Source organism: Festucalex cinctus, chromosome 3 (assembly GCF_051991245.1).
Source record: "Festucalex cinctus isolate MCC-2025b chromosome 3, RoL_Fcin_1.0, whole genome shotgun sequence".
NCBI classification, from domain to species: Eukaryota; Metazoa; Chordata; class Actinopteri; order Syngnathiformes; family Syngnathidae; genus Festucalex; species Festucalex cinctus.
In genome coordinates, this window is record NC_135413.1 from 10459624 (window position 1) to 10529887 (window position 70264).

The 70264-nt window shown below is 41.0% G+C and overlaps 5 protein-coding genes and 1 long non-coding RNA gene across 13 annotated transcripts; 2 read left to right on the forward strand and 4 right to left on the reverse strand.

The window, feature by feature from the left end:
- Nucleotides 1-15336: 15336 nt before the first annotated feature.
- On the reverse strand, nt 15337-20338 carry tmem253 (transmembrane protein 253). Its single transcript, XM_077517952.1, has 6 exons — nt 20201-20338; nt 19300-19410; nt 19167-19223; nt 15785-15895; nt 15522-15674; nt 15337-15447 (listed from the first exon to the last, which is right to left on the reverse strand). Exons 1-6 carry the CDS (start codon nt 20336-20338, stop codon nt 15397-15399), a joined length of 621 nt encoding a protein of 206 aa, XP_077374078.1. The 3' UTR covers nt 15337-15396.
- Nucleotides 20339-21972: 1634 nt separating this feature from the next.
- Nucleotides 21973-31620, reverse strand: LOC144015610 (B-cadherin). Its single transcript, XM_077515752.1, has 15 exons — nt 31472-31620; nt 31241-31330; nt 30907-30996; nt 30686-30841; nt 28747-28888; nt 28512-28684; nt 27643-27771; nt 27387-27572; nt 26863-27107; nt 25904-26046; nt 25148-25372; nt 24843-25070; nt 24431-24570; nt 23184-23327; nt 21973-22656 (listed from the first exon to the last, which is right to left on the reverse strand). Exons 1-15 carry the CDS (start codon nt 31496-31498, stop codon nt 22408-22410), a joined length of 2367 nt encoding a protein of 788 aa, XP_077371878.1. The 5' UTR covers nt 31499-31620; the 3' UTR covers nt 21973-22407.
- A 2701-nt stretch (nt 31621-34321) lies between these two features.
- pdp2 (putative pyruvate dehydrogenase phosphatase isoenzyme 2) lies at nt 34322-41172 on the reverse strand. 2 transcript variants are annotated; one of them, XM_077515755.1, is made up of 8 exons: nt 40436-41172; nt 40153-40362; nt 38852-38971; nt 38296-38582; nt 37545-37650; nt 36201-36437; nt 35033-35290; nt 34322-34670 (listed from the first exon to the last, which is right to left on the reverse strand). In XM_077515755.1, exons 1-8 carry the CDS (start codon nt 40508-40510, stop codon nt 34407-34409), a joined length of 1557 nt encoding a protein of 518 aa, XP_077371881.1. In that variant the 5' UTR covers nt 40511-41172; the 3' UTR covers nt 34322-34406. The 2 variants fall into 2 exon arrangements, with proteins under 2 accessions (XP_077371881.1, XP_077371880.1); XM_077515754.1 differs by having other exon boundaries at nt 35033-35332; nt 40436-40960.
- Nucleotides 40926-50818, forward strand: terb1 (telomere repeat binding bouquet formation protein 1). Of its 4 annotated transcripts, none has more exons than XR_013282771.1 (19): nt 40926-41221; nt 41426-41515; nt 42984-43094; nt 44078-44209; nt 44283-44414; nt 44514-44574; nt 44660-44757; nt 44836-44964; nt 45039-45191; nt 45257-45388; nt 45756-45881; nt 45995-46391; nt 47130-47197; nt 47281-47334; nt 47440-47691; nt 48300-48371; nt 48550-48615; nt 48918-49989; nt 50569-50818. XR_013282771.1 is itself a non-coding variant. In XM_077515753.1 (18 exons), the coding sequence occupies exons 2-18, from the start codon at nt 41434-41436 to the stop codon at nt 48923-48925; spliced, it is 2073 nt and encodes a 690-aa protein (XP_077371879.1). In that variant the 5' UTR covers nt 40926-41221; nt 41426-41433; the 3' UTR covers nt 48926-50818. The 4 variants fall into 4 exon arrangements, 1 of the variants encoding a protein (XP_077371879.1); XR_013282769.1 differs by having other exon boundaries at nt 40927-41221; nt 48918-48986; XR_013282770.1 differs by having other exon boundaries at nt 40926-41515; nt 48918-48986.
- Nucleotides 50819-53057: 2239 nt separating this feature from the next.
- On the forward strand, nt 53058-54048 carry LOC144015613 (uncharacterized). Its single transcript, XR_013282772.1, has 2 exons — nt 53058-53103; nt 53795-54048. It is a non-coding gene; the product is annotated as an uncharacterized LOC144015613 (long non-coding RNA).
- A 1781-nt stretch (nt 54049-55829) lies between these two features.
- On the reverse strand, nt 55830-64049 carry LOC144015614 (uncharacterized). Of its 4 annotated transcripts, XM_077515758.1 has the most exons (5): nt 63772-64049; nt 63598-63691; nt 61420-62529; nt 61109-61239; nt 55830-58010 (listed from the first exon to the last, which is right to left on the reverse strand). In XM_077515758.1, exon 5 carries the CDS (start codon nt 58001-58003, stop codon nt 57407-57409), a length of 597 nt encoding a protein of 198 aa, XP_077371884.1. In that variant the 5' UTR covers nt 58004-58010; nt 61109-61239; nt 61420-62529; nt 63598-63691; nt 63772-64049; the 3' UTR covers nt 55830-57406. The 4 variants fall into 4 exon arrangements, with proteins under 4 accessions (XP_077371884.1, XP_077371883.1, XP_077371885.1 ...); XM_077515757.1 differs by having other exon boundaries at nt 61109-62529; XM_077515759.1 differs by having other exon boundaries at nt 61109-62529; nt 63763-64049.
- Between the last annotated feature and the right edge of the window lie 6215 nt (nt 64050-70264).

The window sequence follows — 70264 nt, forward strand, 5'->3', positions numbered from 1 at the left end:
AACACCAGAACACCGAGCCCGGTGGGGAGAGGCCCCGGTCGTCACACCAGCGTACTAGTGACACCTGACCCTGTTACTGAGTCCGCCAGCTCGCCGACTGGCGAGCTCTACCCTTACACCGTGAATGTGGCCCCCACCCAGGCCACCCAAAGCTTGTTTTTCTCTTAATATTTTCGTATTTTTTGCTTTTGTCACTCCAATGACCTAATTTCAAATGGTGATTACTAAAGAACGGAATAAGGTAGAAACATACTTTTTTTTTCTCTCATGAAAGAATGGAATCCAATCTTTCATATGGTATCCACCATATTTATGTCATCATACCGCACAATATTCTGTTTGCTTTGAAAGATAAGTGAAAATGCTCCAAATTGGCTGGCACCGTTTGGGTTTTTTGGATAACGTTTGGCAGTCAAAGAGTTAAGCGGCCTTCCGCGGAGTAACAGCGGGTGTGTGGGGCAGCGAAAATCTGTACTAGTTCCGTCTTCGCGACTACAGGAAACAACTGACGAGAACGTGCATGACGTCACATCCCGCAGACAGAGGGCGGGAAATTCGAAGGATTCGGACCAGACGCTTCCTAAATAATATTGGCCAGAGGCTTGTAGGAGTACCCATTGTGAACAGCTAAGATGTTGATCTACTAATTAGAATATGTTTCAGTCATAAATGGTCAAATAAACAGGCTATTGTTAAGATATTGTTTGGGGAAATCCTCCATATAGTAGCGTTAAGGTAATTTAAATTCCAGATAGTATCCTTATTCACACTTTCAAGGACGCATCTGTTGAGGAAGGACGCATCTGTACTTGCTCCTGCACTCGCTCGTGATTCCCAACTACTTGTTGATTTTTGCATTGAGATTTTTAACTACATTGTAGTGATGGGCATTACAGTTCTCTTAGGTGAACTGAATCACTAGAATCAGTTCAAAAAGAGAAAAAAGAACCGTTCAAAAGATTCGTTGACCGAATCGTTCACCCCCCCATTCAACTGTAATAATAATGGTGATCCATCGCCAACATCACATGACACCTGACTACCACACAGCTTCCTATTGGCCGAACGAAACGTCATATCCCTAACCCTCTTCTCGTGATCCTGAGAAAACTGCAGTCATGTTTTTATTTATTGTCTTCAGGAAGAAATAATTTTTATTTTGGATTTATTTGAACACAACGGTTGTATTTACGAAAATGTTTTGAAAGCTAAATGATTTGTACGGAGCCCCTAAGGTGACATAGTAGGAAAAAAAAAAATTGCGTCTTTGCGAGGGAACGCAAAGATTGCGTGCCCTCGCAAAGAACGCAAAGATCGCGTGCCCTTGCAAAAAACTTTGCGTTCTCTCGCAAAGATTGCGAGGGAACACAATCTTCGCGAGAGAACGCAAAGTTGTTTTGCGAGGGAATGCAAAATTGTTTTTTTCGCCTACCATGTCACCTTCGCTGCGGCGTTAACACTTCCGGGTCATCTTCCATGTGAACAAAAGCGACGAGGATGGAACGTTTGTAAATATGAAACAAAACAGTGGGAACGCTTTCCCAAAGCGACTAGGATGGAGCATGTATTTTTCCACTGTTTTGTTTACACGTCGCTTTGTTCACACCTCATACGTTCACCCACTGACTCGTTCACTTACTGATACGTTCGTGAACCGGAAATGGCAACACACTTATTCACTGAATCGTGCCTGAAGTGGAAATGGCAGCATGTTCACCCACTGACTCGTTCATTGATCCGTTCACGTCTTCGCGAACGGGAAGCTTCCTCAGTGACTCGTTGCTGAACACCAATAGTGAGGCTGCATGTAAAGTAAAATCCCGCCCACGTCTGACGCTAGCTTCTGATTGGTCGTTTGCGAAGACTGACAGCATGAGTGTCGCTGCTCTCAAATGAACTGAGAAAAGAACGAATCACTTCAAGAAGTGACCCGTTCACTCACGTTCACCGAAAAGATTCGTTCTAAAGAACGAATCGGTAGTGACCGACACAACACTACTACATTGTTGCAACATGCCTGGCGGAAAAACAGCTGATGAGATTGAGGAGATAAAATCTCTTGTAAAACTCAGTGGAATAGTCTCTTCAGGAGACATCTCTTAGGCCCAGATCAATCTCTTTAAATAGCCATATGATAGGTTTGTTTACGATTGGTCGTAGTTTTCTGAAATTAAGCCACACACGTACCTAAATTGATGTGCATATTTCCAGCGTGTGAAAAGCCACGGACATAAAGCACATGCATATATATTAGGGGTGTGCAACTCTCCATAAAAGTTGATTCAATGCGGTTTTTGATTTGTCGGGTGTGAATCAATTCAAGGAGAAAAAGTCAACGTGGCAAGCAGACAAGGCTGTTTAGTAAATTTGATCATGTGAGATGAGAACACATGCACTGGCTCAAGTACAAAGAGCAAATGTCGCTAGGCAAGACCCGCCTAATACTTTTAGAAACCACCCATTTGTACCATGTAAGTACAAAAGAAAACTCAATTAAACGTCTCACCCTAATGACAGAGTGACCTTTCTGATGGGTGTGTAAAACATGTTGTGGCATTCATTAGTAGTTGTGAGGCAAAACAGAAAACATCAGAACAAGACCGACAACGTCAGAAAGGTCCAGCAATTCGCCAAGAACATACTTGATAGGGTGTGGTGATTGCCTGTCTTGATGTGCTCTCAGTAAACATAACATTTATATGACTTACAGTGGATATAGCAAATCTAAATGTCCAGTCCCTGTATGGCGTTAGATTTGTGCCACAATTACGCAAGCGTAATGGGAAATACTGTGCACAAAAGTGTTTCGTGCGTACAAAAAAATGTTTTGTACGTACAAAACCGTCCTCGCACACACTTGCTACGTCTCTCCGCTACGCGTACAATACCTTGATTCACGCTTACAATACGAGGGTCGAGGCGTAATATTTGTGCCACAATTGTTAAAGGTGTATTCAAGGACCTTTTGTCTCTGCGGCTTCCGGGTGGATCATCTTAACGATTGGTTCTCGATGCCGTCAATCAATCTGCCGTAACGACGTCGTGCGTGCTCATCCCTAGCTGCACATACACACTTCGAGTGTTTGTAGCATGTAGCCGCTGCTTTGGATTCAGCCATTCATCGTCGTAGCTCACACTGCATACTTTGAAAATGGCTGAAAGGCGCAAGAGGACACCTGTCTATGAAGTGAGGCCGGCTGCAGAGACCGATGAAGATGATGATAAAGATAAGCTAATAACAAGGCCTTGAATGGTACTAAAATGTCTTAAATCAGTCTTTAACAAGTAAATAAGGATAATTAGAATTTTATAATTTTAAATGGCCTCAAATCTCTAAATAAATTAACATTGCAAAAATGTTTTACAGACATTGTGTAATCTTGGAGGTGGAACCAACGAAACAATGTGAATTTAATCTGAAATTTTAAAGCAGACGGATGGCATTTATATACAGTCGCTACTTTGGACAACTTGGGACATTGAGAAGTTGATCTTATTTATTCATTTATTTTTAAATTCATGTTTTCCTTTCGGACACATTACAGGTTACATCGATCACATCACATCCGAAAGAAGGGCTGACGGGTAGAAGCCGACGGCTTATTCGAGACCCGTCCCCATCAATCCATTACTGTAATGCATAGAGGTGGGAATCTTGGGGCACCTCACGATTCGATTGCGATTACGATTCAGAGGCTACGATTCGATTATAAAACGATTATTGATTTTCCCCCCCAGGCAGCAGAAAAAAAACAATGTATTTTTGTGCTTTTAATGTTTCGTACATTAGTTACAAAAATAGTACAAAAGTCCTCTCAGGCCTACATAAACTACTATTTCAGTATCAAGTTAACAGTTCAAAACAGTAAATAAAATACTCAAGTCCTCATTCTGTAACAACAGCTTTTAAGTATATTCAGTCTTCAACAGAATAAAACATAGCATTGAGCAAAAATATATTATTTTTATCCACTCAAAAGTGCATTGAGGTATAAATGAAAGACAATGTGAACTACTACTTCAATACAAATGCCTAAAAAAAAAAAAAAGTGCTTTCCTGCTTTTTAAGTTGTGTAAAGATGAACATGTAAACATTAAAGTTTCTCAGAGGTACAAAAAAAAAAACCCTCAAGTGCTTTTCTGCTTTTTAACTTGTGTAAACATGAACGTGTAAACATTAATGGGATCGTTCGGCTTTTTTAACATGAATCTCAATTTGATCCTCACCTCCCGTGTGTGCGATCAGCACTGACTTCTTTCTGACAGCGTTCGGTGACACCAGTTCTGGTTCGACGTTGGACGAGAAGAAAATAAAAAAAGAAAATAGTCCAGCAAGATGGCTGGGGTCTCGGAAATAAAGCGTTTTTCTTCTAAAAACTATTTGTTTTCAAAAGCGTGATACATTTCCACCACAATACTCTTTTCTGAATAAAGTCAGACGCCATTACCGCCAGCCACTACTTTTCTGTTCGTTCGTTCGTATCACTGCGCGGCGCCCTGTAGAACGCTAACCGACGCACTGCAGCCAGCTAGCTGATACTTCCGCCTGAAGTTGTTTGCCTTTTCGGAGCAGGTCTGATCTCACGAAGAGGTGGGTTGGTCAGCTCAGCCATGCTTGTTGTTGTTTTGAATCTCGAGGCGTGAGTTGCGGATGTGTACTCTCGGTCCGTCCCAAAAAGCGTCCCGAAGACCGCGCGCGCTACTGCGTTTCAGTTCCGCGTACTTTTCGCTCGTTTCGCTTCCCTTGGCATATTTATATAATCGGAATTTGGACGTTTGTGAATCGTTCTCGATTGTTCCACGGCCGAATCGTGAATAATCTAAGAATCGGAAATTTTGCACACCTCTAGTAATGCATCAGTCATATACATTATTTAGAATAGTCATTGATTTTTATCGTTATCCATCCATCCATCCCATACTCTCCCACACACTCCTTGCTCAGTTCATCTTGAATGTCCCTGTGTAGATTGCGGCTAGTCCCAGTCATTTGGAACTGGTGAATCGGTCCCCAGACGCCACCAGCAGGCCCACCCTGCCACGTGAGCAGCCAAGGTGAGCGCCTGCGTTCACCAGTAGCGTCTTTGCTGACCTCGGATCAGCTTTCATACATGTGGCTTCCAGAAGAGTAGATCGGCTTGCATTCTGCCCATTGCGTTCAAGCAATATTGCCTCGATTCTAGTCAGCCCAGCCACCATTGTTGCAAGCTACTTGTAGTTCTTGATAGAGGACTCCTGAGCGCTACCAAGGCCAGCTCACCCACCAGGGCAGCCCACGCCAGCCGCAGAAACCAGACCACCAACCACATTTTGCGTATTGACAGCAGATTCATTGTAGCCACAATACAGCCTTATCATGTAGTCTTGAATGTTACAACAAATGTCCAAACGGAATTAGAGCCAGACAATATTTTGATTCATACAGGAACAGCAATACATGTTATCAATGCAGGTGTATAAACAAGAGTTAGCCTTGGCAATGTCAGCAAGTAATCATATACAACTCCAGTTTTGGGTTAATTAGTAATGTTGTGAGTTGTTGCTGTTGATGTCTCTCAAGCTCCGCCAATTCTTCCACTCTTTTCACGATTCGTGCTTTTTGTTGACCGGATGAGCTCGTATTAGCAAAAATTTGGCAGTCATTTGTCCATGTGCTTTCAATAAGTCCATTCTTTCTCATTTGTCACACCTTTTTGGCAATGTCAGCATTTCGTTTCGGGAGATTTTCGATGATGTAAACATGTTTACCACGAAGCTTGTGACGGTCTCTCGGGAGAGCAATCTTTTTCTTTCTGTCAATAAACTTGATCAGAACTGCTGGTGGTCGTGTCCCTCCAGTTGGGAGCGAAAAGCACATCTGAATGTGTGCAGGATCTACAGTTAATCCCAAATCTCTGAGTTGAAGTGTCACTTGCTGTTCCACAGATTGGTTCCCTGAAGATTAGTCAGAATCTTCTGCGCTTGTGCCAGCCGTAGCTCTTACCAGAGGGCCGCTAGTCAATTTTGTCAATTTTGGTGGCAACTGGTCGTAGTTACCACGTTAAATGTTTTATAGTGAGCGTCTATGGGGAGGAAGGCTGAATGCCAACCTAATCCAAAATACTGTGGCAATTGTTTTTATATTTCCTGAGGTTGAACTGGCTACTCTACTGTCATCTATGGGTTAGCACATCCCAAAACACTACAGTGACCATTCATATAAGTTTTCTGACCTTAGGCGACATACACACACATTTTTAGCGTTTTAGCCCCTTTTTGATGAGCTTCTCGTAAAAAAATGTGTACCCCTTTCTTCCTTCTTGTTTTTTTTTCGTGATCGAGTTTTCTTGTGCAATGCTAATTTCCACATTGGCAAAGGTGATTTTTGAAAAATGCTTGAGATGGTGTACAATATACTCTGCGATCCATCTTTCTTCTAGCGCTTAATATGCGGACTCGAAGTTAAGATACACAGTGATCACTTTTTGTGAAAAAGGTCCATTGTCGTGGATGGCAACATACCTTTGCTGCTAATTTAGCAGCCAGAAGCTGACACACTACTAGGTTCTGAGGTTAGCAGTGTACAGTTACATTTTCTTCCTGTGATGTCATAGTTGAATGTCAACAGTCTAAATGACCACCTAGCTATTGGCATACCTGCTCGTGCTTGACCTTTTGAAGTGAAAAGTGTGTTGTGATCACTAGTTAAAGCTACTCTATGTAGGATTTCCCCCAAAAATATCTTAACAATAGCCTTTTTATTTGACCATTTATGACTGAAACATATTCTAATTAGTAGATCAACATCTTTGCTGTTCACAATGGGTACTCCGACAAGCCTCTGGCCAATATTATTTAGGAAGCGTCCGGTCCGAATCCTTCGAATTTCCCGCCCTCTGTCTGCGGGATGTGACGTCATGCACGTCATCGTCAGTTGTTTCCTGTCGCGCGAAGACGGAACTAGTACAGATTTTCACTGCCCCAGACACCCGCTGTTACTCCGCGGATGGCTGCTTAAAAAAAATGAAAACAATGTCAAGTGCCAAGAAAAAAAAAAAATCTAAACTTGATCGTGACCGACGTCGGACAAGACCGAGAGTGAACATTGGTTTGACATTTCAGCGGTGGAGAGAGTTGAGATCGGACTTGGATTAGAAAAGTGAATCACAGCTGGCTTTCTCCTCCAAACGGTAAGAAGCGAGTATCTTGACATTTAGAAAAAAATGGGTTGTTTTCAAATAGCAGTAACCTCAAGATCGATCACTTCTCGGTCGTAACTACTGGGGTAAAAGTGAGGTGGACGGCAACATTTAGCGTGAAAGGGGCGGCAAAGTTGAATGTTGAATGTAATAGAACAGAATGACTTTATGAAGAACAGACTTTCCATTCCGCGGCGTTTCAATCAGGCTAAATGTTGCCTTATTTTCCTCCGTGAAAACAGCCTATTTGAGCTACATTATGCTAACGGAATGTGAACGGTACTACTGAATGGCGATAACATTCACGGCCGTATCACACTAAGTAGTGAATGGGTCTATATGTTTTTCACAATCGTCAATTTCCATAAATGACAGCCCACCTTTCGGCTAATGCACGATGACGCTAGCCTGGGGGCGACATACACTAATAATGACTAGAATCAGGTTGACGTCCGTCGAGCGGGGTGACTACAATATGTAACTGCATATTAACATCGGAATGAGGTCCAATTAATTGATGTTATTTGCACATCGTTTTGGAGTACAGCACAGGACTGGACTTCGACCGACTAAAGCAATATGATCTGCACGTCCCGTGGACATCAATTGTTTAGTGAGGATCGAGAGTCCCATTCCGTGAAGTGGCCAGCTTTGTATAACATTCTAAAACTTCTTACCTCTGAAAACATAGAATAATTGGATATGAAGAGCCCAGTCTTCAGTATTGAGGTCGTGCACGTACGAGTGCGCGCAGCGTGTACGAGCGTGCAGTTTGTTTTCGGCCACAGGTGGCAGTAGAGATTTGAAATATTAAATCTTACATATAGCTGCTTTAAGGTGACATGCCCACAAGTGTGCTATCCACGTTACTGTTGTCGACACACCCAAGTGCCTCCTTTTTGACAGTTGCATACTTCCTCCTCCCTGGCTGAGCAGGGCCTCAATAGCCCTCTGGCCATTTGGGGGCCCTAAGCAAAATAATGTCATTGGGCCCATATGTGTGCCATTTATTCACAGTGTACTCTGTAACGCATACATCCATATTTCATATACGTTAGTCAGCTTTTGTTGCGCTGCAGAAGGTAATTCAAACTTCTCATCCCAACTGACTGTCAGCACTTATAGTATATGGTGCCAAACCTCATTCGAAAATATGAAAAGAAAGAATTGGAGCTATTTGTTTTAAGCTTCTAATTAAGTTTTGAAACTCGCAAAATAAGTTGCTTTAAAGTATACTATAATAAACAATTAGGGTTCAAAATGAACTTCTTTTTTTTTTTTTTTTTTTTTTACCAAACAATGTGGCTGTTGACACAAAAGTTACCAGCAAATCATAATTTCTCCCAGCCTTTTTTTTTTTTAATAATAATTATTGTAATATCTTGATATATTAACGAATAGACTCACTTCATGTCCATTCGTGTTGGCTTTTAATGGGGCAACTGCAACTCACAAACAGGTCCGCAAACAATTCACTCTCTCCCTGGGCTCGGCAGTACACAGACCACTAGCACCCTCTACTGCTCTCTAGCTGTATAGCACTTGAGTCACTACACCTCCTTAAAGGTCCCCCGGTACCTTTTTTTTTTCCCATTTATGTGATATTGCATATTTTAAAATTAAAGAAGACTACTAAAATTTGGCATACAGTGTTGTACTTTTACATAAATGGATGAAAACGGTATTTTATCCAGGATACTATATTGGGTAAAATATACCCAACGTTAGTGATGGTGTTACTTATTTTAGCGTTCGTGTTCTAGGGTTAAATGTGAGCTATGGTGTAGTTTCCATCCATCCATCCATCCATCCATTTTCTTGACCGCTTATTCCTCACAAGGGTTGTGGGGTGCTGGCGCCTATCTCAGCTGGCTCTGGGCAGTAGGCGGGGGTACACCCTGGACTGGTTGCCAACCAATCACAGGGCACAGAGAGACGAACAACCATCCACACTCATAAGCACACCTCGGGACAATTCAGAGTGCCCAATTAACCTGCCATGCATGTTTTTGGAATGTGGAAGGAGACCGGAGTACCCGGAGAAGACCCACGCGGGGGGGAGAACATGCAAACTCCACCCAGGAAAGCCGGAGCCTGGACTCAAACCGGAGTCCTCAGAACTGAGAGGCGGACGTGCTAACCACTCGACCACCATTTTTTTTTGCATATTATTGAAATCAATAGTGAGTTTTTAAATTGAATGTAATATTAGTTCACCACTTGATGGCGCTAAACATGACAAATTGTCACTTTAAAGGAGACAAACAGGTTTGTCCTCTATACAAAGCAACATGGGCCATTATAATGTAGCCCACCCAACTCCTTGTTGCTAGGTGGATTAAAAAAAAAAAAAAAAGCTAGATTGCAGGCTGTTCAAAACCATGTGAAAACATGGAGTGATTCAATATTTATTTCCCTGCACTTGCTCTATAAAAGTAACATTTACTGACCAGCACAATGTTTTTTCTTCATTTCTTTTAGTGTTTCTGAAAGCCAAGATGTTGCACTTTGGAATGACCTTACGACTGTTTCATGCTTTTTATTTGAGTTTGATCTACAAAATAAAACGTCTGAGTGAGTCGTCGTCCAAGAGTAGTGATTCCATACTTTTTGCTAGGGGTAGTAGCTCTGGGTGGGTGGCTCTTGTAGTCCACCCATCTGTCGTAAGAGCGACACACTGAATCTTAAAGTCCCTGAATAACGCCATTCTTTGTTTCGTTGTAGAGAGCAGGAAAAAACAGCTTGAGAAAAATCTGCCTGTGATGGCATTCCATATCTTGGCTCCAGTTTTGTTACTAACCTCTTAAATCCCGTGCCTTCTAATGCAGAAAACGGCCGCAAATCAGTCGCTATGTATTCGGCGATGTATCTTATTTCTTGAGCCCTTGCGCTGTTGTGACTAGGCATCGTTGTCGAAAATTACTCTTGTAGAGGTTTTTTTTTTTTTGTCCAGACGGGACTTCCTTACTTGGTTCCTGGTACTTTTGTGGGTGACAAACTGCCAAATGACTGCATGTTGCTTGTATTCCCCGATGTGTTCCGTATTTGAGCGTGGCAGTACTTACACACTGCGAGCCGTCGGTCCGTGACTTTTTTCCCTTTGTCATTTGTAGAAACGGAGAAACCAAAGTGCTTCCATGCATCTGATTTAAAAGTTCGCAGAGCATTTGTAATCTCAATTGCTGGGTTTTCTTCTAAAGCCGTCTCAGTAGGTTTGCCACTCTCTGCCATCTTGAATCACCATGGGCTAAGTAGTTCATATATTGCCGTGTTCGTCAGAAGCAGGCAGAAAGTAATGTTTTTGAACGGAGATGAGCCACTTTTAATATCGCAAACATGACAACGACGATATTGTGTCAATTTTGATAACATGATATCGCTAATATTGTTACATCCCTAGTGGAGACTAGAGTGATAAGAGAAACGCTTTTCTTCACCAAGATATGAGCATAAATGGTTTTACAAAGGATGTGTTTGAAAGTTCCCAAAGATGACCATATGATTAAGTCAAGTCAAGTTATCTTTATTTATATAGCGCTTTCAAACAGCCTTAGACAAATATTTAATCATGCTGGTTATCACGCGTACACAAGGCCGCTCACCTGTTTTCTGGGTTTGGTCACTTTTTCAAGTTCTGCATAAAGTGGACTGAAAGCAGAAAAAAAATGGCAGGGACAACAATTTAAAGATCCTTAACTTTATTTACATAATACTTTAACAACAATCACAAGATGCAGTACATAAAACATGAAAAACAAGACAGTGGATGTGGGGATAGGGATCCGTACCAGCCTGCAAATAGCAAAAATATGCGAATAATTGATTCCAATTATAATTGCATCCATAACCTCGACATCTCCCATTGTGTGCAGTCTCATCTCAGACCTAAAATGTTGCATCACTCCCATCTGTTGGTGATTATGCTTCATAACCAGTCTTCCCTGAGCTGAGAATACATAAGAAAGCAGCATCATACGGAGCCCCTAAGGTGACATGGTAGAAAAAAACAAAAAAAATTGCATTCTAACGCAAACTTTTTTGCGAGGGCACGCAATCTTTGCGTTCCCAAGGCGTTCCCAGGCCAGCCGAGAGACATAGTCTCTCCAGCGTGTCCCGGGTCGTCCCCGGGGCCTCCCGCCAGTGGGACATGCCCGGAACACCTCTCCAGGGAGGCGTCCAGGAGGCATCCGAACCAGATGCCCGAGCCACCTCAGCTGGCTCCTCTCAATGCGGAGGAGCAGCGGCTCGACTCTGAGTCTCTCCCGGCTGACCGAGCTTCTCACCCTATCTGTAAGGGAGAGCCCGGACACCCTGCAGAGGAAACTCATTCCGGCCGCTTGTATCCGGGATCTTGTTCTTTCGGTCACAACCCACAGCTCGTGACCATAGGTGAGGGTAAGAACGTAGGTAAATCTAGAGATTCCCCTTTTGGCTCAGCTCTTTCTTCACCACAACGAACCGATACAGAGTCCGCATCACTGCGGACGCTGCACCGATCCGCCTGTCGATCTCCCGCTCCATCCTGCCCTCACTCGTGAACAAGACCCCAAGATACCTGAACTCCTCCACTTGAGGCAGGATCTCATCCCCGACCCAAAGACAGCACTCCACCCTTTTCCGACTGAGGACCATGGTCTCGGATTTGGAGGTGCTGATCCTCATCACAACTGCTTCACACTCAGTTGCGAACCGCTCCATTGAGAGTTGGAGATCACGGCTGGATGAAGCCAACAGCACCATATCATCTGCAAAAAGCAGAGATGAAATGCTGAGGCCACCGAACCAGACCCCCTCGACGCCTCGGCTGCGCCTACAAATTCTGTCCATAAAAGTTATATATATACACACAATTGTAATCTGACGTTCTATTTGATTTTCATGTGTCCCCTTTGTTCAGTTCGTTCTTGTCTGGGTTACGTCTGAATCAGACTACAAGATATCAGACCAGTTTATGGCTTTTCGGGAGCGACAAACTCTTTGTAGTGTGCATAATCCACGATCAACGATTTAGCATTGGCGAAGCCCATTGTCAGCAAAAATGAAAGTCTAGCATGTTGAACTTTGGGGATATCTTCCATGTTGTCTTGTGAACGCTGGCTGCAGAACGCAGTTTAAGACGTGGCACAATGTGGGGTGGACCTAAACGTTTGATTCCGCTCACATGGATTCTGGAACCCTTAAGCACATTCTCTGTTTTTTTGTTTTGTTATTGATCATCGTAAATTACAAACTCTCAACTTATCCACCTCCTACATACCACATTTGAAGTCAATCGGATGAAACATCTATGACAAGGGTGCAAAAGTATGAGCCCAATAAATGTGCAAAAACGGGCCGGGGGGGGGGATCATTGCTCACTTACTGTTCACTTCAGCATACGGCTGCAATTGACTTTTTTTTGTACGTCTCAGACACATGTCTGAATTTTCGTAGGCCCAGGTCAAACATACCGCTTTTTGTTTTTCCACTGTAGGGGACGCTACAGTACAAATTTTTATGTGACTGACAACTATCAAAAGTTTCACCAGGCCCGATGATTGTGCAAAGTTTGGCAAGTTTTCGTGTATTTTTATGTCACCAAAAAATGTGATTAATCAGCAGAGTAATAGGGTTCAGCAATTGAAATCTTCCACGAGCTGTCTTGACTCAATACCATCTGGCTTTTTCAAAACCACTGTGAAATCTGTTCAGATCGATTTACAACAAATAATTAATTGCACACTTCAATCAGGTGAGCTTCCTAAATGTCTGAAAGTAGCCGCCGTGAAGCCCATTCTAAAAAAAAGAGAACACTGGATGTCTCCCTGCTAGCAAATTATAGACCAATCGCAAACCTTCCCTTCGTAACGAAATAGTTGAAAAAGTGGTTTTTAATCAACTCAGCAATTTTTTGAGCTTAAACGGACTTTTGGTCAGGTTTCCGACCTCATCACAGTACAGAAACAGCTCTGATTAAAGTACTGAATGATATAAGATTGAGCACTGATGCAGGGAAGGTATCGGTGCTCGTCTTGTTGGACCTCAGTGCAGCATTTTGATTGATTGATTGATTTATTTATTTGTTCATTTTTCCTTTCGGACAACATTGTTAACAATCAAACATTACATCATACAATTTTGACATACAATAACCGAAAAGAAAAAGGGCTGGCAGGAAGAAGCATAAAGCTTATAGGTTCCCGCCCCCATACTAAACTAGGACGCACAAAATCAAATAAAAATAATAAAAGTCAGCAGAGATGATAAAATTTCACTCAGATTATCAAGTCCATGAAATTAGAAATCCAGTTGATTGCATTCGGAGACAATTGATTCAAGCAGATGGATTTTTGAAAGTTCACTCAGTTCATCAAGTCCAAATAGCAGGTTGTCGAGTTGATTACATTCGGAGACTTTTGATTCAGGCAAATGGATTATTGAAAGTCAATCGGATCCTCTTCACCAGTGATTTGTTCGTTTGTAGATCATGACAAAAGATTCTTTCCAGTAGTTTGTTGATCACTTGTTGATTCATACCATGTGGATTATCACAGTCCAGCAGCTTTAGATAACTGGGCATAGTGAAGACCATGTGTCCGACACCTCCTTCAGTCCGATCCGTCTTCATCACGATTTTGGTTCATCGCGACCTTTTTCTCCAGTTCAAGCAACCTTGTGGCCATGTCTCTCCTCATTCCGTTCATGGCAAGGTTGAGTGCTGCAATGTCGTTTTTCACCAGAGAAGTTTCATCAACGGCCTTAGTTCGGCCGGCTTGCACGCCAGTGATGGCTCTCATAGTGGCCTCAGCCATTTCCTCTGCAATCTTCTGGCGATCAGACATTTGACACGATTGATCATAATATACTGTTGGACAGGCTGGAAACTTGGGTGGGGTTAAATGGAACAGTCCTTAAATGGTTCAGGTCCTACTTGGAGGAAAGGAGTTACTTTGTGACCATTGGAAATTTTGAATACGATCGAAAGGCCATGACATGTGGGGTCCCTCAAGGGTCAGTCCTTGGACCCCTGTTGTTCAGTCTGTATATGTTACCTTTGGGTCAAATGCTTCAAAACGCCGATGTTGACTATCATAGTTATGCAGATGACACACAACTGTATTTATCAATGTCCCCAAATGACAGCAGTTCTATTAACGTATTGTGTCATTCGCTAGAGCAAATTAACAACTGGATGAACCAAAATTTCCTTCAGCTAAACGAAAACAAAACGGAGCTCATTGTTTTCGGCAACAAATAAAAGAGGATTGCTGTTAAAAACAGCTTGAGTCACTGTCTTTAGAAACTAAAGACCAAGTTTGAAATCTTGGGGTACTAATAGACTCAGATCTGACCTTCAGCAATCATATTGAATTCATCACTAAAACAGCCTTTTACCAGCTGAAAAACATATCCAGACTGAAGGACTGCATGCTTCAAGCAGACCAAGAGAAGCTTATCCATGCTTTTATCTCCAGCAGACTAGATTACTGTAACGGTCTTCTGACTGGACTCTCTCAAAAGAACATGAGACAATGACTTGGGCCAACTAGTGGAACTCAGAGTTCGAAGCAAACGTGGTGAAGCTGCATTTAGCTATTATGCTGCACACAGAGGGAATAGGCTGCAAACAGAAGTGAAGTCAGCCCCGAGTGTAAATGCTTTTAAATCCAGGTTAAAAACTTTGCTTTTTTTCTTATACCTTTGATTAGGGACTTTTAAACCGCTTTAATTAAGTTTTTTTTCTCCCTTACTTTTCAATTATTTTTATTATTATTTTAAACTTCGCTAAATGTTTTCAAAATTTGCTGAATGTTTTAATATTGACAATGTATGTTTTTTGTTTGTTTTTTACTCAATTTTGTAACCTACTTTTATTTTCTCTTCTTCCTCTGAATGTTAACTACTGTTTGTTGATGCTTATGTGTTGTCTTTCCTTGTGTAAAGCACATTGAGTTTCCTTGTGTATGAAATGTGCTCTACAAATAAACTTGCCTTGCCGATGGAGAGTTCATGTTGTGGCAGTCCTCAATTAGAAGGTAAAAGGTGCGAGTTTGTTGTCGATTTAAATTTTGTTTGAGATTTATTGCAATTATGATGGAAAGACATTATAAAGGTGAATTGTGATATACTCTCTAGAAAGTAGTCTAGATGAGAGAGAGAGAGAGAGAGAGAGAGAGAGAGAGAGAGAGAGAGAGAGAGAGAGAGAGAGAGAGAGAGAGAGAGAGAGAGAGAGAGAGAGTCATACTGAGTCCACATTCTCGAGTAAAGGGCCGTGGTCGTCATCTGGCTCCTGTTACATACACAACAGTGAGTAATGTTTAGCTTGGACTAGTCTGGAAGTGAGTGACACAAGCAGCAACTCACCTGCGTGACGCGGTCGTATCCACGAACGTGGACTGTAGCACTACCGTAGCGCCGGAGGCCTCTCAATGACAATAAGACAATATAGAGAGACAGTAGCAGGCACAGCAAAGTGAACGCTATGGCGCTGCCCTTAGCCACATACGAGCCAACGAGCTGTGACGAGGAAGCAGTACCGACTCATACGTTTGTCGACTTTTAAAATACCGGTGCAGCATGGATGGATGGTATCATAATGTAATACCTAAATACATAAATTAACTCACCTGTTTTCTTGTATTAAGTGCATGAGGCAGTTGAGATGAGAGGCAGTAGGCTAAGAGCAGGGAGAAACCAACCAGAAGGCTGAGGAGGTGAACACCCATAAGGATGATGATCTGTAAAGAGCAAGGTTATCATAGTTAATTAAAACTCATTTGCTCTCAAAAACATGTAAAAATGTTCTATTTTAAATATTGCCATGGTCCCAAAAACGTATGTATACGTTTTATGTATTTTTATGCTAGAGCATACAGAAGGCTTTGATGCAGCCTCTGAAGAGGTCGCTTAAAGCAATGGTAGATATTACAAAAAGCGACCAGCAGGTGGCAGCAGAGTATAAGAGATCAACCAGGGTCATGTTGCAAAAAAAGCTCTTTCCCCAGTGTTTTAAACAGATTTGTGATTAATGTTTAAACTAAGCTATATTCTAACTAGGGATCTTCCGATCCAATCACGTAATCAGAAATCGGGCTCGATCATGTCGTTGCTGACTCGATCGGTATTGGACGTTGTCTCCCGATCAGGCCTGGGATAAATTTACGAGGTTATTTCATTTTATTATTATTTTTTATAACTTTTTTTTTAAATTAAATCTGGAGTTGGGCGTTGCCACAGTGACACTTCATTTTTCCACACAGTGCGTGCGGCATGGCGTCATTCTACTACGATTAATGCCATCGAGCGGCGGGGCTAAACAAGGAAATGCCGCAGAGGTATTTGGAAGAAGTAGTACTATGTTACCTTTAATGTGGAAAGCGGTTAGCCCATCAGTTTGTGTTAAGTAGCATGCTTTGTAACAGCTACAGTATGTTCTCAAAAATAAAACTCATGAAAAATTAATATTGTGTACTGGTTAATAATAGCCTTTTGAGAAACTCATTGATGTGCCAATAGCGTGGGTTTAACGGTTAAATGGTTGTTGGGGTAGTTTTGTTAAAACAAACAAACAAACAAACAAACACAACTTTATAAAATGCCAAGGTATCGGATCGGGACTCTGAATCGGCCGATCTCAAAATGAGGTGACTGTGACTCGGGTCCAAGAAAGTGTGACCGGGACATCCCTAATTATAATGCTAACTGCTGCAAAACAGAAACGGATAGAAATATACTTTGTTTTCCTGATAAAAGCAGAGACTAATCTTATTTTATTTATTTTTTAGGTAGGTTCCATGTTTTTATAGCAGTAGAACACAATATTCTGTGAGCCTTGCAAACTCAGTCAAGATCCAGTAAAACAGCCAGGCACGACGAAGGCGATTGCTTCCGTGAAAATGGCTTGGAGTGAACGAGTTACAGAAAACTGAGAAATTTACCTAAACTGAAATGAATAATTGTTAATAAAATAAAATGAAAACAAGAGTGCTTTTAACAAAAATGGTAATATTACATCCCAGTCTAGAGGGCCTGGGCCTGTGTCCAAATTCACAAGGGTGGGGCCTCTGAAGGCCAAATTTGTCGGCTGCATGACGTCACTTCCGGAACGACTCGTCAACACGCACAGACTTAAGGCCTCAGTATGCTTCTGCGACGGGCTCGCACGGGGGGGTTACGGCGTTGCTCCGCTCGTGCGTTTGCCTTCCGACTTGTGCGCAATACACATCAGTGTCTGCTGGAGTTTCACACCAAGTCCCGCTGTCGCTATGGCTGGGCCGCCACAGAGTGGCGATTCCTCTGCATTTTATGACGGATTCAGGAAGTTCAATTTAATTCAGAAACACGAAACAAAGCCGGGGGGAGAGTAAGTTCATCACCGTGGCAATTAATTATTGCCAATTTGCACCGGTGTCGGCCGTAAACTCGCCAAAACACAACAGCCGTGCGCTTAGCGAACACAGTTTTTTATTTTTTGTTATTGTTGTTTTCCGCCTCTCGTCCCAGGCACATATCCACATGCACAGCCGTGGTCTCCGAGCAGGGAAGTCGATTTGCGCCGCCAGTTGCCTTCACGGAAACTATCTGGGCGGGGGGCGGGGAGAGAGAGAGAGAAAAAAAAAAGAAAAAACGCCATCGAATGGACCAAACAGAAGCGAGCGACGCCCCGCCATCGACGTGCGTCCAAGGATTGGCGACGTGTGCACGTCGGCCGGCCACGAGCGACGCAGCACTTAAAATTCATGGCTCGCGTCGATCATGTGATCGACGGCGCTCATCGACGCGAGAGCAAACGTGGAGGCATAAATTAGGCTTTAGGCTTAAAGCGTCGCTCGCTTCTGATTGGTCCGTTCGATGGCGTTTTTTCTTTTTTTTCTCTCTCTCTCTCCCCGCCGCCCGCCCAGATAGTTTCAGTGAAGGCAACTGGCGGCGCAAATCGACTTCCCTGCTCGGAGACGACGGCTGTGCATGTGGATATGTGCCTGGGACGAGAGGCGGAAAACAACAATAAAAAAAAAATAAAAAACTGTGTTCGCAAAGCGCACGGCTGTTGTGTTTTGGCGAGTTTACGGCCGACACCGGTGCAAATTGGCAATAATTAATTGCCACGGTGATGAACTTACTCTCCCCCCGGCTTTGTTTCGTGTTTCTGAATTAAATTGAACTTCCTGAATCCGTCATAAAATGCAGAGGAATCGCCACTCTGTGGCGGCCCAGCCATAGCGACAGCGGGACTTGGTGTGAAACTCCAGCAGACACCGATGTGTATTGCGCACAAGTCGGAAGGCAAACGCACGAGCGGAGCTCCAACGTGACGCCTCGACGCGAGCCTCTCGCAGAAGCATACTGAGGCCTTTACACATGAATGGCGTGTCAGTCAACGCACTACCGACAAGCAACATTGAAAATCCATTCATATGTAAATCAGTGCGTGCTGTCGCGTCGTGGCGGAAGTGACGTCATGTAGCCGACAAATTCGGCCTCAGGAGGACCCAGCCTTGTGAATTTGGACACAAGCTGGGACACAACACGTGTGGACTCTCCCCAGTCTTCCCACCTTCAGTACGGCCAGCCACAGCATAGGTCTCAGTTCAAAATGAGCAGTTTATTGTCTTCAGGAGGAGAAAATGGCCAACATACACACCTTAAGTACCCTACCTTCCCTAACTGGAAACAAAAGAGAAAACGAAAATGGGGCTGTATTCGCATAGCTTTGACTACGGTTCCGGTCTGCGACATGTACGTGGGCCGCGTTCCAATACTTGTGCTTCCGACTTTGTGCCTCTCGATTGCGCGTTGCCGTCACGGGTGCGAGTGTGTAGTGTATGGAGTTAAGCGAGCACGTGGGTGGGGGCGGAGGGGCTCAAAGCTGATGTGCAAAAACACAAAGTCCTGCCTCTTCCGCGGCATATACCCAATTTGAAGTACTGTATACAGTTATGAACGTGGTCACGAAACTATGGTTATTGAAGTTGTAAATCAATGTAGCACTCTATATAATTCAACACTTGCCTTGAGTTTATTGGCCTTCCTCTGGATATCTATTGCCACACATCCCGCAGCCATAAACTGTAACAGCAGCAAAAAACAACAACTGGTTCATCAACTTGTTTAACACAGTTCGCATGATGTGACGCCGACTCACGAGGAGGCTGGACCACACCGGCATCGTCATGGCGACGGAGCAGTCGTAGCTCACGCATGAGTGACACACGGTGGTCAGCACGCAGATTGCGCCGCTCAAGAACTGCACCACCTGAGTGCAAACACCAAGCTTCATCATGTGCAACAAATAAGGTGCATCAACTGTAAACAAGCTGTAACCCTCGTTTTGATCACATGATATGGTTATTTAATTGGTGGGCTGAATAACAACAACTACATTCAATTTAGCTCAACTTGCTTCATAGCAAGCACTGGTTTTGCAAATAGTGAAGAATCCAAAGGCAGTTTCAAGCTTTTTAATGTTATCGCATGTTGGAGTTCACTGTCACACTAAAAAATAATAATAATAAAAAAAAGAATTACACATTAAGTTTTTCAAACTACAAATAATGTTGCCTTAATACCTGCTATCTTAATATAGTATAATGGAAAACACCGTTGACATGCTAACAATTAGCCTCAATCGTCAAGGTATTAGAACTCTTTACGAAATGGATAAGAATACAATACTGCAGGCATATATTTTAGCTTACATGAAATCAAGTCACTTAGTCTTATAAGAAGAAAAAGTATTATATTTCTTCGTTTGTGTCCCCGTGACTATATATTGTACTTACTCCCGGTGGCCAAGGTGGGCACACCAGAAGCAGCCCAATGAATTGAAATGTAGCATTATAACATGATGCAAAAAACGTTTCATTTTTTGCAGTCAATTTCATGTTGTTATTAGTCTGTTTTTATAAAGTATAATAATATAGAAAGCTACTGTTCCTTATTGAAAAAAAATCAGTCAAACTATTACTTAACCTGAAAGGTGAACTGTGGCACAACGAAGGTTAGGGAGTTTGGACCTCTTTCACAACCTATAACAAACGACTCACCCCGCTGACCAGCAGCCTGGTGTTGACCACCGAAGAGAACCAGCGATGAATCCGGGCGTGGTGCAGGTCCTCCTGCTCAGCGGGCCTCGTTTGTGGCCGTTCTTTGAAGTACACCTGGTACAGACCCTCCTGGAACATGTTCTCACTCATCTGTTATGCAAATCACATACACCAAGACCATGTCCGCTGTCTATTAAGCTTTTCAACATGAAATCCATCCAAGCGCAAAAGCTCAAGCATTCAAACGTTTCTGTCGTCGTTTTTAGTTCAGGTCAGTGGCAGTTGCTCCCGTTCTGCCACCCAGAAGTAGCCTAAAATTAATAGATTTTCATACTGATGAATGCATACCTTCGAGTGTGAAGCGTTATTTGTGTCCTCGGTGCTCATTCATGACAACATAAAAAAGCCTTTAAGCTCAAGACTGTGAGGCAGATCCAAGTTTAAAGTTCACTTTTCAGCAGGTTGATACGAAGGAAGGTTAAAGTCCACCAAAGAGGAAATGATTACACTTGGGTTTACTTTCACTTCCTTTTCTTAGGCAAAATCTCAGTGGCCTGGAAAAATATGCCTCAAAATTTTGAGTATTTTTTACCTTATTGTTACTTTAATTACATCGTGTAAATCCTCATTATTCTTGCATCACAGAAACAAAGCGCCATCCAACTTTAGCTTATTTCACGAGACTTAAAGTAGCACTTGGGAACTTTTCAACCATAATGAAATATTTTCATAACTCTTGTGATGAAACATCGACTTAAAACTAGTTGAATGGTATCGTTTCCATGGCCTAAGGGGGTCTGTATCATTTTTACTGGCACTAAGCAACATTGAGGAGGATGGTAGGAACACTGCCATACAAAAAAAATACAAATGTGCTGACTGCTTTATGGCATACGTCAATTCCCCCTTTTCCCATTCGTTACAAAGATGGAAGTCAATTTGAATGTCGTAGCATGATTACTGTTTTCCTGGGAGAAGCTGCAAAACAACTGAAAAACTTTTCTGAGGAGACAAAAAAGAAAGAGAGAAGCTACCTGGATAAAAGGACAGTCAAGGACATTGGCCCGGCTTTCACTCGCTGGCATGAGCTCAAAAACAATGCACTGCGCTTGTTCTCATGGGAAATGAGGTCTTCCCTTAGGCATAACATTACCGCTTTTGTCCATATGGTGCTGCCACAATTAACATAAATTGAAAGTTCCTTAGTGTTGCTTTAAGTTTGGGATGTGGTTTTGCTTTCTGCATTGTTTGCCATTCGGGGATGACATTCTTCGGTCTTCAAAGACTGAGCAGTTTTGCTTTATTTGTTTATCCTCCTTTTATATTTGAGTGACAACTGCTAGTAAGTCCACAAATTGTGACATTCTGTCCCATTTTTTTTCAATTATTAGTTTCCTTGTATATTAAGCCTGCAATAATACAACAATTTGGACTTCCAATTAGTTACAATGTTTTATTTTAGTAATGAAAGCAATAATCATATGGAATGCAAGAAAAACTGAACTAACCAAAGCGTTATACAGGTATGAGTAGATAAAGAATTATAAACAAGACAGTATATTAAAAAAAAAAAAAAAAAAAAAAAAAAAAAAAAAAAAAGTAGCTCAGAATTCTGCCTTGAGGGATGCAATTCTTCTTCGTACATATAAAACCTGCAAAAACTAAATAATTTAAGCTTCCAATTTGTAAGTATTATGATTATTGTTACTTTTACGGCACAATTACCTGAGTTTTTTTTTTTTTTTACAGAATTATGACACTGACACAAAGGCTCTGCTTACATGGAAGCAAAGAGGAAGTTTATGGGCTATTGGCTATCCAGTAATATATACAGATCAGTGAGATGAACACAACACAGGAGAAGTGACAATGCCGGGTGATTCAAGTACAACATCACGCACAACATTTTGCTGTAAAAGCATAAACAAGCTAAGGAGGTAGGGAAAAACGATGACGACACGGCTATCCGCCATTCGTTGTTGACAGACTGGCGGTTCGTGGGCAGTCACGGGAGAATTACATCATCACCGGAGTAGTAGCTATCCTGCTATGGTGTCTACATTGGAACGTACGGGGCGCGTTTTAAAATCTTTCCACTCTGGAGCCTGGTTTTAAAAGTGATCTGTTTCAAGGTCTGAAACCGAGCCGCTGTGTGGACGAACTGTCCAAACGGTAAGAAACTTGCGCGGATACACTGAAATGGGGCCTCAGACCCACTCCGTTTTTCCTGGCACTGTTTGCGAGTCATCATCCTCCTCTCTGCTTGAGTACATGTCCGCTAGACTGCGAAAATGTGGTCCCCACAGACCCAACACATCAAAGTCATGGTCCTCATCCGAATCATCCGAAAGGATGGAGCTGAGCGAAGTTGCCTCAGAGCCAAGCCCCTCATAATTGAACACTAGAATCGAGTCATAGGGGGGCGCCGTGGGGTCGGTATCTGCAACACACAAGTTCTGGAGACAGGTATGAAGGTTAATTAAGATGCATAGATAATCGTTCTATTGTCGTAAACAGTGCACATCCGCACTGGCCTTATATCTGGCACATCTCGATTTCCGTGCCAGTGCAAGCCTTGTTTAGCATGTTAGGGAATTTGGCATATTACGCTGCTCCATGCTGGGTGTTCTGGTGGTTCGAGGGCATTTTGTTTTACATGCACTTGATCTGTGAGATCCCCCTGTGGATGTCTGTTTGCAATTTATTATAAACGTACTTTGCTGAGCTTCTGCATGGACTCCTGCGAGTCAACTACTACTTCCACAATGTCAACTGTGTGTCTGTGGTTTTAAAAGGGATGAGCAGCCGCTTCCATTAGCCGGAAAGCTAGTCGGCTATGTTCACACCCACAACAATCCAAATGCTCGTTTCTATTGACATGCGTCTATGAAAATACCGAAAGAAAGGAAATTTAGACCACGCTTTGCGCTCGACTTGCACTGCGCATGAAAATAGAGCCCCATGTTCGTGTCATTTCACTCACTTCGTCAATGAATTTATTGACGCCTTCAGTGGCTTGGGGGTTTGGGCGGTAGCCGAGGTGATTGTGGACACTTGGAAGAATGTCTGTACAGAAGACCTCAGGACGCTGGTCCAGTCCTCTGTGCAGTTGGCCCAAGTCATACTCCTGCAAAACCAATCATAATTTAATCTTTGATTTGTAATGAACCTCACAATCCTCAAACATCATCAAACTTTGACGTCGGCCTCTGCCAAATTCATAAGAGTTGTCATGGAATATGTCCAAAATGACTCCTTTGAACCATATTTATCATACCTTGGGTCCTTGAGACATTTCTTTTTTGTCATTTCATGTTTTAGTGTTGTTCTTGTGAAACTTGTGTCCCTAAATCCTTGAAACGGTCATCCACCAACATTAGATGACATAGACAAAAGTTTTTAATTTTGAAAGGCCCACCTACGCAATATATTTGCTTCAAATTTGAGCTCATTTGAGCGAATTCACTCATAGGAGTGCATCAAACTACAAGCCCTGGAATTAGCCCAAAATGGCAGCGTCTAACCAAAATGGCCTACTTCCTGTTAAGTTTCAGCCATGGGTCTTTGCGACTTTTTCGTGCATCCTGTCAAGATAGACATTAGGGGTGTGCCCAAAAATCGATTCATAAAAGAATCGAGATTCTCATTTATTAATTGAATCGAATCGATATTAATATCCAAAAATCGATTTTATTTAAATTAGAAATGAAGAAGAAGCGGAAAAGGCAGTTCTAGCCCCACATGGTGTTTTTGTGGAAAAAGGCACTTACAAAACAAAATTAATACGTTTAAAAAAAAAAAAAAAAAAGAAAAAAAAGTCTCTATTTGTCATTTTGTCTTGCAAAGCAGACTGGAGTAGATCATGACAATGTTGTGCATATCTGTAAATTGAAGCAGAAATCATTTGTCGATCAAATAATTTTGAATCGAAAATCGTTTGAATCGAGAATCGAAAATTGATTCCAAAAATCGTAATCGAATCGAATCGTGAGACAGTCAAAGATTCCCAGCCCTAATGGACATGTCCACATCAGTGAATTGTTTCTAATCTTAAAGGTGCTGAGACAATTTTAAGGATATTGATTTTGGCGACATATAAATTACATATAATGTATGAGGCTGCACTTGCATAAGCTACAAACATTGGTGAGTTTTCAGGCAAGCCGAGGCCCCCTAAAAAATCGGTTCATCTGTCAGGTGTCCTTAATGTTCCTAACAATGTGACCGCACCTGGTCGTCTTCACCCCCTCCCTCGTCAGCATAGTAGAAAATGTTATCTCTCGGAACTTCTTCAAGCAGAGGAACATGAACATCTTTGTCACGCCTGCCTTGCCTCATCCTCAGCAAGAGCAACAGTAACAACAGCAGAACTGTGCACAATAACAGAAATCTACATAAGCAAAGCAAAATTGCATAGCTACAGTATAGTACGGTACATTTGTGGGTATGCATATCCACAAATATAATTTTATTTTATTTATTTTTTGACATATGATACAGTGACGTGCTTGTTACTTTTTTCTAAAATAGTTTTAAGAAGCAGATTTAAAAAGACACAGTTTGGGTTAGTCCATTGATTGAGGTTGGTGGTGGTAGTGACTAATTTTGATCATTAGAACAATGAAAAAGGAAGTTGACATACTCAAAAGGCCAAGAACTGTTGCGAGAGTAAATGCCACCAGGGAAGGGAGGTGATGCATTTGAGGAGCTTCGTGTGGCACGAAGCAGCTGATGATGTCTCCTTGGCATGGACAAACCTCCACATGGACAGAACTGTCCTGGTAGAGCATGTCCACATCATAGACGCGCATTACCACCTGGTACTCTCCAGGAGACAACACCCTCCTGGGAGACAACATGGCCACATGACCTGAGAGAGCACAATGATGAGCTGGTTCCCTTTTATCAGGTGAGATCATGATGTTGAGGCACTGTGAAATTTGGTACTTGTGGAGTTGATTCCAACAGTCCAGTGTAAGCGGTGTTCCCCTTGAAGCTCCACGGTGAAGGGTCCGGCGTGACCCGGTCCATCCCAGTCCTCTAGGTCCAGCTGGGTGTGGTAGGGCTGCCTGTTACATATCCGGACATCCCTCTGCTTGATCACGGGACGGTGGTCATTCACATCAAGTAAGCTCACGACTAGAGTGCCTGTCCCAGTTGCTGGTACGGTGTCTATAGACATGGATACTAGGATTAGTTCAAAGTCAAAAGATTTCTGACTACAACTCCTAGGGTTGCAGGTGTGCTGGAGTTTGACCCAGCTGACTTTGGGCGAAAGGTGGTGTACAACTGTACATGCTGGACTGGTCGCCAGCCAATTGCCAGGAAGGAAGGTAGGCGGATGGAAAGGTACTCTCAATATGTAGGTTGGTTGGTCAGTAGTTTGGTTGGTGGGATCGGTTTTGGTAGGTTGATTGGTTGGTAGAGTTGGTTTGGTAGGTTGGTAAGAGGTTCGGTTGGCTGGTAGAATGAGTTTTGCTTTATTGGTTATTATGTCTGTCAGCTGGCCGGTTGGTTGGTTAGGATTTTTGTCATTGGCCAACTCCAACTATTGGAATTCAACATTACGACTGGTAAAGAAAAGTTGAAAATCTAAGTGATTTGGTTTTTTTTCCGTTTGACCTCAGTTCCCTTGGTCATGTGGTTTGCGCTGTTTCATTCAAAATCATATAAAGGCTGTGACTATTCAAGCAAGACGATTACCATTGTCATACGCCAAAACCAGCACCGTGTACTCGTTGTCTTTGACGTACGGAGACTCTCTGTCCATGTTGCCTTTCACTGTGATGGATCCTGTATTCTTATCAATAGTCAACCACCTGGCTGGGTCGCTGTGTAGTGCGTATCTAAAAGCAACAACAACAATGACTTGATTAGCACACATATCTGTCGACTTTAACATTTCAGTAGGTAGCCAGGTAGTGAGGGATGGTTTTAGTAGGTAGGTAGGTATATACTGAAGATCCGTTTTGGAAGATAAGTTAGGTAGGTAGGTTTGTAGTCTTTTTTTGGTGGGTTCTTAATAGGGCTATCAAAGTTAATCGATTAATTGACAAGTAATCCATTACCAAATTAATCGACAACTATTTTAATAATCAAGTAATCGTCATCAATCACCCCTTTTTTTTAATCACCATACGAATACGAAGTACGAAATAAATCACTAGTTAATAAACAGTAATCAGGGAAACAATGCTTTTGCAATGCACTTTAATGTAACAATAAAATTAGTAGGTACGTGGTTTGGTCGGGTCAGTTGTGGTAGGTAAGTTGGTTAGTAGGATTGTTGTAGGGTTGTTTTGTAGGGTCAGATTTGGTAGATTGGTAGGTTTCTTTAATTGTTGGTCGGTAGGTAGGTAAGTAGGTTGAAAGGGTTGGTTTTAGAAATTAGGTAGCAAGGTAGGTTGTTGGTTTTGTTAGGTAGGAATTGGTAGGTAGGTATGTAGATTGGTTGGTAGAGCCCGTTTTGATAGGTTGGTTGCTTAAGCAGATAGGATGGTTTTAGTTAGTATGTAGGCAATACAGAAATTACAGTTAAGCTCATAAGTTTACATACAAATTTATGAGCACAACTGTAGGTAGGTCAGAGGGCTGGTTTCGGCAGGTGGGTTGGTAGGGTCTGTTTTGGTTGGGTGATAAGTAGATACATGGGCTTGCATCACCTGATATGTTGGTGCCTTAAAGTGTCTGGATCCTTGGCTCGGAAGTCCGCCACTTGACTCCCCAGTGGCGCCTCCTCTGAGATGATCCGGTGGATGAGCGGCGGTTTGAAGAATGGCGGCTCGTTCTGGTCTAAGACCGTTACTGTGACTGTGCACGTGGAGGTGGACACAGGCACACTAAAGGGAGCGTCGTTTGTCGCCACTAGCAGTAGAGTGAACACAGGATCACGCTCAAAGTCCACAGCCTGAGAAGTAATGGAAACAGAAGTGTAGCGAAAGAATTATTAACCCGGAAATGGGAAATGCCAGCAGCACAAATAGTCAGCAGCATTATATGTAGCAAAAAATATGCATGTATCAATTGTCTAATGTAGTATGAAATTGAATGTAGACATCCCAAAAATGTAAAAAGTACAAATAAAAGTGGACATAAGTGTTTTTAACATAGCAGCGACAATATGCAGAAGTGAATGCTACATTATGTGGCCATCATCATCAATTAGTTAGCAGCACTGTATTTACACCTTGGCTGTAGTGAGTATTCCCTCCATTTTCCAGGGTCCTGTTTTTACGTTGAAGTGGCCTCCCTTGTTGCCGCTGACGATAGTATACTTGGTGTTAGTGTTAGGTGTTCCCAAATCGTCCTCGTCAGTGACCGTGAACCTTAGAACCTCCCGGCAAACTTCATTTTCAGGTGTAGAAGCAGACATCTTGCATGCACAAAATCAAAATAAACAGTAACTATTGGAAGTCAGACTTGGTCAATAGTGGTGGACTTACTGATGTGAAGGTGAAACGCGGGGAGTGATCATTGCTGTCAGTGATGCTGATGATGGCGGTACACGTGGTGCGGAGACCCTCCCCCGCCATGTCTGCAGCCTCTATCATCAGCTCGTACTTTGACCGTGTCTACATTGTATTATTATTACAGTCCAGTAGGTGTACCACAATGAATGAGACCCAATACAAGAGCTACATCAAAACATTCAGAAGTTGTGTGTGAACATCTCTGAGGGGTGACTCGTTTTATTTCATTTTATTTTTGACCTGTTCTATCAACAGACCAAAATGGATATTTCCAACCTAGTGTCTACTATCTCTCAGAACCTTCCTTATCAACTTACTGTACCTACCTCGCCAACTAATCATTTAATTACCAAAACTGACCCTTACTCTAACTATCTGACCAACCAACCAACCCCACATCTCTACAGAATCTACGTCACATCAACCAATCCTACCAACATAGAGTAACTATCTTCTATCTATAGTGTACCTACCACCAGTCTACCTGCCTAAATCCACACTATCCCTACCCACCTACCTACCCAATAAATCCGAAACAATCAACCAACCTACCTAGAAACCTACCGAGTACCTCGCTAATCAATCATGGCCTACTATCCTAGCTAACTTACAAATATAGTTCTAGTATGCTCATACTATTTTAGTAATGTATCCATATATTACCTCATTACAGTAAGATCATTAAGTACCATTGTGTGATTAATTGTAACAGCATCATTTTGACACAGCTCTTGTACCGATGTCATCGAAGTAGCCTACATCTGTTGCCATACAACAGATGTTGTTACCTAATAAAGCGGTCACACTTTTTTTGAAGGGAAATAACATTGTCATGATTTTACCTCTCTGTCCAGTCCCTCTGCTATTGTGCTGATCAATCCGCTGACTGGATTGATGCTAAACATTTTGTCTATGGGCCTGTGAGCCATCTGAGTCTTGAGTCGATAGCGAATGTCTGCATTGTCTGTATTGGGAGCATCCTTGTCCACTGCTGTTATCCTCATGAAGGACTCACCTGTGGAATAGCTTAGGTACACTTTTGTATATTTTGGTCATTTTGGAGAGTCTTTTTCTTACCAACTTGTGCACTTTCGCTGACGTTTCCATAAAAAGGTGTGCGAGTGCATTCCGGGACGTTGTCGTTCTGATCTAACACGTTGATAACCAGCTCCATTGGGTTTTCGGCCTTGGAACCCTCGACGGCAGCGTGAGCCAAAAGCTGAAATCGACATCACGTCATCAAAGACAAAGACTTCCATTTTTTTTTTATTTTTGCATAGCTTGTCATTAGAGTAGCAGGTGAGCTGTAGTTTATCGCAGATGATTTTTGGGCAAGAGGCAGGGTGCACCCTCGACTGGTCACCGCAAAGACAGGTAGATTGGCTAATTGGTTCGGTAGGAAGGTAGGATAATAGGGCCAATTTTTGCATGTTGGAAGATAGGTAGGTAGGGTCCCTTAAAGCAGCTATATGTAAGATTTAAAATTTAAAATCTCTACTGCCACCTGTGGCCGAAAACAAACTACACGCTCGTACACGCTGCGTGCACTCGTACGCGCACGACCTCAATACTGAAGACTGGGCTCTTCATATCCAATTAAACTATGATTTCAGAGGTAAGAAGTTTTATAATGTTATACAAAGCTGGCCACTTCACGGAATGAGACTCTCGATCCCCACTAAACAATTGATGTCCACGGGACGTGCAGATCATATTGCTTTAGTCGGTCGAAGTCCAGTCCTGTGCTGTACTCCAAAACGATGTGCAAATTACATCAATTAATTGGACCTCATTCCGATGTTAATATGCAGTTACATATTGTAGTCACCCCGCTCGACGGACGTCAACCTGATTCTAGTCATTATTAGTGTATGTCGCCCCCAGGCTAGCGTCATTGTGCGTTAGCCGAAAGGTGGGCTGTCATTTATGGAAATTGCTGATTGTGAAAAACATATAGACCCATTCACTACTTAGTGTGATACGGCCGTGAATGTTATCGCCATTCAGTAGTACCGTTCACATTCCGTTAGCATAATGTAGCTACAATAGGCTGTTTTCACGGAGGAAAATAAGGCAACATTTAGCCTGATTGAAACGCCGCGGAATGGAACGTCTGTTCTTCATAAAGTCATTCTGTTCTATTTCGTTCAATCTTGCCGCCCCTTTCACGCTAAATGTTGCCGTCTACTTACTTTCACCCCAATAGTTACGACCGAGAAGTGATCGATCTTGAGGTACTGCTATTTGAAAACAACACATTTTCTTCTAAATGTCAAGACACTCGCTTCTTACCTTTTGGGGTAGAAAGAAAGCCAGCTGTGATTCACTTTTCTAATCCAAGTACGATCTCAACTCTCTCCACCGCTGAAATGTCAAACCAATGTTCACTCTCGTTCTTGCCCGGCGTCGGTCACTATCAAGTTTAGATTTTTTTTTTTTTTCCGTGGCACTTGACATTGTTTTCATTTTTCTTCTTTAAGCAGCCTTCCGCGGAGTAACAGCGGGTGTCTGGGGCAGCGAAAATCTGTACTAGTTCCGTCTTCGCGACTACAGGAAACAACTGACGAGAACGTGCATGACGTCACATCCCGCAGACAGAGGGCGGGAAATTCGAAGGATTCGGACCGGACGCTTCCTAAATAATATTGGCCAGAGGCTTGTAGGAGTACCCATTGTGAACAGCGAAGATGTTGATCTACTAATTAGAATATGTTTCAGTCATAAATGGTAAAATAAAAAGGCTATTGTTAAGATATTTTTTGGGGAAATCCTACATAGAGTAGCTTTAATTTACTCACATTCAAACCTATGGACAATGAACCCAACAAGAATGCTTTTGGGATGTGGGAGGAGGTCACAATGTGCAAACTCCACACCGGAAGACCAGAGCTGAGACTGAATCCTGACCCTCATGCAATGCAGATGCGCAAACCACTAACCTCTGTGCAGCCCACCATCATCACCCACTGTAGGATAGATAATTGAAGAGAATTTCCCCAGATAAATTCCCACTCACAACATATCTGCTTATTTTCTCCCTGTCCAGTGGCCGGGTCACGTACAGAGCACCAGAGCGCCGGTCCATGGTGAAGACGCCCTCGGGGGCCTTGTTGGCCCCAGGGCCAACCAGCTGGTAGGTGATGGCCACCTTTTCCTCGCTGCTGGATCTAATCTGGTGGAGAAGATTTAGTTATACTCCTAAGCTCTACTTTACCAAATAACTTCCTTGTGTTCTACCTTGGTCATGAACTTGGGGAATGGACCTCTGTCATTCTCCAGGATGTTGATGTCAGGAACGACCCATTCTCGTTTAATCCGTCTGAAACACTGACATCCATGCGGGATGTTATAAATTAGCACGATCACATGAGATCCAATATAAGAGGTGTATCAAACTGCACTGCTCTTCCAACATAATCCGCAACAACTTTCTCAAGCATGGTGAAACTGTACGCACTATAGCGGGTCCCTGATACAATCCCAGTGAATCCCATTAGGTTGCAACACCTTGGAAAATGGGGAAAGTACTCGTCACCAATTGAAAAAAATGCCAAGTTACTTCCTGGTTTACCTCAACATGTTTACTTTCAGATGGTTCCCTGCCTGAGTCCATGGTTGTGTTCCTGAAGCAAGAATGTAGAAGTCCTGCTGCCGCCAAAAACTGAAAACAATCAACAGTACTTTTACCTTAGACTTGTCCTGTCTGTCTGTTGTACTTTACAGACAAGATGAATACTCTCAAAGACAGATTTTTTTTTGTTAACAAAGTCACTATATAAAAAAAGGAAATCAAGACTCTCACCTTACAAAGGAGAAGCAGCATCTCCATGTTGTCCTCGTCTTGTTTTCGCAAATGTTCCTTTTTATTGTGTTATCTCCAGGACTTGTGTTGATAAAGCAATATCATGCTCTTGGTTGTAGTGAAGTGTCTGTTTACTGGCACGACTACTGTTGCTGTTGCCTGATTGGAATCAGCCGACGTTTGGGGCAAAACAATGACGTTGAACTGGAGGTGACCTCAGGCACCCGAGCATGCAGGTGAGGGTTAGTTGTGCATTTACTGTAATTAAATATATATTAGAGTTGGGCTTATGAGTGCACTGTATGAGACAAAAGCTTAATGCCCAAATCCAAAACACAGTGTTTTACATTTTTCAGAGGTTGAAATTGACATGATATGCAGGTGAACATGTTTTAGTGACAATTCGGAGCATTTTTGTGTCTTTATGCAACATTTAGTTTCTGTACACTACATGTGCCTTGAAAGGATTGTGGCCTCAACACTCCCCAATTTACAGCATAAATCTTGCTCCGTCCCCAATCATCATGGTTCCCAAAACTTTGCATTTGCATGAGACTCTCCCAAGAATGTGATTTGAGCCAGTCTTTTATCTTCTTTTAATACACCGTGTACTGAGTTCAGTGAGCGTGGCGTCGAAATAAGAGCTTCAACATGTTGACAAAATATGGCGCAAACAGATTGACTCAGCAACACTGCAAACGAGCACTTTTACACTTGACGCAAAGCAACTGTCAACAACAAGCACACAACGCTTCGTTATTTTTAATTATTTATTTCATTTAGTGCAAAATAAAATCATGCAGTGACACAGAGGAAATTCTAATTCCATTCAACAGTGGATTGAATGGATTGAAATACAAGTGGATTCAACATGGATTGTCCACAGAGCCAGATTGCCAAAGTTTTTCCTAGAAATTCAAAAGTAGAAATGCATCATAAAAATATTCATAATGAAATACATATACGTGGGCAATTGTGTAATATTATGTGGCTATATAGTATTGGCACACAGGATTATTAAATAAAGGACAGGAAGTGTAACAACCACACACCAAGCCTGTAAACACAGTGCAGCTCAGCTTCTGGCTATCAGATGTTGTGGCTAGCCAAATGATAAAAACAAATGCCATTATTACAATTGTGTTTTAACCATTTTTTGCCGTTTGTTCCCCAACTATACTCATTGGTGCTAACCAAATCATGAGCTCAAATCAAAGGTTTGGCCTGCGTTGAAAACGACTAGTTTGACACCTGAGAAAATACAGGCAACTGCAATCAAAACTAACAATGTGTGCGTTATTCTCAACATACTGTATGTAAAAATGCCCTAAATAGACAAAATCATTCAATGTGCCTTTCTAAAATGCAATCTGACCACTTCTTCACATTAACTGTGTTTGACCTGATATGGTACAATTTGAAATGGGACTGTGCAAATTTACAAACAAACGCCTGCAAACTATCAATACCAGTAGCGGGTTGTGGATTTGGTCCCGGGGCCTTCAGTGGGAATTAACACAACCTACTGCACCTCTTAATACCGTCACTATTACGTCAAAGTAGAGTAGAAACTTTTAATTAAATACAAAAACACAATACAACAGCAAACAAAAGTGCCACATACATCATCTAAAGCAGTTCACAATTGATATTTATCAAATAATTTATATATATATATATATATATATATATATATATATATATATATATATATATATATATATATATATAAATATATAAAACACTCGAGATGCGGATTATCAAATGTATTATGTGCTGATTGCTACAGATGTGCTTTGCTATTCGACCTTGGCTGTAACAAGCTTTGCTCTGACCAACAAATACTTCTTGACAACCAGCTTGCATATCAAATACACATTTAAATAATAAGCCCTGGTGTAACGTACACAACCATGTTACTAGAACCCCCCCCCCCCCCCCCCCCCCCTTTTATTTATTTATTTATTTATTTTTAAAGAAATCTGGATGAAGAAAACACAAGTGACTTGGTAGAAACATCATGTACCAGATGTACAGTAAGTCCTCTCTTCTAAATGCTCTAGTTTTTCTTTATTTTCAGCCATAATGGAGTGTGTCAATGAAAACAACGCATCTCTGTTTCGCATACAGTATAATCAGAAAATGACATATCAAAGTTTTTCTTCTTTATTATATAGCCAAGTTTGCTCTTGACCAGCTACCAGTTAGTCTTGAGCCAAGTATATTGTATAGTTATAGTATAATGTATTTGAGTATAATTTGTAACCGTTACTTGAAATTTTCTTACTATAATTACAGTGATACTAACATTATTATAATAACTATATTTGTAGTCAAATAAAATACAACTTTAACTGTAAAGGATTTAATTAGTAATATAGTTTAAATATGTTTTTCATATCTGAAACAGGGCTGCGTCAAACACAGCAAAGTATATATGACAAATTAAATAGTATCTGCAATTGGCTGGCAACCAGTTTTTTTTTTTTTTTTTTTCAGGGTGTACCCCGTCTACTGCCCGATGCCAGCTGGGATAAGCTCCAGCACTCCTGCGATGCTTGTGAGGAATAAGCGGTTAAGAAAATGGATGGATGGACAAATGAAATTTATCATTAAAAAGGTGTACTATTAATGGTTGAGCTAGATGTTTTTCTTGCGGAAAAAAAAACGTAATAACTGATTTTTTTTTTTTCTTTTTCTTTTTTAAATAATACCGGTACTACTTTTATAGAAGTCAAAAATGTCTGCCAATTCTGGAATGACTTAGCGGCTGAAAACTGATTGTACAGAAACATATAACATACATACTGAATGAAACGCTACAAAATGAAGAGAACAAACAGTTGGAAATAAATTAACACAATTTAATGCAACAAATATGAGAATTCTCGTGACAAGTGTCCTGTGTTGAAAATGTCAAGCCACTCACAGTCAGTCAGCCCATCGCCTGCGTGTTCAGATAGACCACGATGGCTGTGATGTCGTCACGGTACATGCGCGCCAGGTCCTGCGGCAGGGCTAGCATGGATGCCAGCCTCTCGTGGCACAGCTCGCCGTACTCATCGGCGCCCAGGGCGTGCCGGATGAGGTGAGTGGCAGCGTTGGCGTCCGAGGGGGGCAAGGCGCGGGCCTGACGCTTGAGCAGGAGCTGGTGGAGCTGGCCCAGCTTCAGCTGACGTTCCGACTGAGAGACGGGAGACTGGGGGATGAAACCGTGAGAAACCTTTAGGGAGTTTTGTGTTGGACGCATTATTGTGCTTGAATGCAGTGGGCAGACATTATTTCAACCCAAATTAGATTGCTAACAGGCCTGTTTAGTTTGGTGTGGGAGAGTTAATGATGCAACTAACAAATGAATGAAGCGAGTTTCTAAATACAGACTTAAGAGTTTTTAGATATGAGCCATTGATGCCAATATTACAGTAGATATTACTGAGGAACATTACAGTAAAGCTTTGACATGCCATGCACAGAATATCCCTTTCTGTAATATACTGCCACCTGGTGGCCAAAACACATTTCTACCTTGGTGTATGGCATCCATCTTGTGATCACTCATACCTGCAGGTGAATCCCGCTCAGATGCTCGCCGACCAGCCGCACGGCCTCCTGGCTCCTCAGCTCGTCCCACAGGCCGTCTGTGGCCAGGATGAGGAAACGGTCCTGCGGCCTCACTTTGTGGTACGTCACCTCCGCAGCTGCGTCCAGGTAAGGTGGCGTCAGGTAGTTGGACAGGGTGTAGTGGTACAGGTTGAGTGAGTCGGGGTCCAGGTCAGACTCCAGGCCAGATAGGATGCTCTGCTGCAACTCGTGGCTCCACTTGAAACGCACATCACCAAATGCTCGTGAGGGCATCAAAACCTAATGATGCAAATGTAAACATTGAAGGGAAAAAACAAACAAACAAAAAAACAACAACAACTGGATAATAAGACCTTAAAATTGGGTGTCAGTTTTTTTTCTCCAAAAATCTGATTATCACTTTTAGTTTATTATTTTCCTTTCACTTCAAAGAAGCATTCCTTTTTCTTATTTTCCTTCCTGGTATTTGCTTTTGCTCAGGAAGCGTTCTTACCAAGCAAGAAGAATTCAAGGCGTCTTCTGCAAAATATTTGTGGTTGACAAGCACATAACTATTTTTCATTTTAAATCGTCCTGACAAACCGACGTGAGACCTGAATTAACTGATAAAATCAATTACCGTATTTTCCGCACTATAAGGTGCACCTAAAAGCCTTCAATTTTTTCAAAAGCTGAGCATGCGCCTTATAATCCAGTGCGCCTTATATATGGATCAATATTGAGCCGCAACAGGTCTCGCTGTCAAGACGCTATCGGTGACCCTGCACGATCGGTGACGCGCATGCTCAGAAGATCCCGCCATCTTGGATCGCTAGCTAATACGAATACTTTACCTAAGAGAAAATAACAAAACAGCTGTTTATTCATTTTGGGAGTGAATGGAGTTGTCAGAAAGCTGGTTTGTAATCAAGTAATAACGTTTGACTGACCTATCTGTTTTGTTGACATTCCTTTTAGCGCAGCACCATCTAATGGATGCATAACGTAACCCCAGCCTCTACTGTCGCGCCTTAGATATGGAAAAAGTTTTAAAATATGTCATTCATTGAAGGTGCACCTTATAATGCGGTGCGCCTTATAGTGCGGAAAATAAGGTAATCACCCCGTGCTGATGTAACTCATCGGGGTGCTAGGAAAGATCACTCACCCCTAAAAGTCTGTCATCTGTGACTACAGTCTGCCTTTCTGAGGGCGGATGCTGGGCCCTAATGCGCTCGAGCTCAGCCTGATTTTGGCAGTTGTGGTCCTGAGAAAGATGCACGGCGCTCCATGTGCCGTCTGCCTCCTGAACGCCCAACACCGCTCTGCAGTCACCGGCGTTCGCCACGTGAATGCCTTCAGGGCCGACGTGAGCCACGCAGGCTGTTGACCCAGCGAAGGCTACCTGGAAACACAATCACAAGGATGTCATATGTCAAACAACATACATTAGTCTAGCACGGGGGTGTCAAACTCAATTCTGGTTTCCATGAGAGACCTGTTTAAAAAAATAATTACCGGTACATTTTAAGTAACGAATCTGAGGGGGAAAATGGCCAAATTAATGCAACCAGTATTACAGGATAACCTGGCAATAGCCAGATTGATATTTTGATTCAGTCAAGGGAATTCGCCACAATATCAGTCTGGGACTGCTCCACGGTTACTTCCTCGGAAAAGGTAGGACATTATGTATAATATTCCGAGCTGATTGGACGATGTGGCATTGTGCGCGTTTGTGTTGACGAATCACGGCCATGGATGAAAATTTCCAAGAAAGGGTGAGTAATTCTGCAAGAACAGAATTAATTGCAGCGTTCATTCATCTATGTTAGCTTTGATTGTTTCCCCCGGCTTCCTGGTTTCGTCATAGCTGCATATCACGGCGGAGAAACAATGTCGCTCTGTGATTGGTCTGAACTACCAGATCGATGGGAATCAACGGGCTCGGTACAAGATGTATTCTCCGAAGTTTGTGAACTCACAAATACAGTGAGAATTCAGCTTGCAGAGCAAGGTTAATTACAGGAGCCTTGTAACATAAATGCTAGCTGGGCCAGATTAAAGGGATATTTGACTCATTGAGCCATTTTCAGCAGCAAAAAGTTCATATTTTGTCCAGTATTAATTTGGTAACTTCATAATTTTTCATGTACAATTAATACATTAATACTACTTTTTCCACTTGCTGTCAAGTGGAGATGATATTAGCTGTGTTGAGGAAGTAGTTAACGACCAATCATGGCTCAGTTTGCTGACCAAACCCAGAAAACATGTGAGCCGCGATTGGTTCTTACCTACTTCCTCAGCACGGGTGATGTCATCTTCAGTTGACAGCAAGTGGAAAAAAATTACTTTTTAAAGTTATTAAATATTCAAGAAAAATAATTAAGTTATCAAATTCATTCTGGACAAAATATTAAAGGACAGATGAGGTCATGCAGGATATGACCCTGGGGCCTTAAAACACCCCAAGCTAAAAAAAATAAAATAAAAATGTTTGTGATGATACCTGGATGGCTGTGTTTTTCATCAAGTCGTTGGACAGAGGAACTTGAGCCTCTAAGGAGATGTCGGCATCCAGACGCTTGAAGGCGTAAAGCATGGCATCCGAAGGGCTGGGGGGACAAGATAAACACCTTGATGCACAGGAGGGGTGTGCCAAAAAATCGATTCATAAAAGAATCGAGATTCTCATTTATTAATTTAATCGAATCGATATTTCCGGTAATATCCAAAAATCGATTTTATTTAAAATAAAAAATGAAGAAGGAGGGGGAAAGGGAGTTATAGCTCACATGCTGTTTTTGTGGAAAAGGGCACTTAGACTACAAAATTAATAAATGTTTAAACAAACAAAAAAAAAAACAAAAAAAAAAAAGACACTTTAATTTCTCTATTTGTCATTTTGTCTTGCAAAGCAGTCTGGAGTACTTCATGACAATGTTGTACATATCTGTAAATTGAAGCAAAAATCATTTGTCAATCAAATAATGTTGAATCGAAATCTCTTGAATCGGAAATCGAAAATCAATTCTGAATCGAATCGTAGACCCAGAAATGGTAATCGAATTGAATCGTGAGACAGTCAAAGATTCCCAGCCCTAATGCACAGTATTAGACACAGTATTCAGTGGTGTGCTGTTTTTTTTCTGATGTGACATATCAGCCTTAGATCAATAAAAGTTGAGAAACACTGATCTAGTGTGTTTTTGTTATCTAGTATTTGTGTTTGTAAAAGTAGGAAGACATTTAGCACATACCACATGCCTTCCCCATGTTCGTGGCTGTCCAGCAGCTCCTGCCAGAAGACTCTGAGGTGGTGGAAGTAGAGTGAAGCCGAGTCACGGAAATTGAAGTCGGCGTGGTGCTTATACCACTGCAAAACAGGCGGGACGGGCCTGCCGTGCTCCATGCACGTCTCCAACTCCTCCAGGCTGCGCTTGGGCATCATGGCCACGGTGATGTAATACAGCAGGCGCTCGCTGACCGCCTGCGCGCACGCCCAGCCGCCATGGCCATCAAACACGCCAAAGAGCGTGCCCTTTGCCTGGGGAGAGGCATTTGCTCATTTTAACTTAAGCGATTTGGGCCAAGCCACACAATTAATAAACAATTAACCCTGACACATGGTTCATTTTCCATACATATGTCATGTCTATGTCAATTTAGACCAAGACCAAGAATATCCTCATGATAATTGTTGATGTCAAATTATGAAGTAAGGTCCATAAAGCAACCTGAAGATTCCTTACATTATGTTAAGCGCTTGAGAAGATAAGAAGAATTCAAAGCGGAAAGTGGCACAAGTCTGAATACCTGCAAACAGGTGGCTGCACTGCGGCGGTCTTCATTGGGTGTGTTGGCGGCTAAGTGGTTGCTCTCAAACTTTTGTACCAGGCTGAGCCCTGGTACATCAAACTCTGGCACACTCACACTCTGTAAAGCAGATGATAAAAGCTGTAACGAAAACCCAGCAATTTACAGTACATTTCTCAACGTACGATGCATTCGTATAGTAAGATGCAGAAGTATTTTGGACAGTGACAAAGTTATATAACTGCCACAATGGATTTGAATAAAAAAAAAAAAAAGTCAATGCATAACTGAAGTGTTTAGTTTCATCTTTCATAGGTTTCATACAATAGACTTGGCAATTGAGTTCCTGTTTTAAGTCACTATAATCAGCTCAATTTTATCTATATAGGCCAAGTGCAAATTCACAACACAAGTTATCTTAAGACACTGAACACATTTTCAAGCATTGTTACAAAGTGTTGTTTAATTTAAACACTACTTCTGTGTCAAATATTTGACCCTATGATAGGGGGATCAAAACTGAAAAGAATTATAACAGTTTGATATTCTGTTCTGGGAATCCATTGCAGGATCTGGAACGCTGGTAATCAATTTTTCAGAAATCCGCTCAACACTAGCAATTACAGGAAATGTGTACATGAGTCCAAACTTACTGTAGTCTATCAGTAACCTCCAAACAAAGTATGGAAGTCATAATTACAATAATTTGGGATGTTCAATCCCACCTTTTTTCAGACTGATACCAGTAAGAGTATTCAATAGTTACCGATACTGAGTGCTGTAGCATAGCGCCAACTACCGCGAAGGAGGACTTACTCAAAGTCAGACATTATTTTTGCCATAAGTAGCCTCCACAAGTACTCAATACCTGAAAATAATGCTGCATTTGAGGAAGGTGGAAGTCAAGATATATCCAATTTGGATTATCCCAATACTCCTAATAGCGTTCGAGGTGAATGTAAACAACAACAATGGCTGACTCCAACAAATTGTTTTGTTGCTCTGGTTATGTCAGGGTCCTTCGCAACTCGGACGTCCGAGTTCAAAGGGACATTTCTTTCTAGGAAAAGTACGACTTCCACCTTTCTCAAACGCAGCACCAGTAGCTCAATACTTGGCTTTGGTACTTGACGATCCCTAAGAAGTATTTGCAATTTTGCATTTAAAGAAAAACTTTTAGTCTCAATGCAACAAACGTAAAAAAAAAAAATGAATACAATAAAAAACGTAAGAACAGTAATACAACATCATCTAGGCGTCACTGTGCTAACAGTTCATCCTCAGTGTGCCACAGTTATTACCTGCTCATTTGCTCGCAGAATGCTGTCGATTTGCACTCGGCTGAGCTGAAAGGCAAATTCCTGATGGGTTGACAGCGGACGTTCACGTTGAGTTGTCCGTGCGACACTTGTTCCCAACTTGTGCTCTTTTCTTCTGGGCGACAGGTCCCAGCAGGATAAAGAGTGACGACGCTGGTGGGCTTTCTTGGAGAACACTGCGGGTGGGCGATACTGAGAAACCCCAAAAACAACACTCGTTAAAACGAATGAATATATGAATGTCTTGAAAAGGCGAAATAAGAACCTGTAATGCATTTGGGATGTTGCTGTCTCTCCTTGACGCTCGTTCAATGATGCTGGCGTACGAACGCCTCAACATTTCTTATAACGTTTAAGCTATTGCAAACTTTAGAGAGTAGTTTGCCCGAGTAGAGAAAACAACAGGTTAAAGGTGGGCGCGCGCAACAACCAGGAGGGCTTTACGAAATCAGATGAAAGGTGAAACCATGTTTATTTTGTTATCTATCTAGTACACGTGCTAACGTTAGCGTAGCTAGCATGCTACGCTCACAATCAAGATAAATGCGACTTTCGTATGATTTACAACTCAAACTAAATCGTCTTTATTTGAAACATAAACCACGTCGTAAGTAAATTAGTAGTTGTTAAGTATTTTTTAAAAAAACACACACACACACAAGGCGACTGAATAAAGTAGTTCATAAACAGCGCGACGCCGAGGATAGTTGGGTTTATGACTGACGTAATATTGCGTCATCGGTGACGTATGTCCGGGGTGAATTGTTAACTTTCGTAATGACGAATAAATATTAGAATTTATATATCTGTGTTAACGGTACCAAAACAACACATTTGATAACGGGTCGATTGTACGTAATCATAATGAATTCAAATAAAGATAAATGAATTTAAAAACAAAAATGAAGTCGGTCAACAGGCGCCATGTTTCCTTTTGTGTGTGCGAGCGGCCGGAGAACACTGGAGTGCTTGTCCCATTTATTATCTTAATTAATAATAATTACGTTAAGAGCTTTGGCAAGAACAGCAACAAAGTATTTACACAGTCGAGGTATACTATTTGAGTCGATATCTAGTCCATATTTAGACGTAGCTTTGGTGGTGTTTTCAAAGTAAATATACGTATTTACCTCATGTCATTTTTTAAAATAGCCATAGGCCTACGTGGGTCATAGCTGTATATTCTGCATCATTTCAATTTTGTTAACTGTATACTCGTAAGTTTACTTTGACTATAATTAACTCTTGGCCACAGTTACAGTAATGTATCACTTGGGAGTTCAAACTACTGACACAGCTCAAGAGAACGCAGATGACGAAGTGATTTACACCAACAGCCGCAACTGTGAGTCACATTCTTCTACTTTTCATTTCGACTGTAGGACTACAGCGTGTCATCCTTGCCCATCGAAGTCTATCTTCTGCAACCTACTCCTGACACCAGCTGCCCTCATGACACATGTACTCCTTAAATTAGATTTTTTTTTTTTTTAATATAATTATCACTGTTTCCAAATTTACTGCGTCATTTCACACATTTCTCATTAGAAAAAAAATCAGGGCACACCACCAAACAAAAATGTTGCAAAAACTATGTAGAGTTACTGAAATAATCTTTGCATTGTCTCAACTCTGGGCCTGTTTAGTTGAAGACAGCACTACTACAGTATTCTGGTTTATTATGACTGGCATAGGTCAGTGTTGTCTAAACTCGGTCCTCGGGGCCCGAGTTCTGCAGGCTTTGAATGTTTCTCTTCTCCAACACACCTGAAGCTCATCAAAAAGCTCTGCATAAGCTTGATAACGATCCTGTTCATGGGAACAGGTGCGTTGGATCAAGGAAACATCCAAAACCTGCAAGACTCCGGCCCTTGGACCGAGTTTGGACACCACAGGCATTGATGGAAACTGGTCAATTGTACTTTCTGCCATCTAGTGGAAGAGTAGTGCTGTCACTATTGAATATTTTTAGAATTGATGAATCAATCGATTATTCAATCGATAAATTGCCTAATCAGATTCATTTTGAATTTTGCATTAGTGTGTACAGAATTGCAAAAAGCATTTTTTTTTTCCTGATTACTCTGATTGGTGGTTATTTCGTACTCATTCATATAGCGATTTTAGAAAAAGGGGGTAGATGTACTATACGTAAATGTTGTACGGTTTGGTCATTGTGTTCCAAAGTAAATGTCTTATTTTGATTAAACACAGATGATAATCAGATTTATCTTCTGAAAGATTACAGAAATTAGTGAACAATTACTGTTGATAGGCTGAAATCAGGGGATTTGGACAATTTGAAATTAAAAAATGGCTCCAAAGATTACTCAATTATTAACATAGTTGTGGATTATTTTAATAATCGATTACTTGTCGATTAATAGATTAATTTTGACAGCTCTATGGAAGAACATTTAATTGTTCTGCCCGTCACTAGGTCACTGCCAAGGGTAAAAGATCCATCCATCCATCCATCCATTCTTGCTGTGCATTATTTTTTGTAAATAATTATTTACTCTGTGATTGGCTGGCAACCAGTTCAGGGTGTACCCCGCCTGCTGCCCATAGCCAGCTGAGATAGGCTCCAGCAACCGACCCGCCCCCCGCGACCCTAGTGAGGAACAAGCAGTTAAGAAAATGCATGGATGGATGGATTTTCTGACATATTAGGCGAAATTGGATTACTTCCTATGACGCAACAATGATCTTTCAGGCACACCATGGTTAAGAATAATTGATATACTGTATTGATATATATGGCTGTGTCAATTTAAGTAGCTGTATTAATGTACATGTGGTTGTGATGTCAGCCATCAAGACAGATCTTTGCTTGCTGCTGGAATGTGTAAAGTTCCAGATGAACTGTCCAGATCTGCAAAAACAAGCTCTCATCACCATCAACTGCATATGTGAGAAAAAAGGTAAACTATCTACTTGATCATGCTTTAGAAATGCTTTGCCCTGTTCTTTGAGTCGTGGCGATAGATCTCTCCTGGCCATTCCCAGGTCATGGGTGAACCTAAAACACCATATACACATATCCTGCTCTTACAGTGTTATTCAATTATTTATTGGTTTTGTTTTGTTGTTTTTATTGCTTAATTTTATTTCCAGTGCGGTTTCAAAAAATAGTACATTACTTTGGTCCTTCCAGTTGTGTAAAAAAAATTAACTCTTTATAAATGCATGTTGATTTATTGGATTGGCTCAAGAGTGGACAAAGATTGCCACATCATGAGCATGTCAATCAAAGGCCTCTAAAATTCTCCATGACAAATAAATTTATGAAAAGTACATGACCTATTCAACTGCCCGTACTGCTCTTCTCACCAATGAAGTTCCATTTGCATTATTAAAGTAGAGTTGTGTTTTTTTTTTTTTTTTGTTCAAGTGACGCCATTTGAAACGTCATGGTAATTTCGACGAGGCTATTGGTGGATTATTTTTTAATTGAAACTTGTCAGCCAATTGGAGAAGGTGAGTAGCAGACCAAACAAAAGGGTTGAGATAGAGACGATTGAGAAATCGTAGTGTTATACTGTTTTACTCTAATTCGATGTCATTTTTTAACCCAAATTTTCTATGGATGATATCACACAAGAGCTTTTTTTCCTAAAAAGGGCACCCCCACACATATCCACACATACTAAGTTTCTCCTGAACCCGGGTCAGCGGCCCACCAGTTGTGGGATGTTGCCCTCCCGCAGGTGTAGTAGTGGATCCTGTTGCAGGTGTTTTTATTTTATTTTATTTTTTTCTTCTAATGGTGGGTGTCCACAAAATCTCCCCACTGGCTTCCTGTCACAATATGGATCCTCATTTATCTGACAAAGACAAATGCCCAGTTCATTGGCCATTTTCATTCTTATGTATTGCGTTTCACATTGATTATGTATGATTTCAGAGCACAATGTGGACCTGCTGAGAGAAATGGGAGGTGTGATGTTTGTGTACAACCTCTTCACATCCAATGCCGTTCATCCAAATGTGAAGCAGACTGCGCTTTTTACACTTGGCACTTTAGCAGAGGCCAATGGTACGTACTATGTGCTTATTTGCTTAGTTCAGTCCATGCAGTTAAATTGACATCCATGTTTTTCTTCTTGAAGTGTACTGCAAGAATACTCTGTGCCAACGGGAGATGTTTCTGGATCTCTGTGGCTATATGAAGGAAAAAGATGCTTCGCTTAAACAGAAGAGTGTCTCTGTCTATTTACTGTCTGTGTTGGTAGCCAACAACAGTAAGACCCAGGCTGCTCACGCACTTTAAAAATGGAAATAAATGAGTGTTGACTTCTTCAAGAGAATACACTTCAAATACTGTAATTTTTCTTTTCCAGAGGCAGGGCAGACTTTAGCCCAAACCACTGGCTGCATAGACATTCTGCTGAACATCTTCAGGTAAAAAAAAATAAATTGCGTTGTTTTATCTGCGCAGATATCTAGCAAATGTCTATTGTAAAAATATTTGTTTATGCCGTTTTAGGAACATGTTCCCTGAATCTACCGCAGACTCGGATCACGTTTGTCTGTGGGTATCAGTGTCAAATGCTCTCTGTGGATGTGTCAACAACCCTCAGAATGGTATTGCAAAGCTATATTGAATGAAAAAGTACTGCCATGATGTTTGACTGAAGAGCTCTGCCAACTTGTGTGTTCCAGAGGAGGCACAACGTGTCTGTGTGTCATCCTTTCCTAAAATAAAATGGTGGCTTCAGCAGACTTCTTTGCCTTGCTTTGAGGTGTTTCGATACCTTTGCTCCTTCATGGCGATGACAGTTGCCAACAATGGTAAGTCAAGTCAACATTCCAAACTGAAAAATTAAAGCCCTGTATGATACCCTACATGTCCGTTGTGTTTACAGCATATGTTCAAGAGATTTTTGCCACTAGCGGCGTGTTAGAGACCCTTGTTCACATGCTGATCTGTCTGGCGTTGGAATCTGACACAAGCCCATCTTCTTGCCAGCTTTTAATAATTATCGTCAAGACCGTGTCAGCTTGTATCGCTAACAACGGTGAGGGATTAACCTCATAACATTTCACTGTAAAAGGGTCTCATTTGCATCCTATTCCCACCCAGCAAAACTGGCTTTAGTTCTGGCCTCCTATAATGTAGTGGATCATCTCGTTTCACTGCTGGCTAGCCCGCACCTCAACTGCGAGGACAGACTGGCGGTGCTCATCTTGCTGGGCCATTTCACCGAAGCTTCTGGTAAGAAATGAAGTAGCCATGGAAGGTATAGTTTTTAACTATCCATCTAGTGTGGTACGTAGCCTGCCTCGAGTAACGTGAAATAATTACTGCCTAAGTACACTTCAGTTGTTTTTAACTGTTAAGTTCAATACATTTGTAGTTAATCTTCAAGAACAGTTATTTTTAAACATTTCATTACAGTTTTTATTTAGCTTTTATAGAACTTCCAATACATTTCAATTAAATCAATTTCCCCCTTATATATTAAGCTGTCGTTCAAATATAAAAAAAAAAAAGCGCAAGTACTGTACTTTTTTTTTTTTTTTAAATCAGATTGTGTTTAACATCAAAAGCACATCAACTGATTTCTTTTCCTTGTCCGTAGAGGAATACCAATGCCAGCTGGTGCAGTGTGGCGGCCTGCCACTCATCATCACGCTGCTCGCTGAAGATGCGAACGAGGAGGTCAGAAAGTTTGCAACGTTCATATTGCAGACCTGCAAACAGACTAGTAAGTCAGTGGCATGAACGCAGCTTCATCCAACAAGATCTTGATGGTCAATGTATACAGTAATCCAATGAATTGGTTGTTGACTGATGGAATTTGTTTATCTTTCTATGAAGTCACATCCTTGGGAATCCCTGGTCCAAAGCAGGCGGAAGATGAGAAGCTTGACACAGAAGCCGTTGAAGAGTCTGGCCCATCTTCGTTCCCTGAAAGGTCACAGCAGCTGCAAGACGGCAACCACAAGGCTCTTGGTGCCTTCCTGCATTCCTCCAATATTGTCAACACGAATGAGAAAAAAGAAACAGAAGGCAGACATGCCAAGAATAAGAATGAGGAAAAACAAAAAGAAGCACAAGGCAGACACATCAAGAACGGAAAGTCATGTGCTGAAAAAGAGGCGGGTGAAAGCAGCAGACGGATTGTGTCATGTTCAGTGTGTCGCGGTACTGGGTCCCTCAGGCAGTCCCAAGTACGGCAACTCGAGGGAGGCAGAGAAGCACGTACAGTAGAGAGGTTAGAAGCTTACATTTTACAGGGGCTCCTTGGTTTTCGACACAATTATGAATTTGTATGTCTGAACCTGTCGTACATTATCAGTATTACTAATGTAGTAGTAGTTTTATAGTTACAATACTATTATTTGATTTGTATGAAAAAACTATTGACAATTTTGAGTATGCACCCAAACCACAGGATGTCCAAACTATGACCCGGTGGCTATTTGTGGTCCACCGTCCATTTTTAAAGAAAAGTCAACTCATTTGTATTTATTTATTTATTTTTACAATAATATTTTGTATGTGTCCCCACTATTCTAACACAGCATTCAGATTATTCTTAATCTTTGTGGAATATGAATTAAGCAGCAAAATCCACCGTTTTTATCCATCTCTGGGGGCGGCTATTTTGCCTCTTGTTATCGACTGAAAATGACATCACCTTTACTCAGGAATCAAGTGGTGGCCAATCACACCTTAACTTGCAAATGTCACATGACCAAATTCAGAAAACAGGTGAACAATTGTTGGTTGTTACCTGAAACTTGAGTAACTGTAATGTCATTTTCAGTTAACTTGACACTAAGTGGCAAAATGGCCGACCCTCAGATGGATAAAAAAAAACAAAAAAACGGTTGATTTTGCTGCCAAATTTATTTTCATCCAAGTATATCTAATACGAAAACATTTTCTTCAGTGAAGTGTCTAACATCAAACATTAATTCATGGGGAACTTTTTTTTTCTCCTTCCAAGTTCCCCAATGAACTCCCCAGAGCAATTCCACCAAGTACCAAGAACTGTTAAATGCAGTGATGAACAAAGTAAGTCATGAAAAATTAAGTACGTGTATCTCAAGTAGATGAGTTGTTTTTCATGTTTTTAAATATCATGTTTTGACATTCAGAGTTGCAGGACAGTGGCATGTTCAAGGAGAAAAGGCACAATGAAAGATGTTCAGGTTAGAGAACAGTGTGGGTCACAAAAGAATTAATATAGGCTATTATGGTAATTGAGATAATGCATTTCTTTTGTCATGTTATTTCTCGCTGTTTCACTCCCTCAGGTTGCGTGTTGCCTTTTACGATAGTGAGCAGCCGCAATTTTGCATCTATCCTGGTCTCCTGCCGTCAGAAGTGCGAAATGCACAAGGTTCTTCTCGAGGCGACGGAGAGCTTCAAGGCCCCCCGCCGCTGCTCTCTGTTGGAGGGAAACCACAGAATGGTGGAACCAACCCACCTGAAACCTGAGAGGAAATCATTGGGAGCATCACAGAGAAGCCGCAAAGGCCGCAGGCATCCGTGTTTGAATTTAAAAAGTAAGTCCTTCCTTGGGTGTCCACATTTTTTTCCTCCATGGCCTGCATAAAAACAGTTGGAAGGAAGGATGCAAGGATTCACTTGTACTTTAGAGAGATGTGAGGCAATCAGCATTTGACAGCTCAGACTTTGCAAAATTGATACCGGGTGAGAAGTCTTTTTCTCCTCGACTGCCGTTCGGCGCCAGTCTGAGAAGCTTCAGGGCCGTCAAACTGCTCCGATACAAATGATGCCGACCATGGCAAGTTTCTCAAAACGGGATCTGTCCTACCAAATTGTGCTGCTGATGAAAACACAAAAACAGGCTGCACTGGGCTGTACTGCAGTCGGGGAGAGAACAACATTGTGCCAGATGGCAACTTTGCAAGACTGTCCCAAGGTCAGTTGCCATATTCTTACAAAACTTGCAAATCCTAACATCAAACGTTGATTGACTCAGGCCTGTCCAAAAGATACCTGAAATGAAATAGACAAAACAGAAGTATGTTGTGAGGCAGACGTGCTCACCACGAGAGCACAGCGCCTTTGTTTCAGTTTTGTCATGTACTTTCCTTTGGCCATTTATCCAAATCCCTACAAAGAAAATCTAAATTCTTCCTCCATCCAGATGTCAGCCTGACACCCATCTATAAAGGAGCAAAGCAAACGTTTCCTGAAAGGATTTGGAAGAGGCACAATGGTAAGAATGACACAACACGTTGGTTTTTGTTTATATTTTGTAACTGCCTGCGCGTTGACTTTTACCCGCTGTTATTGGTCTTATCAATTCATCACATTGTGTAGTGTACGGATAATCCACCATCACTAGTGTCAGTTTGCAAACACTGAATTTGTGGGTCTTCAATCTCCACTGATAGGAATCAACTTGATCCCGCTGCAGAGAGGAGCTGAAATACAAAAGTTGCGTTTTCGCAACAGCTCCGGTACGTATACTGTATTTCTTATTTGTTTGGCTGGCTGTGGCTATAAATCAATTGCATAACCATCATAATATTCTGGCACAACACAAACACGGTAGACACTAACCTCTTTTTCCCCATAGAATTAGTGCAAACTATCTCATTCCAGTGTCTAAATGGCTATTATAAAATACTTATTAATTGAACAGGCAAATTATAAATCGTTTAAATATGCTGATTTATCCCACATCACTTTAATCTTTGTTCTGTGCAAAATTAGAGGCTTTTTTTCCCCCCAGAAAATGTTCCAATTCTGTGTTTTGCAGCCTTGTGAGTATTTAACTCCACTATACATACTCTCTGAACTAAGATGGGCTTCCCTGAGAATGTCTGAGGTGAGTGTGTATTCCCAATGGTTAGATGACAGGAGGTGCGTGTGTGTGTGCGTGCTGAGCAGGCAAACTCAAAAACCAAATAGCAGAAGGAATGTTTGAATTGCAGCCAGTGTTGTCAGAGTGCAGGCCAGTACTGGTCGAGAGTTGCACAGCCACGAGATTCTATTCATTTGCCCTTCATCCATCCTTGCTTCACCAGTTTTTGCAGATTTTAGCCAACGGGAAATGACTCCACATTATGTCTGATGACTCTCTTACTTCTGCTGTCATGCTGAGGTTAAAATGTGACTTGCGTTTTCCAATTTGTGGGAAATTTGCTTAGTAGCGCTATGAGAGACACATGCAAAGGCAATCACTAACTTTCAAATCCAGAAAGAGAAGAGCAAAATGAGCGTGAAGGTCATGCTGCCGTTCATTCGGGTGCCACAAAGGTTCAACGGATGAAGCGCAAAAAAAGCAAATATCAGTTCCCATCAAAACAAGTTTCAATTTGCCCACTTCCTGAGGATTGTTTAGCTCTATAAAGCTTCACCTTTTCCCTCCAACACTAGAGAAGGGTTGTGAAACTCAAACCTGTATGCATTCACAACCACCCACACCATGTTTATTTAGTGTTAGCTGGTATGACATGTTGTAACGCTACATCACGCTATATCTACAAAAAGATAATTTCAGTGTCCTTGACACACTTAAGGGACATTTTTATCAGCAGGCCTTGTCCTTGCAAAGGCAGCAGTCTCACCACAGAGATGTTTGTTTTTATTATACTAAGAGGAAGTATATATTTTTTTTACTTAACCAATTAACACATCAAAGTTTAACGTTAAAAAAAACTAAATAAATGTTCAAAAACAAGCAATTCTTAGATTGTACTAAAAAGTGGAATACAGTTGAACTGTATTAATCATTCTTTTGTGCACCATTAGACCCCAGGTGGGAAAACTCACGGCTCAGGGGCCACATCTGACCTGTCACTCCATTTTGTGTATCCCGTAAAAGCAAAGTATGTGCATCGACTTCATGTTTTTTGATATAATACCAAAATTGCAAATTGTCTTCACTTAAACATTGAGAAACAGCAGACATTTTGTTAACAATCTCCCTTTTAAAATAAGTACAATTATATTTTAACGAACGGTCTTGACTGCCTTTGATTTCAAAATTGGTTATTTCAATTTGTTGTGTAGCGGTATATGAAATATGGAGCTATGAAACATTTACTTAGGTTCACAGTCATACGCACACCTCTGCAGAGGAACAAATACTCCTCACGTACTCTCAAAATGAAAGTGCCACTGCCACCTAATGCAGTGGATGTGCAATTACACTTAATTTTAGTAAGGCAAAATAAACATGTTCTATGCTTGTGCTGTCGTCTAGTTTTGCAATGGTCCCCCCCCCCCAACAATGTGTTTTTGGCGAATGTCCAATACAGATCACATTGCAAATGTGGAAAAGGTCTGTTGTTGATCTCTGTTTTTTTTTTTTTTTACTTCTCTATCCGGCATATCCAAATTGCACCATTTCAGAGCAAGATCTCAGTATTGTATCATCTAAACATTTTTGTTATTTCTGTCTTCAGACAAGTAAAGCGACAGGATGCTGACTGTGTGTGTGATCCTGGACCAAAAATCTTTACCCTTTCTCAGTCGCGACATAAACTGCATAAAGTACGCAGCCTTCAGTTCTCCACTGCAGTGAAGCTTTAAATGTGCTGAGTAATGAATTGTTCTACAGCACGTCCAAACTCGTTCTGCTGCACTTTTATGAATGTGTAGACATTGTTAACAGGGTATTTGTTGTCATTTATGAATTAAAATATGTTCAAGACATGTCTGTGATCGTTTATCAATGTGTATTCACTTGCATTATCTGGCTCCATCTAATGCGTCTTGAGTTTTGTTTGACGCTGTCAGCATTAGTACTCGTTTGAGTTTATTATTGTGGTTGGCTGCAGCTACTGCGGTTTCCTCCCACATTCTTATTAAAAAAAAACAAAAAAAAAACATGCTAGGCTTATTGAATACTTTAAATTGGCAATAGGTGTGATTAGTTATTTGTCCACGTGTGCGCTGAGATTGACCAGTCCAGGATGTGCCCTGCCAAAGTCAGCTGGGATAGACTCCAGGATAAGTAGTAGAACATGGATAGGTGGTACGTAACTGCCGGCACCAATTGTTCATCTCATTCCAACAGACTTTGGACTTTTTGCGCAAACCAACTGGGGCACATTTTGGGTGAATCATAACTTAATGATATCTTGTGTTTTTCATTTGCTGTTGTGTTTAGATTTTTGCTCTTTTGTTTAGCTATTTGCTTTTGTTTTTGTTTTCATTTTGTGCTTGTTGATATGTTTTTTTTTGTTGTTGTTTGCACTTCAGACTGCCCTACGAAGAAATCATGATAGATCAAGTATTTTCATGTTTTCAGGTGTGTGAATTAAAACGAAAACAATAACTGATTGAAATTGAAGAAAACTTTATTAGTTATTTTTTAAGAGACTTTTGGGTGTCCCTCAAAATCTTGGGGCCCCAGGCAGTTGCACCATGTGTTTGTCTGTTGTAAAACCCCTATAGTAACATTTAATCTATATTTGTGAGTTGCAAAGTTGTGGCCACTGCTCAAGACAGGAAATCAGCAAGACTTTCAGGGCATGAGTCTAGCAGTTGTGCTTATGGAGCTTTTCTATGGCAGGAATCACAAATACACGCATTAATCATGCAGCTTGTGTGTTCTTGGCTAGCATCTCTATGCAACATTGACTTATGAGTAATACTTAAGTGTTCTTAAAAGTGCCTCTGCTGACGTTGGCGTCGGTTGTCCCTGGAGGTGTGTTCAAAAGCTGTGGGTGCAACATCATTTCTTAGGAGGAAAAATGATGCAAGCCAAAGCTGGGGAGCATTTCTCAAGCTTGAGTGCGAGACGGTGGTGGCCTCGCATACCAGGCCAGTGACTTCATTTGTCAAGATGGTCCGGATGGTGGGAGAGGCAGTAGATTTTCTCATGGATCAAGACAATCACACTTGAGGAGTTTTGACCGAGGGTCCCCTCCCCCCCCCAAAAAAACTTCTTCCTCTGGAAAGAATGTGGCCCCGTCGCGCCCCTGCTTTCTCGTCCTCCCCCTTCGAGAGTGTGAGAAGGAACTGCCTCAAACATGATCTGTGCAGGAATTTCATTTCCACTCTTCACTCTTCTTTGGCTTTGCAAGCATCACATTAGACTTTTGTTAAATAATCAGATGTACTGTAACATCTTCGTTTGACTTTTTCTCATCAACATATAAGATTACAGAAAGCACACTCAGTTACTTGTCATACTTACTGTTTTTTTGGGGTTTTTTTTCATCATTTAATTGTTTTACATGTATGCCCTAGAAGTGTTTTCATACACATATTTACTGTAATCATGACTACTATTACATTAGTGGTCATTAACAGCATGTCCTGACTCGTGTACAAATTTGGCTTTTGGCTTATAACTTGCTTTATCATACATTTTTTCTTAAACAACAAAACATGGGAAATACTATTAATTTGTTTATTACAATAAATCAAGACTAATTAGTTGACAGCTTGTCACTATGGAAAATATACTTGAGATCTATGGAGAGAAATTTGTGTCTTTATTTTCAATCAAACAAAAAAGGAATTTGCAATCAAAAAAAAAATTCAATCAAACAAAAAGGGGATTTGCAATCAAAAAAAATTTCAATCAAACAAAAGGGATTTGCAACCTCAAATAAATTTTAATCAAACAAAAAAGGGTTTTCATATAAAATAAATATTTGCAAACAAAAAAAACATTTCAAACATGGATTTGTATTTTAATAAAATCTTTTGCAAACATTTTTTTCGTTTTGTTTGCGAATCTGTTTTTTGGTTGCGAATCTGTTTTTTGGTTGCGAATCTGTTTTTTGATTGAAACCTGTTTTTTGGTTGCGAATCTTTTTCTGTGTTGTGTGGGCGGGGTCCTCCGTTCAACCGATGATAGAAGCCTTGTCATTGGTCAGCTTGGAAGCCGCTGCGACAACTTTCATTGGTCAGATAGGAATGGGGGTGTGACAATGTTCGTCTGACTATTTGCTGGTTCATTTTGTCCAGTCGCCGCCAGCATCGAGGTAAATATGACCCCCCCCCCCCCCCCCCACACTTCTAGTTTTCCGTTTTGTTTATCTGACATTTATCTAAAAGCAACCCTTGATCTATCGTTTATCCGGTGATTTGTTCTAACCATTACAATTAACGTAATCACTCACTCAGCATTGCTTAGCCATGTTAGCTAGCTAGGTAACTGATGGTCCGATACATGAGTCAGTCATGAAGCTATGTTGTTGGCAGTCAAAACACAAATATACGGCTAATTTGGGATAGCTGTTAGGATGAAGTTTTGTTGTTGTTTTTTTATACTCATAAAGAAACCTTTGCATTTGTTTCACATACAGGCAGGGCTGGGAATCGAATTTATTTACACTAGCTGCTTCCCCTAAATCTTGGATTAAATTCGTGATAATTCTGTGATTATTATTTATTGGTCCTGGTTGTTTACTGTATGAGTCAGATTGAAACAGAATGGGAATCTGAGTTGTAGGTGTACTTTTGCAATTACACTGACTAGATTTTTTCTTTTAGAGTGCGAGCAGACCAAGGGGTAGAAAATGTAGACATAGCGAGATGCATGTTTACTGTAAGAGGAGCAGGCCAGGGCAGTTTTATTGCTGGTAAAAGCGTACATAACCAGAGGGAAAAACTTTATATGAGTAAAAGTTCTTGGAGTTACTGTAGCTTTCATAAATGTATTTGATATTACAGATCCAGCAAGCTGAAGAGACACTACCCTTGGACCATCACGGTGAACACGGGATCGTTATACCTGACATCCACTGTCGTTTACCTGAGGAAAGACTTGTTGCTTTACGGCAAATCAATCCAAACAAGGAGTCCTTGAGTTTTGGTCGCGTCATTTATTTGCAGACTCTCAATGTTGCTTCTAGTGCTAGTGTCTTGCGGCCCAAAGGGTCATTTAAATTTATGTAAAAAATGAAAATAAATTCCTGTGTAAAACAGTTTGACTTTTATTTCATAAAAAAAAAGCATGCATATGAACTAACAACCAGTCAATTATTCAGCATTTTATAGATTTTATACAGACATTTTTCTCAAGAAATGATTGGCCTGCCAACAAGAAATCAAGAAAGCTCAGAAAATGAACTGTTAAACTTAAAACAAACATTTTGGTAGGAACAGCCTGTAATTACTCAAAAAAAATGAAATGGATGTGATTTTTTTTTTTTTTCCCTTTCAATTACACTGTGTCAAATCTGGCATCAAAGGTGATAGCAGTCAGTAGATGTGATTTAAAGGAATGGTAATCACTCATATGAGCAGTTGGAAATGTAATGGTGTTTGTGCAGGGGGTAACATAATGTGTGACCTGGCATTTGTACCTCACAATTGTGGTCAAAGTTTATTGATATTTTAAATTGCTCTCTGTCTGACATAAGCAGGTGCTTGTGGCCCTGCTCAGTTATCCACAGCATCACCTCATGAAGAGAGGTGACCAACCACCAACTTCATCTTCTGCATCTGCATCTAAAAAGTAAAGAAAAGTGTGCTTGAATTAAGTACCAAACATGTAAAAAAAAAAATTCTGACAAAGTTATGTTTGACACATGTTTTGAACATTATTGAAACAGGAAAACTACAATGAAACAATCACAGGAACTAAATGTATTTATATTACGTAATCTCAGTCACTTCCTCTGTATTTCAAACACCCAAGACATAATAAATGTAGCAGAGGCTACTTATTTCAATGACCAGAACTTCTCATAAGTGATTAATAATTAGCATTTTATTAATGTAATGATGTAATGTAATAAAATAATCATGAATAAGCATAATAACAGCTATCTCAGCAGGCCGTTTATTTGGGCCGTTTCTCGTACCAACAAAACATCACGATTCATGACTAGACTAACCAAAATCAAACGTTTACGTGGCCTGGATCCTAGTAGTAGCAATGTCACCGCTTTGACGGTGCATGAGTTCCCCCTCTTTTTCAACCTGACTCGTACAGTAAACAACCAGGACCAATAAATAATAATCACAGAATTATCACGAATTTAATCCAAGATTTAGGGGAAGCAGCTAGTGTAAATAAATTCGATTCCCAGCCCTGCCTGTATGTGAAACAAATGCAAAGGTTTCTTTATGAGTATAAAAAAAAACAACAAAACTTCATCCTAACAGCTATCCCAAATTAGCCGTATATTTGTGTTTTGACTGCCAACAACATAGCTTCATGACTGACTCATGTATCGGACCATCAGTTACCTAGCTAGCTAACATGGCTAAGCAATGCTGAGTGAGTGATTACGTTAATTGTAATGGTTAGAACAAATCACCGGATAAACGATAGATCAAGGGTTGCTTTTAGATAAATGTCAGATAAACAAAACGGAAAACTCGAAGTGGGTGGGGGGGGCGGGTGTCATATTTACCTCGATGCTGGCGGCGACTGGACAAAATGAACCAGGAAATAGTCAGACGAACATTGTCACACCCCCATTCCTATCTGACCAATGAAAGTTGTCGCAGCGGCTTCCAAGCTGACCAATGACAAGGCTTCTATCATCGGTTGAACGGAGGACCCCGCCCACACAACACAGAAAAAGATTCGAAACCAAAAAACAGGTTTCAATCAAAAAACAGATTCGCAACCAAAAAACAGATTCGCAACCAAAAAACAGATTCGCAAACAAACCGAAAAAAATGTTTGCAAAAGATTTTATTAAAATACAAATCCATGTTTGAAATGTTTTTTTTTGTTTGCAAATTTTTATTTTATATGAAAACCCTTTTTTGTTTGATTAAAATTTATTTGAGGTTGCAAATCCCCTTTTTGTTTGATTGAAATTTTTTTTTGATTGCAAATCCCCTTTTTGTTTGATTGAATTTTTTTTTTGATTGCAAATTCCTTTTTTGTTTGATTGAAAATAAAGACACAAATTTCTCTCCATAGAGATCCACATGCATTAATAGAAAGGGCATTGTTTTTATTTTGCAGAAATGAAAAATTTATTTTGTCCAAGTACTGCATTTTACAAATAGTGGCAAACCTTTTAAGACACCTCAAACCACTAAGTAAAAGTCGCTTCCCTTATCCCAACTGGAAAAGAAAATGAGCAGTCTCTGCAATTACCTTTTTACAGACGCCGCCGTTCATATCAAGAATGAACAAAACAAAACAAAAAAATCAGTAAATAACCAACAACCTACTCCCAGGAAAATCTAAGTTTAGGCGGGAGGGCACTCTGTATTACCAGTTTCCATGAAATCCCTTGAATAACACACACTTTTGTATATGTGTCCAAAAATCATCCATAAAATACTTTTTTTCCCCCCCTCTGTATTTGTGTATAATACAGTTCCCTAATTTGCTTGTATCCTTTATTATCAGTGAATAAGATTCAAAACATACCAATAAAATGTAAATGCTTTAAAATCCTTGTCAAAATGATCTTTTCCCATACCTATATGATACATTTCTTTCCAGATATTTTTAAAATCATGTTTTGTGAAAATATTGTTCTGGCGCTGTAGACTAGTAATTTTAGTCAACCATTTTTATTTATTTTTTTACGTTACTTTTAAATCTCTCGTGTCTGCAAATATTTTTTAATGGTGTACTTTTAATTACAGTATGTGTGAAGCATATTAAGTTACGCTGTGTATGAAATGCGCTATAAAGCAGTCATTCTATTTTAATTTTTTTTAACAACCCTTGTGTCTAGTTTGAAAAATGTTCATTTTTTTGTTATTTACTGGATTTTATAGTATATCAGGAAGCACAGAGGCAGATCTGAATCAAATAAAATAAGTCATGTGTCAGTCCCCTGACGACTGTGGCCAAGCCCATGCAGACCAGATGGGTAGTGTCAGAAAGGCCATCCGGGGTAAAAGAAGAACAAAACAAAAAACAGTGCCAAACAAATCATGCTGCATGGTGACTTGCTGTGGTAACCCCTGACGAGACAAGTCGTAAGTCACAACAAAATGAAGGTCAGTCTATGGAAATCCTGATTGTGGTTGAAGATGCGTCTTCTCATAACATTTTTTGCAACAGAATGGGGAACTACTTTTCGGTAAGTCTGCACACGCGGAGATTAATGGATTGGTCATGTTCCATATTCTACTAATGCATTCATACAATGTCCTCATCCGAAGCTCGCAGCCACTATTTGTGGAAATACGGTATGCAGTTAGTTCACTTGAAGCCCCCATGATAAGTCGCATAGTTTGTTCCCACACTTGTTGCATACATGTAAATAAGGAAACACAAGAATTAAGCTGTTCAGCTTTCATTATGATAAAACCCAAGGACATCAGTGTCGTTTTTCCTTGAAGATTCTTGGAGAAGGACTACGGATCATCTGATCCACAGAGCAACTCAGCGGACGCACCCATGTCTAAGGGTGTGTCCTCAATGAGGTCTGGATCATTTCCAGCCAGTGACAACTTACTTAGGCTTTCCTCCTGCTCTGAATTCCCACCAGTAACTGCCTCCAAATTCCCAGAATCCCCTGCCTTCAACGCAGTAGCTGGATCCAAGGCGGAGCTCACTGCAGCCTCGGCCCCATCTGGAGAGCCATCAGCCGCCGGGACGTCCGTAACCTCGGCCTCCAGGATGGGTGTGATTGAGGGTTGCGGGGAGGAGAAAGTTGTGCTCAGGTCAAGTGAAGGAGCTGAAGACGGATCTTTCTCTTCACCCGGGGCTGCCGCAAAATCTACCTCAGCACAAGCCTCTGGCATTGGTTCAGGAGCGAACAGACACTCTTCATTGGGCAGACATGGCGTCTGAGCCACTTCTTGCCCTATGACCACGTCCAGCTCCTCTGCTGACACAGCCTGCTGAGCAGGCGTCACGTCACAATCTTCCATCTCCTTCGTCTTTTGATCCTCGGATGGTTCCTGCTGTGAGTCAGCAGACTCGCGCTTCCTGATGATCTTGTTTCCCATGGTGAACCTGCAGTTATGAGATATGTTGTCTTCATGTTAAAGGCGCAGTCTGCCGGTTTCACTCAGGAAAATGCACTTTTTAAATACAGGATTTAAACAAACAAACAAACAAACTACTTCTCAATTTACAGATTTGGGCTTTTCTTCACGTGTGGGGTTGATTTTGTCCTAAACCCTCACACCCCCTGCCTGTATTTTGCTATTTTGTGTTTGTTTTGTAAACAGTGGGACATTTCTGTGGAAAGACAGTGTTTACACCCCTCCAGCCAATCGCAGAGCGGGGGGTGGCGTCGCAAACGGGGCCGGGCGAACATGTCGGCTGCGTGACGTCGCTCCCGCGGCAATTTGAAAGCACGCACGGATATTTTTTTCTTCACTCACTCATTCACACACGTAAGCTTCTGTGAGTGAGTGAGTGAGTGAGTGAGTGAGTGAGTGAGTGAGAAAAAATAATAATCCGTGAGTGCTTTCAAATTGCCGTGGGAATGATGTCACGCAGCCGACACGTTCGCCCGGCCCCGTTTGCGACGCCACGCCCCGCTCTGCGATTTGCACACACCCCCGCCCCCCACCCCCCCGGTTCTGCGATTGGCTGGAGAGGGTGTCTGTCAACAGAAATGTCCCGCTGTTAACAAAACAAAAACAAAATGACCAAATACAGGCTTTTAGGACAAAATCACCATCAAAGATTAACATAAACCCAGATGTGTAGACTGTGAGAAAGTTTAAGTGTACATCCTGTATTTAAAAAGTGCATTTTCCTGAGTGAAACCGGCATACTGGGCCTTTAAATGCAGCCGGATGACCTAATACGATCAATGTTGTCTCTTTTGTCAAGCACTTTGAAGCAAGGTATAAATGGAGCAAATTTTAGCATCTTAACTGATTTTTAAAAATGTGTCCAGATGCTAACACAGCCCACCACACACAAACAGGAAGCATATTCTGAACCAATCGCATGTCTCCTCAACCAAATGTAGTACCAAGACTGACTGACTGTGAGAGGCTGCAAGATCTAGACTACAAAAAAGTAGTAGAAGAAGAAATAGAATAAGTGAGGCTAGTTGCTGCATTCAAGGATGGTCGGAAGTCGGATACATCCAAGTTGTTTTTTCCCAGTTCCGATAAAGCGTTCGAGGCAAAAGTAAATAACCAAAATGGCGGATCGTGATAAATTGTTTTTTATTTTGGTCCTCAAAACTCATTTTGACCTTCAGCAAACTCTCCTTCTCACAATTTTGCTTAATTTATTGTTTTTTATCTTATTTCCTAAACACTTCATACAGTCCAGTAGTTCACCGTATAATTTCATGCAGGGAGATACCGGCATACTGTCACGTACGTTTACGTGGAGTTATGTCGCATATTTATGAATGAAGAAATCCGTCATATTATATATAGTCCGTCTGTGAAGTCAGGGTATCGCAAATGGAATTTCCGAGTTCAAGGGGGCGTTTCCGTACACACTTCCTGGTTTGAATTTGGAAAAATCCTCGAATGTAGTATAAATCACTGATCTGAATATATTACAATATAGTCGATAGGACAACACCTTTGAAGCTGAGAGGCTGGCATATTACTATTAAAAAAAAAAATGTTTCTCAGCATATGATCAATTTACAGTATTGAAATTGGGTAGTGACCAGTGACAACCCCACCAACCCTGCCCCCTGGTACGATACTAAAAGCCTACGAGCTGTATGTGTCTAATCTGTACGTATACATACAGTTTATACATTATTGCTCGCGAGATGGGAGGAGTAAGATGGCCGACCTGTGGCTTCAACGGCTTGCGCAGGCGTGTATGGGTTATCGGCTATTAGGGGTGTGCCATCTAAGGCACTCCACGATTCTATTCGATTACGATTAAGAGTGATACGATTCGATTATTGAACGATTATCACGTTACTAATGATCATCATGTTTATCATGATTTCCAATCTATCTTTTTTCCCCAATTTTTTTCTCACTCTGTGGCTACTTCATACTTTTAAGGTATATTTGTCAGTATTCATTAATTAAAGTAGCCAAACCAATTTATGTCCATTACTTTTTATTTCCAATCACCAAATGATCCAACAGGAACTGCTGCTCTTTTTCACAAGAAGGTGCAAAAACATTTGTTTCAAATACAGAACTTTTCAAAAATAGATTTCTCTATTACAATAAAATAAGATTTACTCTGGTGGAATGAATTCCACATTTTCTGGAAAATATTAAATATAAAGTGCCTTTAGAAATAGACCTCTTTTAACCAAAATACTTTGTGTTTTCACAGATATCTGTACTTTTAGTAGCGGTAGTGTTCCATCATTAAATTATTATGGAAAATAATAGTTTTTCAACATTTATGAATCGTAATCTAATCGTCACGTGTCAAACCTCGATAAATCTAATAATCAATGTATTGGCACACCCCTATCGGCTATCCAGTACAGATCAGTGGGCTAACTTCACCTATCTGAGAACAACATAGTGCAAATATTGAAAACAGGTAGGCTACAACATTTATGATTGTCTAGCCCAAGAGACTCCCAATAATAGCCTAGGTTCATAACTGATTTCAGAAAAGAGAATAAGTCCTCAAAATAGGCCTTATTTAAAAACATTAACAAAAAAAAAAGAAAAAAAAGCCTAATTGCAATGGTAAATTTTGAACATGCAGCCTTTATGATGGCTAGCCCCATTCTGCAAGCAGCTCAGATAGGGAAAACTTCTCTTAACACACCCCACAAAAGTCACTCGGGACAGAGACATGATAATCTGCATTTATTGATTTAAATTAGAAGGGAGGGAAATGCTCAAATAATCTGACAAATTACAAGATATTCATATTCAGCCCTATTAACTGTGAGTATCCTGCATGAGATGCATCTTTTCCACGATCAATGCTACACAAATTACAGTATACCGGTAATTATTATTTTTAAATCACTCCTCTGTCATACTCCAAACTACCGGTATTCACAAACAAGCAGAGTCCTGCGTGCGTACCTCCCCGCCCCCTCTTCAAACTTGGAAGAAAAAAAAAGTAACCTCAAATAATGTCATATGAACCCACCACAATGTAATTTTGATGACATTAAGTTTAGAGACGTTACCCACCTTAATGGATGCTGGTTAGCCGACGATGGATGAAAGCACGGACACTCGCCTTGTCTCTGGTCGCGCGCGCGCGTCCTCAAAGCGTTGCCTCAGGAGCGCGCACGCCTTTTCGAGCGCGCGGTCCCGTGGACCTGTTGAAGTCCCGTCGAAGTTTGAGCTTTCTTGTAAATATTTGTTTTAATATTGATAAAAGCAGTCACGAGGCTGTCATTAAACTGCAGTGTAGAAGAAGTAAACAGCGACTAACTGACTGCTGATTGGCTACTTTATTTTTATTTTATTTTTTTATCCACTCACTCAACCAAGCTTACTTCTTGTAAGCCACACTTGGGCTTCTCCCAGGCGGAGGATCGAACCCACGTCAACCGGCACCAAAGGACAGTGACGGTTCCACTCCTCCACCTGGAGCCCTGATTGGCTACTTTACTGCCGCGCTTCACCGCAGAGGTGACGCCACAGGCGGCCATCTTGCGTTGCCACTCCCAAAGCAAGCCTCTTACTTTAATACATTGATTTCAACGCTGCGTTTTCACTTTATTTTCAATCTATCTCTGTCTCTTCATCTGCCATACTGTGGCATATTGTACCAATAAGTCCTGGAGAAGCTCTAAATGCACATTTTATCGGTCAGAATGCACTTTTATGTTATGTTATGTTTGTTTTTTTGTGTTTCTGTAAAGCGCTTTGTGACAGCTCAGGCTGTTTGAAAGCGCTATATAAATACACGAGTTGAGTGAAATTTTCTGTAATGATTAGGTATCTCAGTGCTAATAAAAGCTTCATCTACATCATGTTATCAGAACAATGCAATAAAAGAAATTTAGGGCAACAATAAAAAAAATCACTCTGTAAACCAACTTCTGTCAGCCACATGATGTGGTAATTAATATACTGAACACTTTACCTCTTTCCACAAAGTGATGTTGTACGACAGTCTCCCATGAGAGATTGACAAAAGGCGCAGTCATACTTTTAAAAAAGTGTTTCAATAAATTAATTCATTCAATGTCGGTGTACAATGGCTGTTTTAAAGCCACTTGTTTTCACCTATTGCAGGCAGGTTTCCTATCCCCACGATGAATGACGGTTCTCTGAATACAAACACAATTCAACAATGTCTGTGCATTGCAGAGTCATCAGGTGAAAAAGATTTCTCGTACAAGGCGCATGGCGTCATCGCCGCCTTGGTTTTCAGTCAAATGCTGTTCCTCTGTCTTCTCTGTCTGCCCTCTCATGTCCTCTTCATCCTCATGGTTGCTCCCGGCATAAGGCACAGTCTTCATCTCGGCAACATCCAAGTCTGTTTCAGAGACATATGTCTCGTCAAACGCCGCCTCCCCCTCCTCCATAGCCACCGGCTTCCCTGTCTTCTTTCGTGAGGAGACACTTTTTCCAGCAGCACCCTCCATCTTGGACTGAACCTGTCATGGAGAAGCAGGTATGACAAGTACGCTTTTTTAATATATTATCATTCTGCCTTTGCCAAGTTAATAATGATCACTTATTGGAACTGGTGGGGTAGACCCTGTATGAGTTGTCATCAATCACAGGGCAAATATGTAACAACAACCATTCACACTCAATCAGGCATAAGAATAATTTGGACTCTAACAGAGTCAGAATGTATGTTTGTGGAATATGGTTGACTTGGAAGCCAGATTAAAATAACTGGTGCCAAAATGCGAACAGAGAACCTCAATACTGTGCGGAAGATGCGGATACTGTATTTCTTGCATATAAGGTTTTGGGTGTCTACTGCCTGAATCCAGCTGGGATAGGCTCCAGCACCCCGAGAGCCTTGTGAGGAGTAATGGATGGATGGATGAAATTGCCCATTATTTAATACAATCAATAAATTTAGATAATATAATTAATATATACATTTCACTGAACCAATTTTCGATAATAGAATAATTCATGCTTAGTTTGAATTAATTTGATAATAATGTTGATTGCATTCCTAATTGTTCAATATGCAACTAAATATTGCATACTTTATTATAGTCACATTCATTATTTTGTTATTTCGGATAAATAAATTGTCCATTATCAACCGGTTCAGGGTGTAGGCTACACCTATCTTATTTGAATTTAAACACATTTTAAATGTATTTATTAATTTATCTTATTAAAAATGGGCAATTTTCTGTAAATAATACAAATATGATCAAAACAGTTTTACATTCACGCATAGTTTAGTTTATTCAATTATATGCATCAATGGAATAATAACTATACTTAAATTAATCATGAAAAAACAACAACAAATTGAGCATTTTTATTTAATTCATTAACCTCAATGAATATGTACACTGGCTGATTGATTTATTAAAATCAATTGAACCATTGTCTTTACTTCTTCCAATTGTGTTGAAGCTTATTATTAATCCTTATTATTTTATGAATAAAATAAACTTCATCAACCTGTCCCTAGAACACACACACGTACTAGTGTAATGTCTACATAAAGAAAAGGGAAACTGGGTCACCTGCTGGCCGGACAGGGGAGTTACATGTTGGTAGCCAAGATAGCCGGCAGCCGCTTCGAGCAGCTCTACCTCGTTCATGCAGTAAATAACAGCCCTAGGATAACAAATATTAACATTATTAAAACAGACATAACTTTGAGACATGCTGAATTTCGACACGCTGACTTGAGCTACCGCGCGGTTTTTTTCTTCTTCTTGGTGGTCTTCAGGAGTTGTTTTTCCTTCCTCATGTCTTCCTTTTTGGACATCCACAATGGCAACGCGCGGCGTCTCTCCGGCATTTTATTTAATTTTTTTGGTTGTCGTCGTCGTCGTCGTCGTCGTCTTTTATTGTTTATGCATCTTTTTGGGTTAGGGCTCTTTTTAAATGTTAATATGTCCAAAGGTAAAGGCAGCACGGAAAACAAAGCACGTCACCATAAAGGAAGTAACACACACGGAAGCGGAAGTGGGTCCGTGTCTCTTTTGGTCATTGGACGTTATTGTCGTATTATTAACGTGTGTGCGTGTGTGTGTGTGTGTGTGTGTGTGCGTGTGTGTGTGTGTGTGTGTGTGTGTGTATGGGGGGGGGGGGGGGGGGTGAAGTGTTCTCAAGTTCTTTGTATAACTTGTTTATAATTATACAATAAAGCAAAAAAAGAAATCTATTTTTTTTTTTCATATTGTATCGTGTGGTTTTTTTTGCGTTCAACAATCTTCTTTTTATTTTAGCCGCTTACGGAATCAATGCCACGAGCCACTCCCGGAACTGCAGGGTCTCGCTGCGCGTGCGCTCTCACGCCATACAGAAGTCACATGACACATACACAACAACGTTGCAATATGTCACAGCTCTTTTTTTTTTTTAATTATTTATTGAAAGAACAATAATACAAAACACAAAAGCCAGGGGTAGACAAATACATATGAAAATAAACTTCTACAAAAATAAATTGTACAGTTCACATAAATATAGGGTTTTGCTTGCTTTCTTATTTGTGGAATGACCAATTGACTTAATATATTGTTTGACTTCATTTTCGAACATGAAAAAACTAGGTCTCTGCTTAATGTATCGACATTTGTGTATGTGCCATTTTGCCAATATGAGAACAAAATTAATTATATGAAAAGCGTCTTGAGATCTAGATGGATAACTATTGAAGCCAAACAGTATATTTTCAAAACAAAGAAAAAGTTGTGGTTCTACAATAATGAAAACAGAATTATAAATATCTTTCCAAAATGTTTTGGAAAACGGGCACATAGGCGCTTTCACACCGCAGGAACTTATTCAGGAACTTCCCTATGTTCCGGGGGAGTTTGTCCAAAGTTTGCGTTCACACACAAAAGTAGTTCCGGGTCTGGGGGGGTCGAAACGGTACTACCTAAGTACCTAGGCAAGAGGAGGGTATTTCGGTGTACCCTGAACTACACAAGTGGGGGCGTGTTGTGAAGTGTGTCATGATTGGTTGACTGGACGAGGAGGTGTGTTTTGGATAGGTGAGTTTTTCGCGGTAAAGCCGCCATTTCTTTTTTACTTTTCACTGCTGAGAGCGCGACGATTTCCCCCCCCAAACGTTTTGGAAATGGAAGGATTTAAAAAAAACCGATAGGTGGACGGACGAAGAAGTGCATGCTCTCCTGAGCACTTACGGGGACGAGGAGACCCAACGACAATTTGAAAGTGCCACAAGAAACGATGTTTCATTTCATTTTATATAACTTCAAAAGCTTCATTTAAAACTTTTAAAGCAACACCCCACTCACAATTAATTTTGCTTCGTTGAATAAGGCAGTGTGTTTGTTTGTTTATTGGACATTATAAACAAATGAGTAGCAGTTAACATTTTAAAAGAAAGAAGAAACTTATTGCAATCATTCATAATAGTTTACATGTTCAAAGGAGTAGAAAGAAGTTAAAAACGTGTCTAGTCCTACCCATTCTTTATATCTACTGACTCATTTCATTAAAAAAAAAAAAAAAAGTACATTACTGGAATGTATTAATTTACTACACATTTTCTTTTACTGGAATGTACTAAAAGAAAATGTGTAATCCTGCTTGTGTAAACAATTGCACCTTAACACATGCGTGCATTTGTCATTAACGTATGTACATGAAATTCATAGGCATACACAATAATAAATCCTCATACTCACATATACAATTTTCATTTCACTCATAATGGTGCATTGAGAAAGGGAAAAAATAAAAAGTTACATTCCTGCAATTTTACTAGTGTGTATTGCCTAAAAAAGCTTCAAGTGCATGCCGCCATATTTGGCAATGTAGTGTGGCATATTCTGTTCTGTAACTATGAAAAATGAAAGTACATTAACGTGAGTGCCGTGTTTTACCCCTACCTAAATCATTGTACTGTACTCTTACTCATTGCACGAATCTGTTGAAACCGTTTAAGTCGATGCGTTAGGAAGGTACAAGCGAGGATGGTCCGTCCACAAGCAGAAACTGCGCCACTCGAACAGAGTTTCCTGCCCCTTTGTCAAGTTCCAATAAGTTCAAAGTCATGTAACTGGAAGCTCATCAAAAGTATTTACTGTCACTCATTGTACATTTACATCCCTATAGGTTAGCGGACACGGGACCGAGACCACCTATTTTTGGAATACCTGCACCAATTTGATGAAAAGAAGGGGGAGTCCATGAGTGCAATGTTCTTAGAAGAAATGCAGTTGCACAAGGAGGACCTTGAACTCAGACGCGAGCAGCACAAGGAGGAAGTTGACCTCAGTAGCGAGGAGCGCAAGGAAGATCAACACGTGGCACATGAGCTGGTTGAACAAAGGCACGACAGAGAGTTCCAAATGGGCTTCCTGGCAGTCCAAAACAGACTTGTGGACACAAATAAGCCAAATGCATAAGTAATAAATGCTTTTGTTTTCATATCACTTTTGTGGTTCTGGTTTTTTTTCCACACGAATAAAAACTTACGCTCAATGAATTCTTTTTAATGTTTTTATTTTTGACAAACAGTAATGCAAACATAATTACAGCGTCCCACCATTCAGAGGTTCTGATGTTCTTCCACTCCCTGCGCGGAACACACCCAGATTGGTAGAAGTGGCAAATCTGAAACAAACACAACAAATTAATAAATGTTAATATCTACATTAATTACTTTTGTGCAACAGCCTTGTGATTTACATGACAGAATACCTTAAAATAGCGGAATATGCACCAATTTATGGCCCTATGATAAACCACTGGCTTGAGGTGGCAATCTGACACTTCCAAAATCAGCACTTTTCCCAAAATCCCGGCACCTTTGTTCTAACATTCGTGCATCGTCAAAGAAAGTAAGCCATTTCAACACTTTGGATCGGTCAATCATGTGTTTAACAGAAAAAAACAAAAAACAAAACATGCGGACAGACTAACAATACATCCAGGTCCAACGGTATTATGAAATACGCAGCGTACATGTAGCGTGAACAGCAACTCGCCATCAAGCCCTATTTTGCCGTGAATTGCACGAGAACTCGGCAGGAAACACCAGTTTCCAGCGATTGCCCTTTTCATGGCAGAAAGTACGACAAAATATCCACAAACGACCGACGCGCGGGGACACACGCAAGTAAACGTGCAACTGAACGCACCAGTCATACGTTGTGTTTAAGGCACTAATACACTCTGTAACTTCATTTTTTTTTCGTGTTCTCCACCTTGCAAGGGGAGCTCCGTTACATGTTACAGCTTAATTCCGATGTGAAATAAATTTCGTATAATTGTGTTTAAACCTTACCAGTGCACGTCTTCGTGCTTGCAGGTTTGACTGTCTTTCCAAGTGAGCAAGTCCTGCCCATTTCTCATCTTGATGTGGTAATACGGCGGGTCCCAATGGTTCTCATCAACCTTTCCCGTGAAGTTCTAATTGCTGCAAACACAACTCTGTACAACATGACAAGCAAAACGAAAAGATGATATGCCTTGTATCGTAACAAATGGCGATGGAGGGTCAAAGGTCGCGTTTTTCAACGTCACACTGGTTGTTTGTCATTCAGTTTTACCGGTACCGCCACTTGCTGGACAGGCGGGGTAGTGCTGTTTTTTTTCCTCCCCTGACATACGTCATCAGTCTCATTTGAATAAACTACCCTGCCTGCTTTCATGCCGTGTGAACGCAAACTCGTGGGCCGCTCACAAGTTCTTCGGACCCGGAACTGACTCTACCATGAACTCAAAGTTCCTGGGCTTTTTGGTGTGAAAGCGCTATCGTGTTGTTACGAACGCATAGGATCTAAATGTATTTGTTCTAGTGTGTTTTGCCGTAGTTGGCGGGTCAAGATGGCGTGATCTTCTGCGCATGCGCGACACCGATCGTGCCGGGTCACCAATAGAGTCTTGTCAGACAGTTATGTTTGGAACTTTGGAAACAGATATTAAAAATAGAAAATGAGTCGTTATTTGATTTTCGTTTTAAAAGAGAAACAGCAAAATTTAAATACAGTTTGATTTTCTCGTTTGGCTGTCTGAGATGGATAAGGAAAAGTCCAATAACAGTTTGATTTTCAATCGAAAAACGACCCATTTTTTGATTGCCGGAAGTTCTCACTGCGAGCATTTTTCATACTGGCCAGGAGATAGCGACAGCGTGGCGTCCAAAAACGATGTAGTGTTCTGTTAAATTCCATAAACGCAAAGTACACACTTTGGGAGAAAGAAAGAAAGAAAGAAAGAAAGAAAGAAAGAAAGAAAGAAAGAAAGAAAGAAAGAAAGACAACGTTACAGAATATTAACAAATGAAAATGAGACCCAAAAAAAAGAAAGAATAAAAATCATGAAAGAGACCTAGACAAAAAAATGATGGTGCCCCTAAGATTGAAAATAATTTGACATGTTCAAGTTGTGTCGATTAGCATCACAGATATCTTCAAACTTATAAGCCATCATTTGGGAAACAGTTTTGGCATATTCTCGACTATCAGTAGGTAATGACTGCATTCTCAAGGTTTTACTTGCAAGTTTGCAGCATGTCAGAAAATGACAACTTTGCCATAGAGCGCATGCCATTTCGCTAATCTTGCCCAAACAATGTCAGAGCCAGCTGCTTGTCTGCACAATGTGGGCGAGGAGGCCGTGCCACACGATAAGGTCAATTACATATTTCTAGCTGTATGACAGCAACCTGTTTAATTCAAACCAATCACTTTAAAGATTGACTCACATATATATGTCGAAATGTCTCTCTTCATGATACAAACTTGTATCCAACTATGTCTTTTTTCTCCAAAGCTCTGATTGAGTCAGTCAGGCGTTTTAATTACGCCGCTAAAGCCCCTTGCGACAAGTGCTTAGGGCTTGATTGCAAAGAGCAGCTTTGGATATTGGACTAAATTAAAGAGTGAAGAATGAAAACGGGAGCAAAACACTCGGTCCTTCTCACTGAAAACTCAGAATGCCGTAACTGAAATATGGATCGATTTCTTTTGCAAATAGAAATCTGTCAAGAACGGCACACAACTGACCTAAATATTCCCACCATTGACCCTTTATGATACCAAACAGCAGCAAATGAATGCCATATTCAACATAATCTTAACCACGATTAACACCAACACATTGTCTTCATACTAAAAAAATAGTTGAAAAGAAATAAGAATGTTGTAATGAAAGACGCCCAAAGCAAAGTGCTGCAAGGCTGCTCATCCTTCTTCAGGCTTGCTGCCACATGCACAGATCAGGCAGGACTAAGAAGATTTCTGTTTTTTTCCAGAAGGAAAAAGATTGTTGTTGCCCCCCCAACTTCAAATTTGTGGGTCAAACATGATCAGGGAAAAATGTAATCTAAATATAGTGACTGACATCATGATTCCTTGCTGTCAAATTGTGTCAGTTTTTTAGTACACCCAAACAAAAAAGTATGTTGATGCTGCCACACATACAGGGCATGTTAAGAAATGTATTTTATAATTATACTTATTAATATTTTTTTTATTTCATATATACCTGTGTTGGGCGGCACGGTTGATAAGTGTTAGCACGTCCGCCTCCCAGTACTGAGGACTCGGGTTCGAGTCCAGGCTCCGGCCTTCCTGGGTGGAGTTTGCATGTTCTCCCCTTGCCTACATGGGTCTTCTCCGGGTACTCCGGTCTCCTGCCACATTCCAAAGACATGCTTGGCAGGTTAATTGCGCGCTTCGAATTGTCCCTAGGTATGCGTGTGTATGGTTGTTCGTCTCTGTGTGCCCTGCGATTGGCTGGCAACCAGTCCAGGGTGTCCCCCGCCTACTGCCCAAAGCCAGCTGGGATAGGCTCCAGCACCCCTTGCGACCCTTGTGAGGAGCAAGCGGTTAAGAAAATGGATGGATGTCATTATATACCATCATTTGATCGCACACCACTACTTTCAAGTCCCCTTGGTGCATGGGCGGGATTACATCAATTAGCCAGAATGAGTTGCATCACAATCCGGCAAAATTCACAACAGCGAGTTGTTGCAGACACACAGACACAGACACATTTTGGAAAATAGTTCTTCAAAGATTTACTTGGTGGTGGGCAAGGACTCCAGAAACTCAACTATTTGTTTCCAAGTTTTACAGATTTTTCAACCTGACGTCAAATTTTCAGGTTGGAAAAAAAAAAGATTGTACCACTAGCCTTTAAGTCCACCACACAATGCAGCCAATCACAGGGACCATTGTGGAATAAAATTACTGTAGG

Bases quoted from the DNA above. Each gene is read 5' to 3' on its own strand.
- tmem253 (XM_077517952.1), bottom strand. From the start codon at position 20,338: ATGTTCCAGGAGGGTCTGTACCAGGTGTACTTCAAAGAACGGCCACAA. The intron at 15,896-19,166 runs GCAAGTGTTGAA...TGCTCTTTACAG, and splicing joins GGAAGGCCAATAAACTCAAG to ATCATCATCCTTATGGGTGT. The intron at 15,675-15,784 runs GTGAGTTAATTT...TCCTCGTCACAG, and splicing joins CACTTAATACAAGAAAACAG to CTCGTTGGCTCGTATGTGGC.
- LOC144015610 (XM_077515752.1), bottom strand. From the start codon at position 31,498: ATGGAGATGCTGCTTCTCCTTTGTAAG. The intron at 25,071-25,147 runs GTACCAAATTTC...GTGCTCTCTCAG, and splicing joins TGTTGGAATCAACTCCACAA to GTCATGTGGCCATGTTGTCT. The intron at 22,657-23,183 runs GTGAGTGAAATG...ACCTGTCTCCAG, and splicing joins TCAATAAATTCATTGACGAA to AACTTGTGTGTTGCAGATAC.
- pdp2 (XM_077515754.1), bottom strand. From the start codon at position 40,510: ATGTTGAGGCGTTCGTACGCCAGCATCATTGAACGAGCGTCAAGGAGA. The intron at 37,651-38,295 runs GTATGTGCTAAA...TTGTCCCCCCAG, and splicing joins GAACATGGGGAAGGCATGTG to CCCTTCGGATGCCATGCTTT. The intron at 36,438-37,544 runs GTATCATCACAA...TTGTGTTTCCAG, and splicing joins TGAAAAACACAGCCATCCAG to GTAGCCTTCGCTGGGTCAAC.
- terb1 (XM_077515753.1), top strand. From the start codon at position 41,434: ATGTATCACTTGGGAGTTCAAACTACTGACACAGCTCAAGAGAACGCA. The intron at 44,210-44,282 runs GTACGTACTATG...TTCTTCTTGAAG, and splicing joins CACTTTAGCAGAGGCCAATG to TGTACTGCAAGAATACTCTG. The intron at 44,415-44,513 runs GTAAGACCCAGG...TTTCTTTTCCAG, and splicing joins TGTGTTGGTAGCCAACAACA to AGGCAGGGCAGACTTTAGCC.
- LOC144015614 (XM_077515758.1), bottom strand. From the start codon at position 58,003: ATGGGAAACAAGATCATCAGGAAGCGCGAGTCTGCTGACTCACAGCAG.